Source organism: Dermacentor silvarum, chromosome 2 (genome assembly GCF_013339745.2).
Source record: "Dermacentor silvarum isolate Dsil-2018 chromosome 2, BIME_Dsil_1.4, whole genome shotgun sequence".
Taxonomy (NCBI): Eukaryota; Metazoa; Arthropoda; class Arachnida; order Ixodida; family Ixodidae; genus Dermacentor; species Dermacentor silvarum.
In genome coordinates this window covers 95,758,506-95,830,594 of record NC_051155.1, presented here as the reverse complement: position 1 = coordinate 95,830,594, position 72,089 = coordinate 95,758,506, and the positions used below count along the sequence as shown (strand labels likewise).

At 48.7% G+C, this 72,089-nt stretch overlaps 2 protein-coding genes across 2 annotated transcripts; one reads left to right on the top strand and one right to left on the bottom strand.

Moving 5' to 3' along the window:
- The first annotated feature begins 51,229 nt into the window (after nt 1–51,229).
- Nucleotides 51,230–52,474, top strand: LOC119440234 (uncharacterized). The gene is made up of 2 exons (XM_037705162.2): nt 51,230–51,688; nt 52,122–52,474. The coding sequence occupies exons 1-2, from the start codon at nt 51,268–51,270 to the stop codon at nt 52,403–52,405; spliced, it is 705 nt and encodes a 234-aa protein (XP_037561090.2). The 5' UTR covers nt 51,230–51,267; the 3' UTR covers nt 52,406–52,474.
- Nucleotides 52,475–56,157: 3,683 nt separating this feature from the next.
- On the bottom strand, nt 56,158–56,959 carry LOC119441627 (putative nuclease HARBI1). The gene has a single exon (XM_037706232.2). It carries the CDS (start codon nt 56,779–56,781, stop codon nt 56,158–56,160), a length of 624 nt encoding a protein of 207 aa, XP_037562160.2. The 5' UTR covers nt 56,782–56,959.
- Between the last annotated feature and the right edge of the window lie 15,130 nt (nt 56,960–72,089).

Genomic DNA, 72,089 nt, shown 5'->3' with positions numbered 1-72,089 from the left:
GCGATGCGGGAAGGTGGTAAAGGCTTCCGACGCTGCTCGACGAGGGTCCCGTTCTGATCTCGTCGAAAACCTCCGAGCCGCCCCCAGAGGCACCGGCAACAGCCTTGGCCGCGAAGACGACGAAGTGTCTTCTTGATAGAACGCTTGTCTCTGTGCTCTCTGAGTTTTTGGTGAAATCTTCGCCTTTCGAGGTGCCTCGCCTCCCCGTCTTGCGGCCATGGACGCGGAGCATTCCAGAGGCCCGCCTGGCCAGCAGTCATCCCGGCCGTCAGCCGCAAGGAAGCGAGTTGGCTCCCCGAGCGACACCGAAGACACCGAGCTGTACTCTATGTCGGAAGACGACTCATCCGACGACAGCTTCATACCCGTCCGGAGCAAGAGGGCGAAGAGAAAGATCGTCAACACATCGCCGTCAACTCCTGCGAGTACAACGACTGTGAAGTCAAGGCCTGCGCGCTGGCTGCACGTCATCATTTTTATGCCGGAAGAACCCTCAAGCAACCTACGGCTGCTGAACAGGCAAGCCCTATCCATTTTTCTGGAATGTGCGGTGCCAGATCAAATTAAGGACATCAGAATAAACTCGCGGAAGAATATACTCGCCACAGACGTGTACAACGTGAGTGCGCTTGGAAAACTTCAAGCAATCACGGAGCTAGGCGGCATCAAAATGCGCCCCTTTATCCTGATTGACGATACATCCACAGCAGGTGTAATTTATGACATCGACATTGCCATTCCGAACGATGACTTACCTAGCCTCATCAAGCCGGCAAACGAGGGAACTACCATTACGCAAGTGCGCCGCCTTGGGAATACGCGCTGCGTAAAAGTATAATTTTCAAGGGGGATTGCACACCATCCCACGTTAAAGTCGGACATTTCCGACATCCGGTTCGACCATTCATCCAGAAGCCGCTTCAATGCCATCAGTGTCTCAGGCTAGGACAAGTCAAGGGCGTGTGTCCCAACTCGCTACTATGTCCCCGTTGCGCTGAACCTCATGCAGAAGAGACCTGCGGTGCCACGGTTCTGAAGTGCGCCAACTGTAATGGCCCTCACGCTGCCTCGTCGAAAGACTGTCCCCGCATCAAGAAGGAGCATGCAGTTCTCAAGCAAATGTCCAGAGACAATTCGACCCACAGGGAGGCAGCCGAAGTAGTCCGGCGTCGGCGTCGACGTCGGCACTGTCGTACGTCTTCAAAGAAGGCGCATGCTCGAAGTGATAGTGCCCATTCCACTGCGGCACCACTTAGTAGCGCCGCGAACGGGCCCACCACTTCCACGAAGGCAGCGGATAAGACTCTTTCTTTAGAGGAATGGCCTACGCTAGCGAGCCGACCCTTCTGACGACCTTCTGAGGTTCCCTTGGCAAGGAACCTCAGAAGGTCGTCGTCCCGCCGGAGCCTTCTCCAGCCGTGGATGATGCACCTAAAACAGATCGTCAGGTCATTTCGGTTCTGCGTTCCCTCATGGAAGCCATCCGAGCACTTTTGGTGGACATGGGGACATCTACTCGAAGCGCTCTTAAAGTGCTGGACGCCTTAAGCCCAGTGCTTGAATCCCTCAACTAGAAAGATGGCTAACCATACCCCATCCTTCCGAAAAGAAGTCAAGGCAGCGTCAGTCATCCAGTGGAACGCCAGAGGGCTAAAATCACGCCTTTCAGATTTTCGTCAGTTTGTGTACACCAATGTGTTTCCACTCATCGTCATTTGTGAGCCGATATTGTCGAAACCAATCAGACTGTCAGGGTACGAAGTTATCATGTCTTCAACAAATGGTGCATGCAGCAAAATCATCGTTTTTGTACGTCGTGAACTTACCTATGTTTTGCAACCAATTGCACCCCACGACGACAATCAGTATGTATGCATCACAGTTAAAAAGAACAAACTCTTGTTTACTCTCATAGGCGTGTATATATCGCCTTCAAGCAATTTTGATACGAAAAGATTCGCGGATATCTTGAGTGTGTGTCCTGCCCCATGGGTTATCATAGGAGATTTCAATGCACACCATCCGGCATGGGGAAGTACAAGAACAAATGCAAAAGGACGAATATTAGCAAGCATCGCCTACAACTATGACCTTACTCTCCTGAACGATGGTAGCCCCACCTTTCTTCGAGGTGTGACATACGGCAGCTGCCTCGATCTTGCTTTCGTCTCCAACTCTCTCGCCAGATGTGTGAAGTGGTTTCCGGATATTGAGACGCATGGGAGTGATCACATTCCCACTTATCTTAACATCAAAGGCTTGTCGTCTTGATCTGGTCCACGGAAGACCATTCGGAAGATTCAATGGGCCACCTTCAAGTCTGATATGAAAGATGCTTGCCGCGAGGGCCTCCCATCTGGGTTAGAGCAAACAATTAAAAGTACGATGCAAAACGCCACTCGCATGGTGACGATCTCTTCCACGCGAAACGACTTCGACATAGAATTAGAGCGACTACGAGCACTTCGTCGCCGGGCGGAACGTCGATATCGGCGTACAAAATCTATCCATGACCTTAGGGCGGCCAGGGGGATGCAAAAGAAGATTCAGCGTCGCATGGATAGCATCGGAACGTTGGGCAACGTTTTGCCAGAAACTAGACCCCCGGAAGCCACTGTCTCACATATGGAAAACGGTGCAATGTCTGCGTTGCCTTCCGGAGCAGCGTTTTCCATTCAAGGCGCTCGCGCTCTTCCAAGGGCGGCAAGTCATCGATGTCGCAGAAGACTTTTGTGCGAGGATCGCTGACCAAGTGACTCGTCCAGATCCTCCAGCCCAAGGTGACGTCCCCCATTCCCGTGATTGCCGCATGGACCTTCCTTTTACAATGGAGGAGCTCGAGGCGGCACTAGCTCTCTGCAGACGCTCTTCATCTCCGGGTCCAGATGGTATATCATACCGAGCCTTGTGCTATCTTGGAGAATCCGCACGGAAAGAATTGTTGAGTCTTTACAACTCCTCATGGCAGGAGGGAAACGTTCCTGACGAATGGAAAGTAAGCCGCCTGGTGCCACTCTTGAAGCGGGGCAAATCCCAACTCGAGCTCACCTCTTACCGCCCAATAGCGCTGGCCAGCTGTGTAGGAAAGATAATGGAACGGATGATCCTTGGCCGCCTGGAATGGTACCTTGAGCACTACAAGATTTATCCGAATTCCATGGCTGGTTTCCGACGTGACTGCTCTTCCATCGACAATGTAGTTGATCTCGTTTCATATGTTCAGCACGAAAGGTCCCGTAAGCGTTTATCTGCAGCTTTATTCTTAGATGTAAAAGGCGCATACGATAACGTACTACATGATGCCATTCTCGATGCTCTTGCAACGGTTGGCCTAGGTGGTCGAGTGTTTTTGTGGATTGCAAGTTACCTATCTGCAAGATCATTCTTTGTGTTAACTGAAGATGGCCCGACTACGCGACGCTATACCAGGAGAGGCGTTCCTCAAGGCGGTGCTCTCAGCCCGACGCTATTCAACCTCGCTCTTCTTGGACTTGCTGAATACTTACCAACTACCATCAAGATTTCAATATACGAAGACGACATCTGTGTCTGGACTTCGGCAGTCACACGTCCACAGATACGTGCGCGGCTTCAAAGAGCAGCAACTTTGACAGCGATCTACTTGTGTAAACAAGGTCTTAGCATATCACCAGAAAATGCGCACTAATGGCATTTACTCGTAAACCAATGACGCCTTATGTCATCTCAATCAATAGGCGGACCATTTCCTATGTCAGAACCCACAGGTTTCTTGGCGTAATCATTGACCGAGACCTCTGTTGGAGCCCGCACGTGGCTGACATGAAACAGCGCCTGACAGCAATTTCCCAGTTGTTTAAATACTTGACAGGAAAGACGTGGGGGATGTCAGTAGACGCAATTATGAAACTCTACAGAGCTCTCTTTCTCGGTTTTTTAAGACACAGTCTACCTGTACTGAACAACACTTGCAAGACAAATATTCGTGTTCTGCAGGCAGAACAAGCTCAAGCACTCAGAGTTTGCCTTGGTTTGCCCAGATGCACGTCAACAGAGGCAACTATTGCGATTGCTGGGGACCATCCGATGCAAACTCACATTACGGTGGAAGCCCTGAGAACGCACATCAGACATTTTGCACGTGCCCCCTATCACCACCTTGCAAAACTACCTTCAGACAGGAGCCAAGCATCGTTCTCTAAAACTATCATCAAGTACAACGACAAACTTCCCTCGGACTTCACCGCTACATCTAAACCATCGATGCCCCCTTGGTGTCTTATTAGCCCCACAGTACATCTCAGTGTACCAGGAATCAAGAAAAAATCTCAGCTATCGTCACCTGTGCTGAAACAACTGTCTCTGCTACTTCTACACGAGAGATATGCGGACAGTTTACATATTTATACTGATGGTTCCACAAACCTCCAACGTTCTTCCGGTGCTGTGGTTGTCCCAGCAAGAGCTGCTACCATCAGCTTCAGGACTGACCACCCAACGACATCGACATCTGCGGAACTAGCTGCTCTTCGCGCTACACTTTGTTTCGTCAATCGGGAACCACCTCAACAATGGTCAATATTCAGTGACTCTAAGGCAGCCCTACAATCTGTGCTATCAGCTCTGCGTCGCGGGCCATACGAACAGCTCGTATTCGATATTAGGCACCTACTCCATACATCACATGAGAAAGGACACCACGTGGCATTTCAGTGGCTTCCAAGTCACTGCGGTGTCATAGGGAACGAAGACGCGGATAATGCCGCTCGGGCAGCTCTTGACGACACACAGGAAGAGGCCATACCACTCTCACGGTCCGACGCTGCCAGCAGACTTCGAGTGCCTGCCCAGGAGATCACGCTCTCTCTATGGTGCACACCCAGCGGCCAGACCAACCGGAGCAATCGTCACTACCACCTGCCCTCTTTGATGCATCTCTGTATGCCATCTGGACTCCGCCGAAGAGAGGCCACTATGCTTTATCGCCTATGGCTAGGGGTGGCATTCACTAAATATTATTCATTTCTGATTGGAATGGCCGACAACGCTCTTTGCGATGCCTGTCTTTGCGAGGAGACGCTGGAACACATTCTATGCGACTGTCCTGAATATAATGTTCAGAGACAGTCCCTGGCGTCCGTTCTAGCGCACCTTGACAACAGACCAATGTCAGCTGAAGTGATTTTCACATGTCGTCGACAGAAGACATCGCAGCTGAAGGCGACGAAGGGACTGCTTCGGTTTTTAAAGGCAACGGGCTTGGACAAGCGGCTGTGACAGTGATGTCAGGTACCACGCAAGAGTGACGGACTGTGACTGACGATGTGTGTGCTGTGCTGTGTGCTCTCTCTCTCTCTCCTCCCCATCTTTCATTCCCCCTCATCCCGCTCCCATGTGTAGGGTAGCAAACCGGTTGTGCTGAACTGGTTAACCTCCTTGCCTGTCCTTCTCCACTCTTTCCTTCCTTGGCCGCGAAAACAGAAAGGGTGGTCTGTGCTCCCGCCGCAGATGGCTGTCAAGATACAGCCGCGCGGGCGGCCGCTCGCGGTGCAACCTCCCCCCGGAACCTTCTATCGCGGCGGGACGGTGCGGCCACAGTAAAGCGCGGCCCCTCCACCTCCCTACCCTCCCTCCGGAGCGTTGTGCCTGACTGGTAGACTGCGCGCTTCCTCCGCGCTTCCCGCCTGGAAGGTCGTTTCACATGGCGCGATTTTCACACAGCGACACAGCGAATTCCGTCGCTCAGTGACCGTCGCGACGTCGCGGGCTCTCCGCGACGGGATTCCAACATGTTGGAATTTCCGCCGCTGAGTCGCAGCGAACGGCGCGATGTGGGTGGAGCAACGTGACGTAACAGCAAGTGCCGTCGAAATAGGCACCTTCCTGTTTTACCACGCTGGAAAAGCAACGTGACCTACCGCAAGCGCCGTCGAAATAGGCGCTTTCCTGTTTTACCGCGTGCTGGAAGCTCAGCGGAGCAATGTCGCGCGCAAGTTTCAACGATGTTTTAATCAATCAAGTCGCGATGGCGCCGCCTTTTGTGGAACGCCGCGCTTAATGACTATAAGAAAGCCACCAACAGGTCAGCGTTGTGGGAAGAAGTGCTGGCAGCAATGAAGACCATCGAACCTTAATGGTATGTGTTCGGCGTTTTCATTTCTTCCTATGTAAATAAATGGACTCCTACCCATACACAGGAACTTAGAAATCGGTTTTCTCAGCAACCACTGCACTGAATTTGATGAGATTTATTGCATTTTAAAAATAGAGTTCAAATATAGTGACTGTGATAAGCGGAGTGTTTATTTAGGGGGTCAATTTCTTACAAATTTTTCTGAAGATAGCAAAACTTTTGTAAAACACAACTATACGTTTACAACATGGCATTGCAAAATGATATCACAGTTCTGTGAGCTGCATCTAAAGGGGGGCGGGAATTTATACATGATGTACCTCTGAATATAACACTAATTTGTAGGATTTTGGAAAAACCCTGAAGAGATTGTAACAATTACTTCACGCAAGCTGTAAATTAATATATCAAATTTGTCCGCTATACATATGGTCAGCGCCAGCTGGTTCTTTTACATGATCGTCGCTTCCCGACGATTATGATTTCTGTACTATGGCACATAACCACAACGAGGGATCGGCCAAGAAGAAATGAAGAAATACAGGCTAATATAAGTCTGCTCAGCATGCCAAGTTTAGACAAACTATTTCAATTTTTTGCAAGGTGTCGCAGAATGCAAGGTGTTGATATTTCAAGGTTACTTTTTAAAACTCCCCAGCTATTTTTTGGACCACCCACTGAAGGACGCGACCCGGTTCCGATGCGATCATGAATCAGCTGATGGCATTTTTTAGAGATTGCGCTACTTATTAGGCGACACACATACTGAGATGAAATTTGTGCACGTAATTTATGCTTTTACTTAACTTGTGTTTTTATATTTCGTTATATTGCTTAGAATTTTTTTTCAGTGACCATGGATGAAATACAAAGCCGTTGGAAAAACCTAAAAGACGCATTTCGACGCAAATTGAAAGACCTTAAAGATGAGCACAGGAGTGGCTCAGGTGTCACCAAAAAAAAAGCAAATCTAGCAACTCGCCACACATGGAAAGGCTGAGGTTCATGACAGATTTCTTTGAACCACGCCGGTAGAAGCAACTGCACGTATAAATGTACGATTGCTCATTAATACGCTAGATGTATATTACGCAGGAGCCACCGCAATATTTCACCCAAGGAAATCAATTCTCAAAATGAAAGCGCCGTAGCAGAAGAAATGGTTGTCATCCCTGATGAAAACTATGAAACAGAGGAGATTTTTGAAGATATGATTGCGTCGCCTGGGTCCTCCTCTAAAACAACTCCATGCACAAGCAAGGAGTCATCTGTGACCTTGCATGTGGCGACAGAGCGACGGGCACGAAGCGACGAAAAACAAAGAAGGAAATGGAGGCAATCGATCTTAGAATCAAAGCCATAAGCCCTCACAGTATGTCATTAAATGGACTAAATCATTTTGTTATCACTTGTGCCAGCTATGAAACAAACACCTAATCCCACGCAGAAGCACCTGCGGCTAGAGCTGCAAAACATTGTCGCATCCTATAGCACCAGCAATTATCCTACTCTGTTAATTGGAAATTTGGAATAGTACTAGCGTAGTAAATTTAACTGCACAAAAGGCAGGAGTGCAAGAAAATATTTCCCGGCTGATCACGTTTGTTTACTCCAGTGTGGAGATAAGCACAACATATAAACTGCTAATTAACTGTGAAGTCTTTGTTATTGTTTTGGTCACTGTGTCAAATTGTTTTTGACACTTGTTTCTAGATTGGCACCCGAGGAAAGATGAAAAAAGATGAGAATTAATATTTTTTATTAATTTTTGCAATTGATGTGGCTTTGTATTGGAACACGTATATTTGCTTTATTGTTATATGCTTGTTATTTGCGAGTAGTTCACTTTGTTCGCCATTCACGATGGGATTTTGCCTGTTTTGTTTGGTAAGTAGCGCTACCCCTTCAGGTGAAACGTCGTAAATTAATCCCGAAGGCATAATTGATTACTTAGACATAGGTGGCCATGGCTCAGCCAATCATATTGTCACGTAGTAGTGACGCTGAAGAAAGCAGTCGTAAAACTGTGTACAACGAAACTGGTTGTTTATTGGGCGAACCTGTGCCCACAAAAGCAAGGTACACTCAAAGCACAACGATAGCGGCGAACACAGTCGGCGATCGTCGAAAATCTGATCAGCGGCGAAACGCGTCGGCTTTTATACCTGAGTCATCGAAGGTTCTAGATTAATCCCTGATGCCCGCGTGTCTTCCATAAAGTTCTAGACAATTCGCGTCAGTCATGCAATCAGATAACATAAGCGTCGGTGAAAACAGGCAATGGAAAGAAGCATCGATAACGTTCTAGAAACTTCCGATACAGGCGCGTCCTGCGCCGAGCGATAACGTTTAACATTTGTTAGCCGGTGGAAAGCGGCCACCGGTGAAAGATAAACATCTATACGTGTCAATACCCTCCCCTTAAAAGCGTCGTCCCGATGCTACAAACAAATGTGAAAGCGAAAACAAAACCACGCGTAATAAAGAAAAAAAATAAAGTAACAAAGTACCTAAGTTCGTCAGCGGGCGTAGAAAGGCTTAAGACGCACCACATGGACGACTTCGGGTCGTGCGCGGCGCCGCTGTGATTGCGAAATGCCGTCTGGCACGACCTCATAGTCCAGTGCGCCAATACGTCGGATGATCTTATATGGTCCGAAATAGCGACGTAAGAGTTTTTCGCTAAGTCCTCGTCGGCGTATCGGAGTCCAGACCCAAACACGGTCTCCGGGCTGGTACTCGACGTAGCGTCGTCGAAGATTGTAGTGTCGGCTGTCGGTCCTCTGCTGGTTCTTGATGCGCAGGCGGGCGAGCTGTCGACCTTCTTCGGCCCGCTGCAAATAGGTGGCAACGTCTAGGTTTTCCTCATCGGTGACGTCCGGTAGCATGGCGTCAAGCGTCGTTGCCGGGTTCCTTCCGTAGACCAGGTTGAACGGCGCCATGTGCGTCGTTTCTTGCACGGCCGTGTTGTATGCGAAGGTCACGTACGGAAGGATGGCATCCCACGTCTTGTGTTCGACGTCGACGTACATTGCCAGCATGTCGGCGATGGTCTTATTTAGGCGCTCGGTGAGGCCATTCGTCTGCGGGTGGTAGGCGGTGGTCCGGCGATGGCTTGTCTGGCTGTATCGCAGGATGGCTTGAGTTAGTTCTGCCGTAAAGGCCGTGCCTCTGTCGGTGATGAGGACTTCTGGAGCACCGTGACGCAGGAGAATGTTCTCAACAAAGAATCGCGCTACCTAGGCGGCACTGCCTTTGGGCAAGGCTTTTGTTTCGGCGTAGCGGGTGAGGTAGTCCGTAGCTACGACGATCCATTTATTCCCGGACGTCGACGTCGGAAAAGGCCCAAGTAAGTCCATCCCGATCTGCTGGAATGGTCGGCGAGGTGGTTCGATCGGCTGTAGAAGTCCGGCTGGCCTTGTCGGCGGTGTTTTGCGTCGCTGACAGTCTCGGCATGTCCTTACGTAATGGGCGACGTCGGCAGAGAGGCGAGGCCAGTAGTATTTTACTTGTATCCTCGCGAGCGTGCGGGAAAAACCGAGATGTCCAGCCGTTGGGTCGTCATGAAGAGCTTGCAGAACCTCTGGACGCAACGCTGAGGGTACCACGAGGAGGTAGTTGGCTCGGAGAGGCGAAAAGTTCTTCTTTAGGAGAATGTCGTTTTGCAAGAAAAACGACGCCAATCCTCGCCTGAACACCTTCGGCACAGTGACGCTCTTGCCTTCTAGGTAGTCTACAAGGCTCCTTAGTTCCGGGTCGGCTCGCTGTTGTTCAGCGAATTCGTCGGCACTGATGGGTCCCAAGAAAGTGTCGTCATCCTGGTCGTCCTGTGGCGGCGGTTCGACGGGGGCGCGAGACAAGCAGTCGGCGTCAGAGTGCTTTCGGCCGGACTTGTAGACGACGGTGATGTCGAATGCTTGAAGTCTCAGACTCCATCGTGCGAGGCGACCTGAAGGATCCTTCAAGTTAGCTAGCCAACACAAGGCGTGGTGGTCGCTTACAACTTTGAAGGGCCTGCCATAGAGGTAGGGGCGAAACTTTGATGTAGCCCAGATGATGGCGAGGCACTCCTTTTCTGTTGTGGAATAATTTGATTCCGCCTTCGATAGCGACCGGCTAGCGTAACTTACAACCCTTTCTAGTCCGTCAGTCCGCTGCACAAGCACGGCGCCGAGTCCTACGCTGCTTGCGTCGGTGTGGACTTCGGTATCGGCGTTTTCGTCGAAATGCGCAAGAATGGGCGACGATTGCAGGCGTCGCTTCAGTTCTTCAAAATGCTTCGATTTGCGGCGTCTCCCACTTGAACTCGACGTCGGCCTTCGTGAGGTATGTCAGTGGCTCGGCGATCCGTGAAAAATCCTTGACGAAGCGCCTGTAATAGGCGCACAGGCCAAGAAATCTACGCACTGCCTTCTTGTCGGCGGGCGGAGGAAAGTCAGTGATGGCCGCCGTTTTCTGTGGGTCAGGGCACACTCCAGACTTGTTGATGACATGGCCCAAAAACAAGAGCTCCTCGTATGCGAAGCGGCACTTTTCTGGCTTCAACGTGAGTCCGGAGGTCTTGATAGCTTGAAGAACTGTTTCAAGGCGCCGGAGGTGTTCCTCGAAGCTTGAGGCAAACACAACGACGTCGTCCAAATAGACGAGGCAAGTCTGCCACTTCAAGCCTGCCAGTACTGTATCCATGACCCGTTGGAAAGTCGCAGGTGCCGAACAAAGACCAAACGGCATGACCTTGAACTCGAACAGTCCGTCTGGTGTTATAAAGGCAGTCTTCTCCCGGTCTCTCTCGTCGACTTCGATTTGCCAATAGCCGGTTTTGAGGTCCATCGACGAAAAATACTTTGCGTTGTAGAGTCGATCCAAGGCGTCGTCAATCCGTGGGAGAGGGTATACGTCCTTCTTCGTGATTTTGTTGAGGCGACGATAATCGACGCAGAAACGTAGGGTTCCATCCTTCTTCTTCACTAACACCACGGGGGACGCCCACGGACTCTTGGACGGCTGGACGATGTCGTCGCGTAGCATTTCGTCGGACTTGTTGCCTTATGGCCTCGCGTTCGCGCGCCGAAACTCGGTACGGGCTCTGACGGAGTGGGCGGACATATTCGTCGGTTATGATGCGGTGCTTGGCGACCGGGGTTTGTCGAACTTTTGACGACGACGAGAAGCAGTCCTTGTATTGCAGGAGCAGAGCTTTTAGCTGTTCTTTCTTATGCCAAGGAAGGTTCTGATTGACGTCGAAAGTTGGTTCAAGTACTACAGTCTTCGTTGCAGGTGCACTAGAATCCGTGAAGGCAAAAGCACTGCCGGCTTGTACTATTTCCTCGATGTAGGCGACCGTTGTGCCTTTGTTAATGTGCTTGTATTCGTCGCTGAAGTTCGTGAGCATCACTCTTGCTTTGCCTTCACGTAGCTTAGCTATGCCTCTAGCGACGCAAATTTCACGATCGAGCAGTAAGTGATGATCGCCCTCGATGACGCCCTCCATATCTGCAGGCACTTCGGCACCGACGGAAATCATTACACTGGAGCGAGGCGGAACGGTGACTTGTTCTTCTAGCACATTCAAGGCATGGTAACTGATGTCTGTATCCGGTGGTATCGCGTTGTGCGTTGAAAGCGTTATTGACTTGGACCTTAAATCGATGACTGCACCATGTTGGTTTAGAAAGTCCATGCCTAGGATGACGTCCCTGGAGCAGTGCTGCATGATTACGAAGCTCGCCGGGTAAGTGCGATTGTTAACCGTGACTCGCGCTGTGCAGATTCCAGCCGGCGTTATTAGGTGGCCTCCCGCTGTCCGGATATCAGGTCCTTGCCAGGCCGTCCTCACTTTCTTCAACTTGGCGGCGAACGGGCAACTGAAGACGGAATAGTCAGCTCCAGTGTCGACGAGAGCGGTGACGCTATGACCATCGATTACCACGTCTAAGTCGGTAGACCGTCGTCTGGCGTTGCGGTTAAGTCGTAGCGTCGGATCACGGCTACGTCGGCTTGCTTCGCTGCTGCTACGTCGCGTCGGTAGGTCTTCTTTCGGCGGCGAAGTGTTGTCGTCAAGGCTCTTGCTAGGTGGTGTGCTGGTACCTCGTTGTGATGATTGCTGAGTTGTCGTCGTCGGTGGCGGCGGAGGATCTTCGGTATTGCGTCGTACAGCAACCGCACCTCCATCGGTTGCTGCCTTTAGTTTCCCGGATAGGGGCTCACGGACCGGCCCCGCGCTGGGCCAGTGTATGGTCGGCGCTGCGGCGACAGGTAACGTCCTGGTGACGGCGAGCGTGAGGGTCGTCGTGGTTGCCATTGGGCTCCGGCGAGGTAGTCAGCGATGTCGCGTGGTCGCTCGCCAAGCTGTGGACATGGCGCGTTGACGGCGAACCCTCGTAGGCCCATCTCGCGGTATGGGCATCGGCGGTAGACATGGCCGACTTCCCCGCAGTGATAGCAGAGCGGGCGGTGGTCGGGGCCGCGCCAAATGTCCGTCTTCCGCTGGTAGCTGCGCTGGGCGACGGGTGGGCGTGCTGGCGGCGGCGGCGGTGGACGACGGAACTGCGGCGTTACGGGGCCCTGGCGCGAGCGCGGAGGGGGGCCTTGACGACGGGCGACGGCGGCGTAGGTCATCGCTTGCGGCTGTAGTTGAGGCGATGCCGGAACTTCTGGCACTTCCAGTGATCGCTGAACCTCTTCTTTAACTATGTCGGCGATTGAAGCCACCTGAGGCTGCGACCTTGGGAATAATTTCTGTAGTTCTTCCCGTACAACAGCTCTGATCGTCTCGTGCAGGTCGTCGGCGCCTAGAGCTTGAGCTTCGGCGTAGTTTGTCAGCGCACGGCGGTTGTATTGTCTGGCTCGCATTTCAAGCGTCTTCTCGATCGTTGTCGCCTCCGAAACAAATTCTGCCACAGTCTTGGGCGGGTTGCGCATCAATCCAGTGAATAGATGCTCTTTGACGCCCCGCATCAAGAACCTAACTTTCTTTTCTTCAGACATGTCGGGGTCGGCGTGGCGGAAGAGGCGAGTCATCTCCTCCGTGAAGATCGCGATGCTCTCGTTCGGCAATTGAACTCTGGTTTCCAGGAGAACTTCAGCCCTTTCTTTTCGTACGACACTCGTGAAGGTCCTGACGAAGTTCTCGCGAAATAGGTCCCAAGTCACCAGGGTGGTCTCCCTGTTCTCAAACCATGTCCGAGCAGCGTCATCCAACGAAAAATAGACATGGCGCAGCTTGTCATCGTCGCTCCATTTGTTGAATGTCGCGGTCCTCTCGTACGTCTCCAGCCATGTTTCAGGGTCTTCAGCTGATGATCCACGGAAGGTCGGTGGCTCCCGAGGTTGCTGCAGCAGGATGGGGGACGCTGGGGCTGCCATTGAGGTCGTTGACTTGGCCTTGATCGCTGTGGTCTTCTCGGGAAGAAGTCCGTATTCTGGCAAAAGACCTTGCTGCCTACGGCTAGCTCGCTGGTCCTTGGCGACGTTGGTCTCGTCCTCCGGTTTCGGGCTTGGGTCGCGGCTTTGCGGGGGCGTCCGCTGCATGGACACAAAAGCACCTCCACCAGATGTCACGTAGTAGTGACGCTGAAGAAAGCAGTCGTAAAACTGTGTACAACGAAACTGGTCGTTTATTGGGCGAACCTGTGCCCACAAAAGCAAGGTACACTCAAAGCACAACGATAGCGGCGAACACAGTCGGCGATCGTCGAAAATCTGATCAGCGGCGAAACGCGTCGGCTTTTATACCTGAGTCATCGAAGGTTCTAGATTAATCCCTGATGCCCGCGTGTCTTCCATAAAGTTCTAGACAATTCGCGTCAGTCATGCAATCAGATAACATAAGCGTCGGTGAAAACAGGCAATGGAAAGAAGCATCGATAACGTTCTAGAAACTTCCGATACAGGCGCGTCCTGCGCCGAGCGATAACGTTTAACATTTGTTAGCCGGTGGAAAGCGGCCACCGGTGAAAGATAAACATCTATACGTGTCAATATTGTGGGCATTTCTTAGTGACTTCTTCGTTGGCTGCACATGTTCATGATCTCATCGGCTTCGTCGTCTTCATCGCTTGTGGGGACTCATCTAGAGACTGATCTGTGCCTCGAGTGTGATCGGTCCGCCGCGTCTTCGGGGCGTATTAAAGGTCGTGTAAACGCTACGTCGCAAGTGGTGGAGGTTGATCCTCGGTCCCCCGTCCTCTGCTCGCCCGCTCTACCTCCTGGAGCTTCGCTCAGGTCGCCGTTTGTGCCAGCTGTCCGCCAACATGCCGCAGGACGAGCCATCTGGCACTTCTACGTCTACAATCTCGGCTCCGCCTGCCGCAGCCTCTCCATCTTGGATCGTCAGTGGGCCCCAGCGCGACCCCCATCTGTTCGCTGGCTTCCGTGGTGAAGATGTGGAGGATTGGCTTGACAACTACGACCGGGTGAGTTTTGCTAACCACTGGAACAAGGTGACGAAGCTACGCCACGTCTCCTTCTACCTCACGGGCGTAGCGAAGACTTGGTTTTTCAACCACGAGATCGACCTCACCGACTGGAATATTTTCAAACAGCAGCTCCGACAGGTTTTTGGTACTCCGGCTGTTCGTTCCGCCATCGCGAAGAAGACACTCGACACTCGCAAACAACAACTCGGCGAGTCATATACCTCGTATATAGAGGATGTCCTCGCTCTGTGTCGACGCGTCAACGCTTCCATGGCCGAATCAGACAGAGTACGCCACATACTAAAAGGCATTGGGCCTCTTGCCTTCAATGCGTTGGCAATCAAGGACCCGGCTACCGTCGCTGATATTGTAGCTACGTGCCAGTGCCTCGACGAACTCGAATCTGTCCGATTGCCGCCCCCGGACACCCCTGACAACAACCCTATCACCGATTCCTCGTTGCGCGCAATGGTCCGCGCAATCATACGAGAAGAGCCTCTTCGCTTCTCGGCAGGTCCCATTCCTGCCCACACCCCCAGTCCCACATTGCGTGACGTTGTCAAGGAGGAGTTGGCGTCTATGGCGGGTACTGCGTATACGGACCCTCTAGTCCCTAGGCCCCCACCAACGTACGCGCAGGTAGCCGCAGCTGCCCCAGCCTTCGTGCCATCGATGCCTCCGAAACCAACGCAGACGCACTTGGCTTCGATGTCTACCAGCACACCAAACCAAGCTTACTTTCCGCCATGGCGTCCAACGCGACCTATGTGTTACTACTGTGGATATCGTGGCCACATCGCACGTTTCTGTCACAAGCGGCAGCAAGACGAACGGCGCGGATTTGACACCTACGAACGGGACGACTTTTGTGCTGGGGCCTCTTTTCAACGCCGTCCTTATGCGCCGCGTTCCGACCGCTCGCCGTCACCACCTGCAACCTCCGCGACGCGTTCTAGCTACCGTCCTGCCAGACGCCGCTCGCCGTCACCCCTTCGTCGCTCTACCTCGCCACTTCGACCAGCCTCTCCATTCGCCGACCGTCGCCCGGAAAACTAAAGTATGCAGCTTTTGGAGGAAAAGCTGCATTGCTCGACAGGACAGAAATTCCTCCAGCGCGTCCGCATAACATGCTATCTGTTTTCGTAGAAGGAGTACACGTGGAAGCTTTAATAGACACTGGCGCTAGTTTGTCAATTATTCACCGTGATTTGTGTCCGCGCCTCAGGAAAGTTACCACTCCTTATGATGGACCTACGCTACTCGCTGCTCCAGGGAACGCGATTCGACCTGCCGCCATGTGCACTGTTCGTGTCTCCATTGATGGAATTCTGCATTATGTACAATTCGCAGTGCTCAGTTCGTGTACCCAGCAGCTGATATTAGGATGGGATTTTCTTTCTACGGCGTCCGCTTCTATCTGCTGTCGGAAACGTGTTCTCCACATGACCGACACCGCCTATTCGCTACATACAGATGACGCACCACTTCGTTTGCTTGCTGCAGAAGACACCGAGCTACTTCCTTGCCATCAGCGAATTGTTGCAATCGCGTCGGATGTCATTGACCATGGTGACGTGTTCGTAGAACCATCTGCGCACTGTCTCAGCAGAGGGATAGTCTTTGCATCAGGGCTGGTCCGGCTTGAGAATGGCTCCGCATTCGTCTGCGCTACCAACCCAGCATCCGAAAAACTTCTGATCCCTAAGGGCACTACGTTGGCTTTCGTCACTAAATTCGAGCATCTCTCTATTGTTTCTGTTGAAGTGGCTTCTGTTGGACGTTCCGCGTCTCTCTCTGCCCTTGAAGCTGCCATCAGTTCCGACCTGACCTCTTCACAGTCACAGCAGTTGCTTGCTTTGCTGAAAAAGGATGAAACTTCGTTTGACGCACATGCCACTTCATTGGGACAGACTTCCGTCATCACGCATCGGATAGAAACAGATGGCGGGTCCATTGTTCGCCGTTGACCATATCGTGTCTCTCTCGCCGAGCGGAAAGTCATTGAAGAATACGTCGACGACATGCTGCAACGGGGAATAATACGCCCCTCCGCTAGTCCTTGGTCATCCCCCGTCGTTCTAGTTCGGAAAGAAGACGGCTCTCTCCGGTTTTGCGTTGATTACCGGGCACTCAACAAGATCACGCGCAATGATGTGTACCCTATGCCACGCATAGACGATGCCTTGGATTCACTGCAGAATGCCGAGTACTTCTCGAGTCTTGATTTGCGTTCAGGCTACTGGCAGATACCTATGCATGAGGACGATAAAGAAAAAACTGCGTTTTCAACACCAGATGGGCTCTACGAGTTCAACGTAATGCCATTCGGCCTCTGCAATGCAACCGCAACATTCGAGCGCATGATTGACAATGTTCTGCGTGGCCTAAAGTGGAAGACTTGCTTGTGTTATCTCGACGATATTGTAGTTTTCTCTTCCACCTTCTCTCAACACCTGCAACGACTGGACGAAGTTCTCACGTGCCTTGCCAATGCTGGCCTACAGCTAAACACGAACAAGTGCCGTTTTGCCAGCAAGACAATTAAGGTCTTGGGTCACATTGTGAGCAAGGACGGCATTCGTCCTGATCCCGATGTTTCAGCGGTTCTTCACTTCCCTCGCCCCGAACGGACCAAAGATTTGCGCAGTGTCCTTGGCCTCGCTTCTTATTTTCGCCGCTTCATACGTGACTTCGCCTCAATAGCTGCCCCGTTGCACAAATTACTCGGGTCGGGTGTTCCCTTTGAGTGGTCTCCCGAATGCGAATCAGCGTTTACCCATCTGAAAAACTCCCTCACATCTGAACCAGTACTTCGCCATTTCGATGAAACCGCACCCACACTCCTACATACGGACGCTAGTGGTCATGGCATCGGTGGTATTCTCCTACAGCGAGATGAGTCTTTACGTGAGCGGGTCGTCGCCTACGCAAGCCGCGTACTGACGCACACCGAGAAGAATTATACCATCACTGAGAAGGAGTGCCTCGCTGTCGTTTGGCCGGTACAGAAGTTTCGACCTTATCTTCACGGCCGCCATCTTACCATTGTTACGGACCACCATGCCTTATGTTGGCTTTCCACGCTCACGAACTTTTCTGGACGCCTTGGTCGCTGGATTATCCGTCTTCAAGAATACGACTTCACTATTATCTACAAGTGTGGTAAAAAGCATCAGGACGCAGATGCGCTTTCTCGCTGCCCCCTCCCTACGACGCCATGCCATGGTCCTGCTCCTACCTTCCGCGACAAGCTTTCGGACCGTCCTTCTCCGCATGTGTTGTCTTTAACCGCTATTGACCAGACTCCTTCTGATGATCATGGATCGCTCATATCTCAGCAACTCGCTGACTCCTACTGTCGACGCATCATAGACCGCCTTCAGGGCACTTCGCGCCCGCCCAACGCCCGCCTTCGTCGACAGCTGACGCAATTCAAGCTCGACAACTGCGCCCTGTACCGCCATATATATCACCCTGACGGTCAACGCTGGGTGCCTGTTCTACCTCGCTCTCTTCGCGCGCATGTCCTTCAGGCCAACGACATGACTGCTGGTCACCTTGGTTTCCAGAAAACGTACGACCGCATCAAAGGTCGCTTCTACTGGCCTGGCTTATCCACACGTGTAGCGCGGTACGTCGCTTCCTGCGCCATTTGCCAGCTTCGAAAGCTACCCACATCTGGTCAAAGCGGAGAACTCCAACCAATCCCGTGTTCGTCGGCACCATTCGAAGTCGTTCGCATTGACCTGTATGGTCCCCTTCCCATGACTCTCACCGGAAATCGATGGATAGTGACAGCTGTCGACCACTTGACACGTTACGCCGAAACAGGTTGCGTGACTTCGGCGTCGGCTTCTGAAGTGGCTGCGTTTATACTTCAAGCATTAATCCTGCGTCACGGTGCTCCTCGTGTCATCCTTAGCGACCGTGGAAAGGCTTTCCTTTCACAAATTGTAGAAGAGTTGCTCCGAGCCTCCGGCACCACCCACAAGACAACCTCCAGTTACCACCCTGAAACCAACGGCTTGACTGAGCGCTTTCATCGCACGCTCTCCGACATGATAGCTATGTACATTCAACCAGACCACACAAACTGGGACGCAATTTTTCCATTCGTGACTTTTGCGTACAATACCGCCGTACAACGCACAGCTGGTTTCTCGCCATTCTACCTCGTATATGGCCGTTCGCCCTCTTCTTTTCTTGACGTCTCTTTCTTCTCCGCCCCGGTCACTCTAGCTGCATCCTCTTGTGAACAATATATATCACGCCTCCTCCACTGTCACCATATCGCCCGCATCAACACTGAAGCAATGCAACATGACCGCAAGAACCTCTATGACGCATCCCACCGCGCAGTGTTTTTCCGCCCGGGCGATGAAGTGCTACTCCGGACTCCAGTTCGCACTCCTGGCTTATGCGAAAAGTTTCAGTGTCGGTTCATATGCCCATACAGAGTCTTAGAGCAGACTTCTCCCGTTAATTATTGCTTTCAACCTATTGTGGTTCCAACTGACCGCCGCTGTCGCGCTCCCGAGATTGTCCACGTCTGTCGCATGAAGCCTTTCACAAGGCGTTCGCCGTCCCTTTAAGTTGCGGCCAGGCTGGCCGCTCGCACGTGGGGGAAATTAGTGTGGGCATTTTTTAGTGACTTCTTCGTTGGCTGCACATGCTCATCATCTCATCGGCTTCGTCTTCATCGCTTGTGGGGACTCATCTAGAGACTGATCTGTGCCTCGAGTGTGATCGGTCCGCCGCGTCTTCGGGGCGTATTAAAGGTCGTGTAGACGCTACGTCGCAATATGTTAGAAATTGTTGAAAAACAACGTGCGTCCTCCGTTTTTCTCTCAAGTTCTATATATGGTCCCTGTATAGCCTCTTTCTCTCTCTGTGAGAGTGTGTGTGTTTGTGTGTGTGTAAACATAAACACGCTGGGTATTATGGTGCAGCGCTGTTGATCACGAGGTGGCTGGTTATATCTCGGCAGTGGCATTTTGATGCAGAAGGATTAGAGCAACGCCCGTGTACCGTGCATGGGGTGCACGTTGAAGAACTCCAGATAGTCAAATATATTTCGAAGGCCACCACTACGGCGGGCCTGATAATCAGATAGTGGTTTTGACACGTAAAAGCGAAGAGCACAACGTAGTTCACACTCGACTAGGCTTTGGTAGTTGCAAACTTTATTGGATTGGCGCTAAAAGTTAACGTCAGCTTCGTAGCAGGGAAGACAGCGCAGCGAAATGCCAGCAATAAAGGTGTAGCTATCGCATACTTAAACAGAGTCTAGCCTCTTTGGCTACCGCAGGACTCTGTGCCCTTCGGCGACACAAGCTGCACGAACGCAGCTAGAATGTACACTTGTGCATGTGCCTAAACGTGCATTTGCCCGAACACGTTCCGCCACGATGAAACACGCCACCCAAATTTAGAAAGAAGGTTTGAGCTCCAGTTCAACTTCAGGTTTAAAATATAACGGTTCATATGAATTGAACCAGTTTGTGTTCGTTTGTATAAGGAAAGAATTTTTAAAACTCCGGCAGATTCCATGCCTTGTGGGAATCGATGGTACGCGAAGCAGTGTGCGGGGAGCCTACCAAGTTAACGAAATGGCCATGAGAGCACCTAGACGTAGGCGGCTCTTTCCTGACCTATATGAGGTCCACGTCATGACATTCATGACATGAGTCCTCGGGAGTCCATTTAGCTGCAAATAAGAGACCTTAGGGCGAAAGCCTTAGTCATACTCGTGACTAAGACTTCTACCACCATCCTTTAGTGTTTCCTTCACTTAGTACCCACGTCCAAACCCATTTCAGTGTTTTTGAGTGTTAATGTTTTTTTCACTTAGTCATTGTCATTTTTGCTAAGTCATGGTTTTGACTTATTTCTACCACCATCCTTTAGTATTTCTTTCTCTTTGTACCGACGTCCGAACCCATTTGAGTGGTTTCTGAGTGTTAATGTTTTTTCGCTGAGTCATTGACGTTTTTTGAATCATGCTCAGGACTATGACTTCTTTGACCATTCATTAGTGTTTCCTTCAATTAGTACCGACATCGGAACCCATTTCAGTGGTTTTTGAGTGTTAATCTTTTTTCGCTGAGTCATTGTCTTTTTGCTCAGTCACGGTCATGACTATGACTTCGACCAATAACCTTAGCCTTTTCCTTCACATAGTGCCCACGTCCGAAGCCATTCCAGTGGTTTTTGAGTGTTAATCTTTTTTTCGCTGAGTCATTGTCATTTTGCCGAATCATGCTTTTGACTTCTACCACCTTTAGCTGGGTCATCGTCGTGACTTACATGACACGCATGTCATGACATTTATGTCATGACCCTTTAGTTATGTTCGTCATACACTCCTGTCATACTATACCAATATTGGTACCTATCAGGTTAACGAAACGACCATGAGAGCACCAAGACGTAGGCGGCTGTTTCATGACCTACATGACACGCATGTCATGACATTCATGACATATAATTTATGTTGGTCATATACTCTTGTCATAGTATGCCAATTTTGGTACATACCAAGTTAACGAAACGACCATGAGAGCACAAAGTCGTAGGCGGCTAGGTAGATAGATAGATAGATAGATAGATAGATAGATAGATAGATAGATAGATAGATAGATAGATAGAAACTGTCAAAGTAGCAAATGCTAGCCAAGAAGTGCTTCGCATTTATTACAGAAAAAGAGCGTAAATCTGTTTTGTGCTATATCTCGATACTCCTCCTGACCTACCCGGAAAGAATAAAAATAGGCACGCGTGATCTTCTTTATGCCGCAATTAGCCATCGAAACTTAAACAGTTTGGAAACACACGTTGAAACGATTTCTATTCCATCATTTCTATTATAGCTACTCCAGTTTTCATACCACTACGAGCGAAAGTGAGCGCCAACTAAGAAGGGCTTCTTAAGTTCAGCAATTACATAGGTTTCCCACCAGAGGCATTGACCAATTTCAAACACTAGCGAATTTAATCAGAACATGCCTGACTAGGAATCCAACACGTTGAAAACCACAGTTAGGATGCTGTCATTTGTAAAATAACTTCAAGCTGCCGAGAATTAAGAAATGAGGCAGTATGGCTTAGCCAGAATTGCAGGAAACGCAAAAAAGAAGCTGCAGCTTAGATGGCTAACCAAATAGGAACATTTTTTTTTCATTTTGATTGAGTTCCGGAGTGAAAAAAATAACGTAATGTTCCAGTTCAGTTCCACTTTGCACTAAAATTGCTTTCTCTGTTTTTTTTTTTATGCGGTTGTCGGTTCAGTTTTGGTTCGACACCCTGCTGATGATAGACGGCGCTGAAAAAGAGGTATATTTAGGTAATATAAAAGCAATATCAGCAGTGATTATTTTGCACTCGGCAGGTTATTATTATTGATTAGGAAATACGTTTTATTCTAATAACATAGATGGCTCTGATCTTAAATAAAAAAAGGCGTTCTTTATCACTATTTGTGCCCTCGTCAGCTACTCTTGCCTTAGTCGCAACTCTCATGTTGCCCTCATAACATTACATTCTGAACTTCTGAAAGCTTCTGCGACTTGTATCTCACCTTCTTTAACTGCTTTTTTTTCTATGTATGCGCATACTACTCCTCATGTAATACACCGCATGGTGTCAGTATCGATTGCTATAATTTTTTTGCCTGCGATAGACATGAGTGAGCTCCTAAAATTGGATATAAGAAATTTTGCCGAAGCGCTGGTAGGAACATTACTTTTCACGGTGAATCGCTGCCATTATTTATTTTTCCCGCAATTGATTGCACTAGCTGCTTCATCAATTGCAATTTCAGTCGAATTGCCTCTTATACATACATATATTATGCTCTCACATATGCGGAATAACCTCCCTTGCGTACAGCATACAAGACTCCGGATAGACCAACGAATTTTATAGAGGCAGGGATAAATGCGCGGTTTCTGCATCAAATTGGAAGAACTATTCTGTCATGAGAATTAAACTGAGTTTAACGTTTAGTTCCTCGCTTGTTATTTGCGGAACATATGAGTCTGCTTGAAATTTTTTTGCAAATGCCTTTTCTCTCAACATTTTGCCTACATTAGCGTATCATTGAATAACTCCACAGGCCTTGATGATCACGCTCACTCTGCTCAAGTCTAAACTTCATTTTATGTTTTTATAGCATTCGGCGACTACCTAAAGAATGGAGATTGCCCTGGAACTAACAGAGTTCCGGTAAGTAGAATTGTTCATTAAAGTTATATAGACAACCTGGTATCAACAAGCGCTCTGATATGGGGTCTATAGACCGTATATATTTTAATAGATTTCGCGGCTTCCCAATGAGAGCATTTCACTTTTTATGTGTGTATCTGACGAAAACAGATGATTTTCGTATTCATACGACTCGAATGAGAAGGCGAATTCTACAGAATGGTCATGTTATAGCGAATTCTTGCATCCATAACGCGTGCGTGCTCTCAGATCCTCATGGCATTTTATCCTAAACACCAGCACTGAACTGCAAGGCAGCGAAGGAAAAATTGGGAAACCTTCCTATTATGTGGATGTCACGCTTATCTTGCAGGCGAAAATAGGTGCGTTTAATTCCAACCCGATTTGGTTTGAGCCAAGTGTGCTCCATGGCGACGCTGGGAAAACTCGCAATGGTGCGGTTGTGAAATTAATAGTTAATTTCTTGGCATATGTGTCCTATTACATGCTCAGGCCGTTATGCAAGAGGCCAGGTTTTCTGCCAAAAACGGCTCGTAAAGATGGCCTAAACCTGTATTTTAGGTATAAATATAAATCACGCGGGAGAAAGGGGGGAAACTGCATTTGGGATATATAGATGCAACATAGAGCTTTACATTTTTGTACGCGATTGACACGTTCGCTATTGTATATGGGATATTTCAATGCATTTCTGTAAATATAATAATAACTACGATGTAGAGGCGTCTAGAAGCGACTATTGTTATTTGCTTGTATATTTATCCGATAGTTACTTTCTCAGAGCATTGCTTTCAGTTTTACAAGGGAAACGAAAAAAAGATTTCTTGATGACCCAGGCTATTGCGTATGCCACACCAAGTGTCCTTCTTATAAAAACAGACACTTGCGTTACGCTGTGTGGACTAATCGTTCATTAAATGGTTACAGTGCGACAGTGGTGTACTGTTCTGTTGCCAGGCTATTACCGAGCGTGCTGTTTCGTCGCCGTATTGACAACTTAAACTATGAGAGGCCGTAGAACCCGCTCTTTTATGCCATCGCCAGAATTGCGAATTTCGAGTTCTCAGAATACTGCTGAAAAACATTGTTGCGTGCCGCGTGGTGTCGGAACTAATAAGTAATCGAAATCTTCACAAGTAGACAGCTTCGGGGCTGTGATATAGCAGCGATGCCTTCTGCTCAATTCTATGCCACTGTTACCAACCACACCCAGCAATGCAGAATCAATTACGAAACAAAATTCCCGAAGTGCACCTGTGACCTCGTTTACGAGATACCGTTGGCTTGTGGAAGAGTGCACAGCCACCCGCATCTTTAACTATATCGTGCAAGCGTCCACCACGCGTCATTTTAGTGCCTTTAAGCGCCGATAATCAGCGAGACCCGCCAAAGTACTCTCAAGCGCACTAAGCACTCTCCTGTAAAAGAGTCCTCTAATGCGACGTTGCCTTCAGGACGACCTATGAGCACATTATAGTGTTCTCGCGCCATATAGCAAAAATGCGGGGGGCTGTAGATCGGAAAAACCGGGCAATGTTTTAATCGTAGCGCAAGGCAGCATAAAAACAATGTAAAAAACAGGTACGGGAGCCATTGAGCTGCGCACTGTAACAAATTCACACTTACTCCATTGTTCAGTCACCCTATAGGGCCGCTAGTTGTACTCCATTCGTAAAGCCGACGTTCGGTTTTGTCTCACGTGATTGTGCAGGCCAGGCCGATATCGCGGCCTAAGCCAATATATAGGCCAATCACGTGAGGCGAAACTGAACGTCGGCTTTTCGAACACGTAGAAGATAGTGGCCTAGGATTTGGAAGCACGCAAAAAGCAAAAAAGAAAGTGAAATTCCAGAAGCTTACGGCATTGCTAAAGCAGCAGATAAATGTGTCAGGGCAGCGTCACTCAGTGTAACAAAACTTAAGATAATTTTCTACATAAACACCTGTAATCCTGGGCCGTACGCACGCTATTCAACATTCTAGGTCTTGTCGTTTTTTTTGAGATGTGATCAAGGTAGTTGTTCCTCCAATAAATTTTTCAGTTGGCAGTTCAGCGCTTGTCCCGTTCGGCTTTCGATTGCTGGCCTCGTCTTCTTCGCGCTGCTTCAAGCTACACTCCAGATGGACCAACTCAACAAAATCAAGTGGTTGCTATTAGCAACAACCGGTCATGGTCAGTTGGTCCTTCTAATAATGTGGGCGCCGCGTCACTCTGACCATTGACGATGGGCAAAAACGAAGAGCATGGAAAATGCATCACTCCAAAATCTCATCCTAGAATAGCGTGTAAACGCAAATGTATAAACCCTACGTACTCATATGTGCAATGCAGGCAGCATGTCAGCACATTACAGACCACAAGTGAAGAAATCACTAAAGGGTGATGGTAGAAGTCATACTCATGAGGATGACTAAGGCATCAGGCCCTCTTAGGCGTAGGTAGAGGTGCACCTGAGGACTCATTACATCAAGGTAATGGCATGCATGTCATGTAAGTCATGAAAGAGCCGCCTACGTTTTGGTGCTCTCATGGTCTTTTCGTTGACTTGGTAGGCTCCCCGCACACTGCTTCGCATAACATCGATTCCCACAGGGCGTGGGATCTGCCAGCTTTTTTCTTCTTGTCGTATCGAAGTGGTCGGCTGCAAATCTGCAGCCTGACGTCCCCTGTATCTGCCCTTTGAACGTCGCTATTGGAAATGACAAATAAAACTTCAGCGTACTGGAACTTACAGCTTCAGTTATATTGTGAAGAAACATCAGGAAGAACTCGAAAGCAGTATTTTTTGTAACTTGTTTGGAAAGTAACTAGCGTATGTAATGCGGCCCTGTATAAAGGGTTGGTGGCCAGAGACCGCATTTTCTGAAGTTTAGACTGGTTGGCCGGGTCTCGTTTTGTTCTCGCAGAACAGCTTTTCAAACCCGGTGAAGCCGAGTTTCTTCGCCGCTGGTCTACGCGGTACCTAAGCGTCTCTCGAGGCAAAGATTTGCTACAGCGAGAAGAATGCCCAAATGTTGTTTGCCTATGTAGAGACGGTGTACTTTTGTGTCCCTCAGGTGTCATTCATGAATTCGAGTCTGGCTTTTATGCTTTTGCATTTACACTGTCATAGTGCATTTTGATGTGTGGCGAAACCCGTGTCAAGCAGACACCATTTGCTATTTTGTTTGCTCATCTGTTTTGTTTATATCAAGTATGATGCATTGCATGTGCGATACGTTATATTGTACTCTACGTTCATACCACAGTTGTACGAGTGCCTACGAGTGAATAAATTTCCTTGTCAACTTACCAACATGTTCTCGTTTTGGGTGCCCGGATAACGGCTCTGGCTTTTGGCTCAAGGTCACTTGAAGGCAGCCGACAACGAGAGCTAACACCATTTCATGCTTAAAAAACGTGCGGCAATTTATGCCCGTGTTTCTCTCAGAAGTCAGTGAATGAGAAGGAGGTGGGTGTGTCTAGCGCTTGAAAAACCTCACGGGGCGTCATGAAGTACCCTGACTGTACAAATTGCGACACGCCAGTATACAACAATGCATGGTGCCTCATTTGTGTGATTTTTTTAAGTTAATACTTTAGCCATACAAGAAGTTTCACAGAAATTCCAATATCCTGGTAACCTTTTGTTTTCTCCAAATCCACCGCGCTTGTTTAAGAAAACCGGAGGCACGCGAATGTTTCGTTTTTTTTCCAACACGAGTGAGCCCGAATTAACGTGTTCAGGAGGATTCGAATCGGTTCGAACCGTTATAATTCTCGTCCCGGAGCTGAACCCAAACCGAATGAAAAAGCGGAAACCCTAACGAACTCGACATATATTCGGTTCGGCACCTTGTGCACGTTATTCCAAAAGTATCTATTGTAACGAACGGAGCCGAGCCATGTGGCAGTACTTAATTATTTGCGAAAAAGGTGCTTCATGTTATATCTAATAAAATATCCAAAGTAGGTTTACTGTGGACATTCTTGCGGTCCGTTACTCCGCCAAGGAGGGCGGCCGTAGTTGTGAACTTTGTTTTAGTTATTGTGTAGTCGTGAGGCCACTGCTCATTCTCAGCGAGGATTATGGCGAGCAGGCAGCCTACCCTCCTTCATCCAATGCTCCCTCCCGTTTCCTTGACCAGCACCTGCAAGCGGAACTCTTTCCTGTCTTCCCAAGATCCACTCCAGTCTTTTTTATGACGTCTACGCCTCCGCGACGAAGACTTGTAGTATCGACTTCTAGGGAAGATTATGTGCGTATCAGGATGCAGTGAACACAAAGATTTACGGAACGACATGATACGGTTGCGCAGGAATTCCGAAAAGAAAGATTAACACAGACAGATTGAGCAGAAAGAAAGACCGCCTACTCTTTCTTTGTGCTCCGTCTGTCGCGTTGTGTGGCAGTATTTCTACCGTCGTTCTTTCACTACAGCGTGCAAGTTTCTACTCTGTCTGTCGCTGTTAATCTTGTTTTTTTTTCGGGATTTGTTGCGTTACAATATCATGTCATTTATCAAGCACCATCTTGCCCCGGAGAAACTTATTGCACCATCACTTACAGTATCTGTAAGTTCGATACTGAAAATTAGGCATAAAGTATCCTTGAGATACCAGATACACAAGATACAAACCTGAATAATCTGAAACTTAACTGAAGGTTATCGCAAGATTCCCGAAGACAGCCCCAGTCACTGACGGCTAGCAAATGACTGAAGGATTAGATTAGATTATGGGGTTTTACGTGCCAAAACCACGATCTGAAATGACGGAAGGCTACCTTAATCTGCGTGATGATAACGTTATGTTAACTTTATTTTAATAACCAAGTCCGATTAAAATTATAGCAATGCACAAGACTGTGACACCTAGGATCTCTGCACTTTCCAACTATACCCACCCCAACAGGCCTCTATGTTATTGAGAAAATGCGATGCTGTGCATATTAAATGCAGAACTTGTCTGAACACAACTAAAACGAATCATCATTAGTTGTTAAAGGGGAATACCATAAATCAGCTATTTCTGAGCACATGGCCAATCCGATTACTAACTAATGGTCGTAAATAAATAACTTTTTTAAATATTCGAAGGGGACATGCTGTAACTGCCGAATTGAAGTCAACTGGACCCTGCTTCTTTGCTTGTAACTTTGTGCGTCAATGGAATTTGAGGGTATGGCGAAGAGGACCAGAAAGATTACGACACGATAACCATGCCACCCTTTTCAACTAACGGAATGGTCAAATCAAACATTCCGTTGATCTCGCTAGTGTCCTGTGCCAAGAATGTTAGGTTATTATATATATTGATATGGGGTTTATTGGCGTTAGGTCCAGCTCAAAGAGCACCCGAGCAGTTCCAGCCAAACGCCAGCGCGAGGCAAAAACCAGCGACACCGATCCGTTCGTCTTTCTCTTCCTCACTTCAGCAGCCATGCGACCACAGCGACGCTTGTGCTAACTTCGTCATTACAATGGCCCCACGAGAGAAGACTAGCCATCCTGGCGACTCACGGTGACGACACGATAGAGGGATCGTAATACGGTTTAAGCCGGCTGACGTGCACAGTCTCGCGACCACGACGCCGCAGATCGTCAGACAGCGTGAGAGGTTCGACCACATAGTTTACAGGAGATGTACAGGCGACGATCCGGTAGGGTCCGTGGTATTGAGCCAGCAGCTTAGACGAAAGACCGGGAACGTGAGGCGGAATCCACAACCAGACGAGGGAGCCGACACGGAAAGTGGTAGGGCTCAGGTCGGTGTCATGTCGATTCCGCTGGTGGGCTTGACCTTCCGTCGTGAAGGTACGGGCAAGTTGGCGGCATTCTTCAGCGTACCTGGCTACTTCTGATATGGGTCGATATTCAGAGGCGTCAGGTTGGTATGGCAATACTGTATCGAGCGTGCACGAGGGTTCTCGTCTATACAATAAAAAGAATGGTGAAAAGCCTGTGGTTGCTTGAGTCGCGGTATTGTAAGCGTAGGTGACAAAAGGGAGAATCATGTCCCAATTGGAGTGGTCCGACGCGACGTATGCACTGAGCATGTCGCCAAGAGTGCGATTGAAGCGCTCAGTTAATCCATTGGTTTGGGGATGGTACGCGGTTGATGTACGGTGGACGACGTGGCACTCGGCAAGCAGAGCTACGACCACTTGGGAAAGAAAGACACGTCCTCTGTCACTGAGAAGTTCTCGAGGAGCGCCATGTCGAAGCACGAAATTGCGCAGGATGAAGAAAGCAACCTCACGTGCTGTAGCGGCAGGAAGGGCGGCAGTCTTAGCATACCGGGTGAGATGGTCAACACCAACGATTATCCACCGGCTTCCAGACGTAGAGCATGGGAAGGTCGATGCCGACCCTATCGAAAGGCCGCGCAGGGCAAGGTAAAGGCTGAAGAGCGCCGGTCGAGCGTTGCGGAGGAATCTTGCGTTGTTGGCATGCTTCGCAAGCACGGATATACTTTAGGACAAAGCTGGACATACCGCGCCAGTAGAAGCGTTGGCGCAACCTTGCGTAGGTTTTCAGCACGCCTGCGTGAGCACTCTGTGGGTCGGCATGAAAAGCAGCGCAGATGTCAGAGCGCATGTGACGAGGTATTACGAGAAGCCACTTGCGACCACCCGGTATATAGTTGCGGCGGTAGAGCAGGTTGTCTCGCACGGTAAAATGAGAGGCTTGACGGCGGAGCGCGCGGGAGGGCTGATTGGCGGTGGAATCCGACAGAAGGTCGAGAAGGGCAACAATCCACGGATCCTTCCGTTACTCCGAATGCATGGACTCGACGATGAGCGCTGAGATAGCGGAGTACTGTGCCGAGAGAGACGCTGTATCGGGGGGTAGAGGAGAGCGAGAAAGGGCGTCCGCGGCAGAATGCTTGCGGCCAGACCTGTAGACCACTTGGATATCATACTCTTGAAGCCGCAGGCCCCACCGACCGAGGCGGCCCGAGGGATCTTTCAAAGTCGACAACCAGCAAAGAGCGTGGTGGTCCGTGACGACATAAAACGGGTGGCCATAAAGGTAGGGTCGGAACTTGGCAAGAGCCCAGACTATAGCCAGGCACTCTTTCTCAGTGGTTGAATAGTTGGCCTCGGCCTTTGTGAGGGTTCGGCTCGCGTAGGCGACAACATACTCGTGATAGCCAGGCTTCCGTTGCGCGAGAACCGCACCAAGGCCCACGCCGCTTGCGTCAGTGTGCACCTCCGTAGGCGCCAGGGGATCGTAGTGCCGGAGAATCGGAGGAGCTGTGAGCAGCTGGCGTAGCGTCTGGAATGCGTCATCACAATCACGAGACCAGTGAGACATGTCGGTGCCAACGGTGAGAAGTCGCGTCAAAGGTGCGATAACGGTCGCGAAATTGCGCACAAAGCGACGAAAATAAGAACAAAGGCCGATGAAGCTCCGGAGGGTCTTCAGTGACGTCGGCTTAGGGAAGTCGGCGACAGCTCCAAGTTTCGCAGGATCAGGGAGGACGCCGTCTTTGGACACAACGTGGCCCAAGATAGTCAAGGTGCGAGCTGCAAAGCGACACTTTTTGATATTCAGCTGAAGACCAGCGTTCTTAAGACATGTCAAAACATGGTGGAGACGTGAGAGGTGCGTCGAGAAGTCTGAAGAAAACACGACGATGTCATCCAGGTAGCATAGGCAAATGTTCCATTTGAGACCACGAAGTATGTTTCCATCATGCGCTCGAAAGTTGCGGGCGCATTACAGAGCCCGAATGGCATGACGGTAAATTCATATAGCCCATCAGGGGTGACAAACGCTGTCTTCGGTCGATCGCATTCGGCCATGGGAACCTGCCAGTAGCCAGATCGTAGGTCCAATGACGAGAAGTACTCAGCGCCTTGTAAACAATCGAGTGCATCGTCAATGCGGGGTAAAGGGTAGACGTCCTTCCGTGTGACTTTGTTTAGGCTGCGGTAATCGACACAGAAACGAATAGAACCATCTTTTTTTCGCACTAGCACAACTGGAGAAGACCACGGACTCTGGGATGGTTGAACGACGCCACGCTCGAGCATGTCATTCACTTGGTCGCTGATTATACGACGCTCCGCCGCTGAAACGCGATAGGGGCGTTGTCTGAGGGGAGAGTGGGACCCGGTGTCGATGTGGTGGGAAACACTGTTCGTACGACCCAAGGCGTGTTCCGTACAGTCGAACGAAGAACGGAAAGTATCTAGGAGAGACAGGAGTTGCTCGCGGTGCTCGAGGGAAAGGTTGGCGTCAACGCATGAATCAAAGACTTCGGTAGCCAATCGGGAGCTTTTCGGAAATGGTGTCATGGCGTCGAGCGAAAGGCCAGAAGAGGAGCCAGGCACGTCCAAACACTCCGACATGTCAATAGGTTCGACACAGCCGAGGCAATCGTCGCGAAGCAGAGTCAGCGGGTATTGGAACGGGTTTTCCACTAGCATAATTGTTGTACCAGCGGCTACGTCAAGAACGGCGAATGGAAGTGGTAGAGATTTGCGGTGAAGAAAAACAGATGAAGGCGTGAACAGTACCGAGGCGTCGGGCGCCGATGGACACAACAAAGCGACTGGTGTTGAAGTGCTTGGTGGCAGATCAGTATCGGCGGCGACAATAATCTTTAAGGGGGCGGGAGAGGCGGCGGGCAGAGTGGTGTTAACGACAGACAGAGCAACTTCGGCGCGACAGAAAGTCCCATCCCAGGATGACATCATGGGAGCAGGAAGGCAGAACAAGGAACTCAATTGTGTAAACTACGTCCTGAATAACGATCCTAGCGGTGCATGCGGCTGAAGGTTCGATGGGCTCCGTGGTGGCAGTACGAAGTACAAGGCCAGAAAGTGATGTGGTGACCTTCCTAATCTTACGGCAAAGAGTCTCACGTATGACGGAAACCGCAGCGCCCGTGTCGATGAGTGCGAATGTAGCGGCTCCTTCAACCTGTATTTCTATAATGTTTTGCGGCGATAACGGAGGTCTTGGGCATTTCGACAAGCGTGCAGCTCTTGCCACCGAAGCTGCAGCATTTAGTTTCCCTCGTTGGAAGGCGGGCGATGACGCATCGGCGATATCGAACGGCGACGCGGTGATGGTGAACGACGGGGGCTGAAGTTCTGACGACCGGTCCAGAAGTTCGGCGATGGGTTCGAATCAGCATGCTGGTGGGATGCAGGTACCTGTGGCTCAACGACGACGTCCTGACGCGGCAGGCGACGGCGACAAAAGCGCGCCACATGTCCCGCGATACCGCACGAGAAGCATATCGGCCGATTGTCCCGCGTGCGCCAGGGATCTTGTGGCCGGAAGTACTGAGGGGGCATTTGAGCGACAGGAAGAAGCGCTGGGCGCGGTGGCGGCGCCCAGTAGGGGAGCGTCGTTGGTCTAGGACGCGACACGACTTCAGCGTACGTCAAAGGTGCAGCAATCTGAGCTGGTGCAGCAATCTGTTGGACTGGTGGAAGGGCCTCTGCAACCTGCTCGCGGATGGCCTGCTGCACGGCCGAGGACAAAGGTTGGACAGGCTCCTGGGTGAGAGGGAGCAGCGAGAGCTGGCGGGCCACCTCTTCACGAATGAAGGCTTTGATCTGAGGCAGGAGAGACCCGTCATCAGCCTGCCCGTGAGCAGTCACCAAACTGGAAAGGGAGGCCACTTGAGGAACAGTTTGGCGGGCGAGCGCTCGTTGCCGGCGTAATTCATCGAAGCTTTGGCAATATGTGACTACGGCTGCAACGGTGGTAGGATTCTTGGCCATGAGCATCTGAAAAGCATCGTCTTCAATGCCTTTGGGGATTTCTTAAATCTTATCTTCCTCAGTCATCGTTCGGCTCACGCGGTTGCAGAGATCTATGACGTCCTCGATGTAACTAGTGAAAGTCTCGCCCGGCTCTTGCGCTCGGTGGCGAAGGCGCTGTTCAGCGCGAATCTTTCGCACAGCAGGACGGCCAAATACTTCCGCCAATGCAGTCTTAAAGTCATTCCATGTCGCAATGGTTGCTTCATGGTTGCGGAACCAGAGGTGAGCGACACCCGCAAGATAAAAAATAACCTTGGTTAGCTTTGTCCGATCGTCCCATTTGTTGTTGTTGCTCACCCGTTCGTACGACGAAAGCCAGTCGTCGACGTCGGTATCAGCGGTGCCACTGAACACAGCCGGGTCTCGTTCACGAACGGCACCACAGGTGACTTGCACAATTGACGAAGTGGGTCGCTCACCGGCGTCGTCTGGCATGGTCGTGGGGGTAGCGGAGGGCAGAGTGCGGCTGCGGAGTTCCAGGGCGAGTTGGTAGGATAGTTAGTATACCCAGCACTTCCACCAAATGATATGCGGTTTATTGGCGTTAGGTCCAGCTCAAAGAGCACCCGAGCAGTTCCAGCCAAACGCCAGCGCGAGGCAAAAACCAGCGACACCGATCCGTTCGTCTTCCTCTTCCTCACTGCAGCAGCCATGCGACCACAGCGACGCTTGTGCTAACTTCGTCATTACAATATATATATATATATATATATATATATATATATATATATATATATATTCTGCACTAAGTAAACGCTTTAGGGATCACGGCAAAAAATGTATGAGTGAGCGAAGGAGTGGCAAAGCAAACTAAACTTTCAGCTCTTAGCTGTCGTCGCGGTAAATAGTTATTGCGAGATCACGCGCGCAGCGCCTGCATTTTAAGACGGGTATTCACACTACGCCGACACGAGAACAATTTTGGTCTGCCGACTGATGACGCGAGCAGTTTACAGGACGGAAACGCTGTGGCCAACGGTTTAAAAGAACGAAAACGCTGTCGCCAACAGTCGGCAGACAAAAAACGGTGCCGTGTCGGCCTAGTGCGAATCAGCCTTAAGTAACACCACAGACAGACAGCGGCAGAATATTTATACTTACTCTGGTTTAGTTTTCAGTAGTAATTCGTTTTGTTTCCTATTTACAGTGTGAAATTTAAGGCCTTGCCCCCGTAGGTTTGTTTGTACAGGCTCCCTAATTATGCAGAATTTTTCTCTCCAACAATTATTATATACTACTAGCGTAATAAGTCGTTCTGTAGTCATTTTTAGTTGTACAAGATTTCCGTTTATACATTTAAAAGAAGGCTTAAGCTTGCACTCGGCCGCGCAAGGCTTGAAACAGCGAAACTAGGTTTGGCTAAGTTTTGCTAGGAAATGCTAAGCACTGCTAGACACAGTATTCCGAATCGGCTCGACGCCGACGCGCAGATTCTCGCTTGGCCGCGCGGCGTGCTTCAAGATCAGCAGCTTCTTCTTCGGGTGTCCGGATCTTCTTTGGTCGTCCGTGTCAAGGCTACGTGTACTCGCCACAGAGTCATTGAGAGTTGTGCCGCCGTCGCGGCGGCTCCGAGCTTCAGCTCCCCGGTGACGTCACAGCCAAGCGGCGCCTCCACACTTGCCGGGGCGTCGCTGGTCGAAACTAAAGTCCCTAGATATTTTTTTGCTTACTTTAGTCGAAACCTGCCGAGCTGCTGCCGACGCTGCCCCCGTTTCCCCGGCGCATACGTGGGAAACGGCGAACGCGGGCGGCGTCGGCAGCAGCTCTGCGCGTTGCCTCGTTGGTGCTACTACAATTTCTTTCTCTCTATATCTCGCTCTCATTTTCTCTTCCCCTCTCCCGAGCATTGCGCGTGCCACGCGCATGCTCTCCTTTCCTCTCCTTAACATCCCATATCAAGGCAACATGTGCACGACATGGAGATGAGGCAGGCACACGCCGCTCCGCAAGGTGGTTGCTAGGCAACGCAGTGAAGTCATAGCTCGGCGAGGTTTTGTGGCAGCAGGCGTCACTTTTTACCGTTAGCTAGAACAGCTTAGCTGTTAAAACTGTCCATTTTTGTATCGGTTAGCTTTTCTCAGAAAGTTTATAACGTTTCAGAAGTTGCCTGATGGACTCAACACGTTCAGAAAAATTACAAACGTATACGTTCGTGCAATGCAGCTGCCTGATTTCTATAAATCTAGGTGATTTTGTACGTCTCATTAGAGGCATTGAGATGTTCGTAATTGTGATAAAATGCAAATGCCTATATATATTTAAATACAGCATCTCAGATTTCATTGTCAGAACATGGCATATTTTTGATAAGCCGGCGCAAGCTGCATATAAGTTGTACCTACTGCTTGCTCAATATTGTCTGTGCCATCAGAGAGGATGGAGAGTGGTTGAATAATGAAATAAAGCAATAACACAGCCAGAATAATTTTTATACCATAGACGGAAAACTTGGCATGGTTAGGGTTCAATTAGCGAACCATCGTGATCCAATAAATTTGTAAGTGTTCATGGGTATTTGTGCCTCATTCCTTGATGTTCCATGAATTACGGCAAGCGAAACTGCACATTTGATGCGAAAGCGTTTCTTGGCTAGGTCGGCGAAAGCGCGTCCAGCTGGCGTCCGCAAAAGCCGTGCGCGGAAAGCACGTGACCTCTCCCACCGGAATTGACGCCGGTGCCAACGCTTGCCGCAGCAACACTCTACGCGCTTTGCATTCCACCGCAGCAACCGTCTGCAGCCGCGGCGTTGGAGAGAGGCTTCCCCGCACCAGCCGGGAAAACCCAGAATCGAAGGGGGATAAGGAAAGGGTATTGGAATAGTCGGCGCAGTCAACATGTGTTCACCGACATAGCATCTACAAAAGGAACGCGCCCTCGCCCGCAGTCTTAGTTTGCCTTCAGCTTCTGTGGAGGTACTGTCGCAGCAGCATGGATAGTGATTCTGCAACAAGTAGCGGCAGATAGTCTGATATCGAGGCTGTAGTAGGCTTAGTGTCTACATAGGCAGACTCGTCGACGAAGCGCTCCCTCGACGAGGAGGGCTCAGCGGACGAGCGTGAATTGAAACGTGTACGCGCTACACCTAATTCACCAACTACAAAGAAGAAGAAAAAAAGTTGGAGGATCCCTAACCACATTCGTATGAGATAAGAACGCGAAAGCGTTTCTTTTGGCCAGATTTTTGTTACGGAAGGGTGCTGCAAAGTAGTGTTGCCTCATTCTTTGTAACGCAACTCGACAACACCACTTTGCACCACCCTTCCGCAACAATAACCTAGCCAAAAGAAACGCTTTCGCGTTTCTTTTGGTTTTGGTTGTATATTAATATATTTGTGTTTGCTAAAAGCACTTGTTTTGGAATGTTTTTCTGATGCTCAAGGCAAAAAAGTGGTGTATATGCAGAATTTTGTGGGGGTGACATGAAAATGTTACCTCCGTACAAATTGAATATTTTCATTTTTCATTGTCCGTGATACCCACAGTCATAGTAACCTAAGATCAACGAAATCACGAGAACAAAGGCTCTTAGATTCCCTTACGATTTCTACAGTTAGCGCACTTCCAAGAGCACTGTTTTTGAAACAGTAAGAGCTCTATTTATTAGGCAGGCGGCATCGTAATGACAGAGTCGAATGCATGTAATTCATTTATCCTCACGCGCTAGGGCTTTAAAAGTGAGGCAACCTAGTCATTCCCACGGCGTCACAAGCAATCCCGGCATTCCAAGTATCATTTATATTAAAATAAATGCGTTCACAAACTCATTCTTTCCACAGACGGTCACAATAGAATCGATGACCGCAACAGCAGTTGTATTAGCAGCAGTATTAACGTAAATTCATACGTATCAGCGGTTGGTGTAGAGTCCTACCAGCGTTTTCATGCTTTTAAAGCGAAAACTCTACTACGCCATGTCTTGCAAGGTCATTCATCGCGTCGCAATGACCTTGAGCCACCGGAGCGCAAGAGTGGCAGGTGTGACGTCATGCCATGTGATCCGCTGCGGAGAGGCGTCAGAGCTGCGCTCTCTCGGAGCATCGCCGCTGCGGTGCTCCGCAGTGTGCGGAGCACCGGGGCCCTGGAGCATCGCCGCGTGATTAGGCGAGAGTTTAATGGCTGCTTCGACGGCGCTTGGTCGCTCAGTCCCGCCATGGATGGAGCCCCGGCTGGGCCGTCTATGCTTGTGCTTCAGCGCAAGTGACAGGCTGAATCCAATCATCCAGTAGATAGCTAGCCGGCCGGCTGCGAAATCTCAAGCAAAGGCAAAGTTGGCTGCCTAAACACCGGAGCAAAGGGAGGCCAAATTAGCACGTTATAGAGAAGCTTACCAAGCGCGGAAGCGTGCAATAATGAAACACTGTGTGTATAATCTGCAAAACCAAGCCAAACAGACCTTTCGCTCGTGATAACTAGGTTTACAGGAGTTATACCTCAGCCATTTTTTTTCGTAGAGCAACTACTTCATTTCAGGCATCGCGGCTACGCCTCACCGTCGATAACCGCTTATGTTGCAGTTTCTTGATTATGAAACAAGTACTTTATTTACAACTTTTAATGTGTTTGCTATAGGAGCGGTAAAGTGGGAAAACATTATATATATATTATTGTTACGAGACTGCGCGCAATGGGACACAGATGACGTTGACCATTTGGGTGAAGAAGACGATGATTGAAGAGATTGCCTTTCCGCCATCTTGGCAGTGCTACAGTTCGCTGTATATATTTTGTAAATATATTTTCGGTTATATCATTTTCCGTGACATTTTGGGGGAAGTGCTGGGGTACTATTCAAGACGGAACTCCGCAGCGGACGTGTCCTGGCAAGTTCCACCATGTCAACAGGCTGGGATGTTGCGTAAACCGCAACACCGGCACCCCAGCCAGTGATCTTGATCCAACCCCGTAACCCAGGATCTTTTTGCGGCACCGACAACGTTGACGTTGATGACTGGATTATGAATTACGAGCACGTCGCAACCAACAATCAGTGGGACCCGACAGTGACACTCGTTAATGTCGGTTTCAACCTCAGTGGGACAGCGCGCGTCTGATTTGACACTCACGAAACGGAGCTGACCAGCTGGGATCTATGTAAGCAGAAGCTTCGTGACCTACTTGGCAAACCAATTGGCCGCCAGAGCACCGCTTCGAAAGATCTCTCCTGTCGCGCCCAGTCTCCCACGGAGTCGTACGTGTCGTACATCCTTGACATTATCGCCCTTTGCGGCCGAGTTGATGCCACCATGACCGAGGCTGACACAGTAAGTCACGTCCTGAAAGGCATTGCTGATGATGCTTTCAACTTGCTGGTCTTTAAGGACTGCTCGACCGTTGAAGACATTATCAAGGAATGCCGGCGTTTTGAAGCACTGAAGAGTCGCCGCATCGCCCAACAATTCATTCGGCTTCCAAACACGACAACTACATAGTGCTGCGCGGACATTCAGCCGCCCAATCAGCAACCGACCACCGATAGCCTTGTCCGCATCGTGCGTCGTGAAATTGAGGCGGCGTCGCCACCTTCCTATTTCGCACGCCCTTCCGACGATTCCCGACCGACAGTCTCTTTAATCAAAGCCGTCGTGAGGGAAGAGCTGGCTAACGCAGAACTCTAACCTGTTGCATCCTTGTCTCACCCTCAGGTCAGTTCTGTTCTTCCGCCTTACAGAAATACTGCAACGTTGCGCCGATATCGTGATGCGGCCCAGTGGAGAACGCAGGACGCTAAGCCCATGTGTTTTCATTGCCACGGCGTTGGACATATTTCCCGTCACTGCCGGTATCGCCAACCTTCCTCCCCTCGCTCATTTTTTGACATTCGCTGCGACGACAATCGGCCCCTGCAGTTTTCCCCTCGTAACAAGTCACTGCTCCAAGAGTCTCCTGTACCAACCCGCAGCTCCAGCCGTTCCCCTTCTCCGGACGATCGTCGTTCCCGGTCCCCTCTGCCCCGCCGCTATTCCTCGCCGCAACCCCTTTGGCCGCTCTTCCCAGGAAAACTGAGCAATGCAGCTCCCGGAGGTAACGGTGCATTTGACCCACGACCTGCAAAGCCGCTTTTTTAACCTTGCCCACGCACGAGAACCAACTTGCGGTAGATGTGGAATGGCCTACCCGCTACGGCCCTTATCGACACCGGTGCACATATTTGTATCATGAGCGTTGATCTCCGTGAACGCTTACACAAAGTGCTAACACCTCCAGAGTCCCGCACTGTGCGTGTCGCTGACGGTGGAACTCCGTCCGTGCTTGGAATGTGCACCGCACGCGTGAGCGTCGCTGGCCGCCACACTTCCGTCTTGTTTCATGTTCTCCGCCACTGCCCTCATGACGTTATCCTTGGAATCGATTTCTTGGCTGACCACTCCGCTGTAATTGATTGCTCGGCCGGTGTCGTTGAACTTGACTTCCCCACTTCACTAGACCCTCCTGACGTAGTCCAGAGCCAGCTCTCTTGTGCCGAGTTTGTTCGTTTGCCGCCCCAAGCACTCACCTGCATTGTCGCTTTACCTTGCCCCAGTGTACCGGATGGTGACTATGTGGTTACTCCGTCTACCAGTGTCCTTTTGTTGCACAACATTTCTTTTCCCCGCAATGTTGTGACTGTTGCGACCAACCAGACTTGCCTGCCCCTCTTGAACTTCAGACTCTGTCCTCAAGTTCTTCCCCAAGGGATAATTTTGGCCACCCTGTCACCATCAGGTAAGTGCCAGATTTCATCACTGTCACCTGATCCTACGTCAGCAATGTTTTCCGCCAATGCGCCCACTTCTCCGTCGGTACAGAGCGCTATCACAAAGATGATTGCCCCGGACCTTCTGCCCTCCCAAGTAGATGACCTCCGTCATTTGCTCGTCACATACTCCGACATCTTCGACTTTGACGGCCGTTCCTTAGGTCAAATCTCTCTCGTCAAACATCGCATACATACTGGCGATGCGCCTCCGATTCACCGGCGACCTTATCGCGTGTCACCATCCGAGCGCCAAGTTATTCAACAAGACGTTAACAAGAAGCTTTCAAAAGGCATTATTGAGCCGTCCGCAAGTCCATGGGCTTCCCCTGCTGTCTTAGTTAAAAAGAAAGACAACCTTTGGCGTTTTTGCGTTGATTATAGGCATCTAAATAAGATCACCAAGAAGGATGTATATCCTCTTCCACGAGTTGATGACGCTCTGGATTGCCTTCACGGCGCGACTTATTTTTCATCCATCGACCTGCGCTCTCGGTTACTGGCAGATCGCCGTGGACGACAGGGACCGTGAAAAGACAGCATTTGATACAACTGACGGCCTCTATCAGTTCAAAGTTATGCCATTTGGCTTGCGCAATGCCCCGGCCACATTCGAGCGAATGATGGACACGCTGTTGCACAGCTTTAAATGGTCTATCTGCCTGTGCTACCTGGATGACGCGATCGTGTTCTCCCCGACATTTGCCACACACCTCACACGTCTTTAATCCATCCTGTCGGTGTTTCATGCGGCTGGGCTACAACTTAATTCTTCAATATGCCGCTTCGGTCGCCGCCAAATTACCATCCTCGGGCATCTCGTCGATTCAACTGGCGTCCATCCCGACCCCGCCAAGGTTTGTGCTGTCATCGAGTTCCCTGTACCAACTTGTGCCAAGGATGTTCGGAGCTTTGTGGGCTTGTGCTCGTATTTCCGCCGATTTGTCAGAAATTTTGCACACATATCCCGTCCACTAACAGATCTTCTCAGGAAAGAAGCTCCGTTTTTGTTGGGTTTCGCTGAAGCCACAGTCGTTTCGCACTTTATCACGCTACTCACTACCCCGCCGATTCTCGCCCACTTTGATCCCAATGCTCCAACTGAAGTACGCACAGACGCGAGTGGCTATGGCATTGGTGCTGTTTTAGCCCAATGCCAACGTGGTTGTGATCGAGTTATTGCGTACGCCAGCCGGCTTTTTTCCCCTGCCGAGCGCAATTATTCCATTACCGAGCGCGAATGCCTCACTCTTGTTTGGGCAGTTAGCAAATTTCGCCCCTACTTATACGGGCGGCCTTTTACTGTTACCACTGACCACCACGCTCTGTGCTGGCTATCGAGCCTCAAGGACCCCACGGGGCGTCTAGGTCGCTGGGCTCTACGTCTCCAGGAATTCACGTACACTGTGGTGTACAAGTCTGGCCGACTACACCAGGATGCCGACTGCTTGTCTCGGCACCCCGTTGATGCCCCCGAAGCTAGCACGGAGGATACACCGCCTGGCCTTTTCTCGCTCTCCGCTTTCAGCCACATTGGTGACGAGCAACGGCGGGACACGTCTCTAAATGATCTCATCAACGGCCTGCAGTCTGGCTCGCCGGACCGGTCACTTCGCTTCTTTGTCATTGTAAATGGCATATTATATCGCCGTAACATGCACCCCGAGAGACAGGAACTACTACTCGTCTATCCCGCACACCTTCGGGTGACCGTACTCGAGCAACTACATGATGTCCCAACAGCCGGCCACCTTGGTGTTTCCATGACGTATGATCGTGTACGGCGGCGCTTTTTCTGGCCCGGTCTCTAACGTTCTGTTCATCGCTATGTGGCTGACTGCGAGTCGTGCCTACGCCGGAAAAGGCCAGCTCTTCCTCCAACTGAGCTCCTGCAGCGTATTGACATACCAGCCTAGCCATTTTTTCGTGTTGGCCTCGACCTTCTCGGCCCGTTCCCTCTCTCCAACGCTGGCAATAAATTGATTGCCGTTGCTACAGATTATGCGACCCGTTGCGCTGTCACACTACCTCTCACGACCAGTTGCGCCACAGACGTCGTCGACTTCTTTATGGAAGAGGTTATTTTACATGACTGCGCTCCTCGCCAGCTTTTCACCGAGCGGGGTCGCTACTTCTTGCCCCAAGTCATCGAAGACTTACTTCGTTCTTGTGCCACCAAACACAAGCTCACGACTGCGTAGCACCCTCAAACGAACGGTCTTACTGAATGCCTGAATCGCACGACCACTGATATGCTCTCTATGTATGTTTCATCTGGTCATCACCACCGGGACACTGCGCTACCTTTGGTCACCTTTGCATATAACTCCTCACGCCAGGACACCACCGGCTACTCTGCCTTCTACCTTCTGTATGGATGAGAACCAACGCTCCCTTCTGACGCACTTATTTCGACCCCTGCAGAACTGTCCACTGAATACGCTCGCGACGGCATTGCTACTGCAGAAAAGGCACGTCACATTGCCCGTTTCGCCTCTCTGCGTCACAGACACGGCAGAAGTTGTTGTATGACACCCACCACCCCACTTCAGTGGGGTGGTGTTCTCCTCTGTTCTCCTCTGGTCGCCGTCTCGGCGACCAGAGGAGAACAAAGCCACCCAGAACAAAGCCACCAAGAGAACAAAGCCAGAGGAGAACAAAAACTACTTTGGAGATTCTCTGGCCCTTACCGTGTCCTGCAACAATTGACAGACGTTATTTTGAAAATAGTCCTGCTCGATCCTACCGCGTCTTCTACTTCCTCAGACGTCTTGCTCGTGGCACGCCTCAAGCCATACATTTCGCCATACCTATTCTTAGGCGCGGGAACGGCACTTTCCCGGCCGAACGTCAATGTCACGAGACTGCGAGCAAGGTGACAAAGACAACGTTGGCCATTGGGGTGAAAAAAACTACGATTGAAAAGATTTTGTTTCCGCCATCTTGGCAGTGGTGCAGCTAGCTGTAAATAGTTTGTAAATATATTTGCATTTATACCGTTTCCCGTGGCAATATAACAAAATGCAGCAAACGCAGCACGACACGTTTTATATAATTCGTAGGTATGCGTTCAACAAACATAAGAACAAAAGCATTTAAAGTTTCAGAACATCAGGTTGCCGCAAATATAAACATTTGCAAGCTGTAGTAAGACAGTCTTTTACATAAGTTCGCATCATAATAAATTACGGAGTGTACTATCACATGTTTAAATTGACAATTTATAAGAGTAGAGACAACATTAACAATAACATCAGTAATTTTTATTTATGCCACAAATGTATTTCTGGAGCGCTGAAGAAAAATGGTTCACCTGTCTTGTTTCTACCGGTAGTTTATTCCAAACATTGGGCCCAGTAAGCAGCATCAAACGCGGACCCTAAACATTCCTAGTGTGAGGAAGGTTAATATCAACGAACATTAGGTATCTGGTCGCACGAGAGGATGAATAAAGTATAGATAGATTAAACATCAGGTTATTCTTAGCAGCGCTAAAAACACATGTGACAATTTTGAATTCATGTATCATTTTGTAAGTCAATACATTCATTCTACGAAACAAAGCCCGACTAGATCCATTAAAGCTTGATTGAGTAATTATTCTCAACGCTCGTTTCTGTAGTTGGCGGATCCGTTAAAGATAAGTATTTATAGCCAAGCTATCTATCGCTAGGATCCGGGATTTTATGGCGTCCAGGTGGAAAACCTCTCCTCTAAAAGTGAGAGTGAAAGTGCCAACAACAAAAGCAAACGATCGCCGCTCACGTCGGAGCTCGGTTTAACAGCCACCTGCGTCGAAATCAATGTGCCTGTGAATGTATGACGCAGTGTGTGACGTAGGGTGAGCCTGATAAGGCGACCAAGGGGAAAATGTTGGCGTCCCTCGGCACAACCTCGCGAACGCGCTCGTGCCACTGCTCACGCGTTCGTCCTCGTTGTATTCTTCCACAGCTGGCTCCGTTGCCGCTCATCATTTGAGCGCAGAATTGGATTTCTGTCGTCTTTATGAGGAGCCGCGTTTACGGGGGTATGAGTCATTACTTAAGAAGTATGTCCGTCTTACGTGACGGACAGATTTAATAACAGAGGTGATACGTGAATAAGTGTGAGTGCCTATCGTCAGGATGACCACAATCAGGACAAATAGGATGTTCGGATCAGGATGTTCCTACCTTTGTTCAAAATTCTGTGTCACCTCTGTGTCGTGAACGCACTTCTAGTAAGGTGGAAGGGACAAAAGCTCAACCGTAGGCTCCGCAAAAAGATCGCTGAGCTGAATCGCGAGATTGAGGAACACTGTCAGACGCTGTCTAGGCAACAGTGGGACGAGGTTTGTAGCTCGATCGATGGCCAGATGCGCACAGGAGGCAAGTGGAACATGCTTAAGTACCTGCTCAATGAATCAAACTTGAAACCAAACCAGAGGGGGCAATCGACAAAATTCTCCATGTGACCAAACAGGAACACCCGGAACAAAAAATACTTGAAATACTCGCGGAAACATATCTGCCGGTTGATCTCTCGTGTGACGCCGACTATCCTCCTTACGAGAGTTCGTACGCGGAATCTCTAGACGAACCTTTCAGCACGGCTGAAGTGAGGGAGACCCTCATGGGACTGAATGGGCGATCGGCCCCAGGCCCGGATGGGATCTCTAATAGGCTCCTTCGTAATCTGGACGATGCTTCCATACAAACGCTCACGGACGAGATTAACAAGGTGTGGGAACAGGGAGCCGTCCCGGAATCGTGGAAACTGGCGTCAGTCATTCTTATCCCGAAACCGGGACGCCCCTCGGTCTCTTTATTCTCAGGCCCGTATCGCTTACATCCTGTATAGGCAAGGTGGCCGAACACGTCATTAACAAGCGCATTTTTAACACATTGAATAACATGGTCGTTTTCCGTACAACATGATTGGCTTCCGGCCAGCACTCTCGACCCAGGACACCATGATGTTGATCAAACATCAGATTATCGACGTGCAGACGAGAGATGTCAGGGCATTCCTGGGCCTTGACCTGGAGAAAGCTTTTGACAATCTCTCGCACACGCATATTCTCAAATCTATCTCTAGTTTTGGCTTGGGGTATAGATTCCATACATTCATCAGCTCCTTCCTCAAAAGCAGAAGGGCCACGATTAAGATAGGAGATCTCAAATCAGAACCACTCATTCTTGGCTCCAAAGGTACGCCACAAGGTTCGGTGGTCTCACCACTTTTATTCAACATTGCTCTCTGTGGGCTCTCCAAGAGGCTCTGTCAAGTCGAGGGCATAAGTCATACTCTTTACGCCTACGGTATCACCGTCTCGTGTACGGGCGGCAGCGAGGGCAGAGTAGAGGAGGCACTCCAACAGGCTGTGGATTACACCGAGGCTTTCCTTAGTGGAACCGGACTCCGACTCTCTCCGAGCAAGTCGGAACTTTTGCTGTTTAGACCCAAGAGAAGGGGTGTCAAACCTAAGGGCTGGGTCCCCCTCTCGGACGTGAATGTAAAGCTTGGCACCAGCTCTGGTCATCTCATCCCTAGGGTAGAGGTCACATCAGAGTTCTTGGCATACTTATAGAGTCTAATGGCACTAATGGGCTTACAGCTTACAGCTAAAACGGAAAACATGGTTCGGCTTATTACTAGAGTCTCCAAATCTCGAGGTGGCCTAAGGGAGGACAATTTACTAAGGTTGTTCCACGCTTATTTAATGAGCAACATTACCTACGTTGCTGCCATGCACTGCTGGCAGGGTAATGAAAAGACTAAGCTTAATGTCCTGATCCGCAAGAGCATCAAGAGAGTGCTAGGACTCCCTTCGAGCACTAGCACGGAACGCCTCATGCAACTGGGTATTCACAACACGTTGGAAGAGATAATCGAGGCACAGCATACGGCTCAGATGGCCAGGCTATCCTCCTCGGCCTCGGGCAGGAGCATCCCTGACGGTCCTAGGATGTAATCCAGGTCTCGAAGAGGAACACAAACATAATCTCACTAAGGAGCAAAGGGCTTGCATTACAGTCTCTCCTTTTCCCCGCAACGTGCACCCGCAGCAGAATGCGGGGAGACGGAGGGCCAGGGGAGAAGCCCTGCTCAAAGACGTTCGTGCAAACCCACATTCTGCATGCTTCGTAGACGCGGCGCAGTACGGTCGATCGGCCAACTTCTCGGACGTCACGGTTGATCACACAGGTTCTGTTCTCGACTCTGCTTCTATCAGGAATGCCACTCCCGCTAAGGCTGAGCAGGTAGCTATCGCCCTCGCTCTCCTTGACGATTCTTAGCAACTGATCTACACAGACTCACGAGCGGCGATCAGGGCCTTTGCGTCTGGATCGGTATCAGCTGAAGCAACTCGCATTTTAGGTCATAGGGATATTTCTCCTCACACGATCATCTGGTTTCCGGCTCACCTCGGATCACATGTGGCCTCCATGGCCAACTTGAACGAGATCGCCCACGCCCGACGGCGCGAACTGACTTACCGCGCTAGGCAACCTGGGGGATCTTCAGACTCCCATCTAGCAGTCTTTAGGGACGTTCTCCTCACTTTTAATGAAATCATCCAGCATTATCAGTTGGGCAGAAGGGTCTTCCCCCTTCCTCACGCGAAGCTCTCTAGAGCACAGGCATCTACCCTCCGCATGCTTCATACCAGGTCATATCCTAGCCTTTATACCCACAGCCAGTTCATCGAAGCCCTTGATCCAGCATTCCCAGACTGTGGCGCCGCTTGTACGTTAGACCACATGCTCTGGCAGTGCCCCTAATTACAGGGTCCTCAATGCACAACCGAAGACGAAAGAAGCTCCATGCTCAGGAGCTCAGACCTTCCACATCAACTCAGGGCCGTCCAGAGGGCCCGCGACGTGGCGGTGAGGCTCGGCCTACCCGTCCCGACGTGGGAGCGGCCCGCTGCTCTACCGCCTTGAGCGGTAGCGCTCCTCAGGACCTAAATAATGTTCCCTGTCTGTCTGTCTGTGTCGTGCGCTAAGCAGCTTCCCTGATCATCCGCCTTCACCGAGTGGAATGGGTCATGAATTTCTTAAAGTCGCGCTCCAAGATTGGTTACAATACGTTATATAGCTGGGAATGAATGAAAAATATAATGTACGCGGCCTTTTAATATCCAAATGATGCCATGCTTGTGAGAGTGCGTAGCATCTCGATGTCGGCTTTGTACAGAATGCGCTCATTTGCTCTTTCCACTGCGGCTTTTTATCAAACAACACGGCGAGCTATTTAAATGAGCTAACTTCATCCGATGGGATATCGGTAAGGAATAACTCAAAACATTTAGGAGGCAGACACTTGCTACGTGCGTGAAATACAACATACTTGGTCTTTTTATCGTTAATTGTAAGTTTATTGATTAAAAACGGCAAAGCTGGCACTAGGCAGCGCAAAGCTCGAGACAGCAAAGCTGGCCGATCGATTGCGTCATAATCTTAGAGATACCTGGCGTAACAAAGCTCAACTCAGGCATAGCCAAGGCCGAACCTAGCTGCTACCAAGTTCAACCTAGATACAAACAAGTTCAACCTCGACATAGCGAAGTTCAACCTAGCTACTACCAGGAGACGCAATCGATCGACCAGCTTCGTTGTGTCTCGAGCTTTGCGCGGCCTAGAGCAAGCTTTGCGTCCCCATTACGACGACAGAAGAGAAGTAAATTACACGCTGGAATGATTAGCGGCCACGCAGCCAGCTGTGGAAGAAAACGATGACGATGAACGTGGGAGCAGTGGCACGAGCGCGTGCCGAGCACGAGTACGAGCGCTAACCGAGCGGTGCCAACGAGCCATCTGCGGAAGAAGACGACGACGCTCGAGCCAATGCTGATGATGATAATTTCGTGAAACGCGCACTTTTTACGGCAGGCGCAAACAGCGTAGCTGTTAAAAACCATTGATACACGGTCTTCAGCTATTCGTTTGCTTCAATTTCTAAATAATAAAGCTTGTAAGCTGTAACCACATCGACATACAACAGGACTTCAATGAATTTTAATGGGAGGGGCAGGAAATAAATATAAAGATAAAATAACATTGGCACAGATACGACCCTTGCGTCACCCCAGTGCTCACATTCTTAGGTAATGATCTAATATTTTTCATACTGACTACTTGTACGCGGTTGTGAAGGTAACCAGTAAGAAGATTAAACGCGGCTCCACTGAAACCATAATGCATTAGTTTATAAAGAAGTATAGTGTGGTCAGCCATGTTGAAGGCATTTTTTAGGTCCAATAAGATTACTCCAACAAGCACGTTTTTTTGCAAAGCAGCGTTAATTATTTGAGTTAGCGTTAACATTGCTAAGTAGAAGAATTTGGACGAAACCCATGTTGGTATGGACACATAATCTCATACTTATCGATACGTTTATAGAATCGGCTGGCAAGGATCTTTCCAAAATGGTGTTAATGATACTGAGCACAGAAACTGATCTGTAGTTTCAAGGGACAGTGCGATATCCGTCTTTAAAAATAGGGACAACCTTAGAAGTCCTTAGCGGTGACGGATACCTAGAGCAGTTCAAGGAATTATTAAGCAGGCGACATAAAACCGGCTCCAAATATCTAGGCTCTGTTTAATCATGCGAACAGCACTATCATCTAGTGCGGAGGCTTTAGACTTTCACATATTAGTGACTGTCGTCATGACGTCCTCAAGCACCATGGTACACATGGCAAAAGTGTTGGGAAGAGGCCTTTGAGCAAAACATATTGTCGCGATCACTAAACTTCACAACTAAGGACGACCGATACGCGAAAAATATGGATTTGATCGTTCTACAGTGTCTTCTCAATAGCGTCCGGAAGGAAGATTTCTTTACGTTTCCCTCTAACAAATTTGTAATCTCCCACATATTTCTTGTGTGATCATCTGTCTGCAAAATTACCTGTGCATAATAATCTCTTTTACGGTATTCAGTGATAGTGACATATTTATTCCGCTTTGTTAGGAACGTGTTCGCAGTGAGCATTCCACAGTACGGGAGCGCGTGGCCCTACACAAGGGGACAACGCGTGTAACACCCTGTAGTTCTAACAGATGTTGCTCGAGCTCATGGATTTGTTATTGTTCATGTGTGTCTGCGCATGCCACACCATGTGTGTTTACTTAATAATTAGTTAATTTCCGGGGTTTTACGTGCCAAAGCCACGATACGGTTATGAGGCACAACGGGCTCCGCAATTTTTACCCCGTAGGGTTCTTTAACGAGCACACAATGCACAGCACACAGGTGCTCTTGCATATCGCCCCCATGGAAATGTGACCGCCGCGGCAAAGATTCAACGTGCGACTTGGAGCTCAAACGTGCGGCGTGTACCGCCCTTTAAAACCACTGGAAGCGCAAAAATAAAATTAAACAAGTGAACTTGAGTGTCCGCAATACTAGAACTGAAACTTGATCCGTAAGGCCGAATGTGCAGTCGGGAGCAAACGTCTAGAGATCACAGCACCAGAAATATGTTTAATTCGTTCTGCCGCACACTTGCAATGTGGAATGTTGCAATGTGGAACATAGGCCAAGCAGGCGCGCGTAAGCTGTACCACTTTATTTGAACCTGTATGTCTAGCCGCGAAAAAAAATCGTGACATCTGTGTTGTCTTATGTATAAATTTCCTTCTAATGATCAAGATCTCGTGTCAGTAATTGACCTAGATAACCCCCTGCACAGACTCTAGAGGCTGACTGGCGATCATGAATTCTTATTCCCTTGCTAGGCTATTAAGCATTAGCTTTGTGTTCTGCATCTTAATTTTCAACCTTACTCTCACACTTTCTCGGTAAAAGTCCTCAGTAATTTCTTGCAATAATCGCCCTGCGTTGCTGAACAGGACAATGTCATCTGTAAACCGAAGGCTGTTGAGATATTCGCCGTTGACCCCAACTCCTAAGTCTTACGAGTGTAGTGGCTTGAATACTTCTTGTAAGCATGCAGTGAATAGCATTGGGTATCCTTGATTGGTAATTTTCTATTTTTCATGTAGAGAAGCACCTTAGCTGTCGAATTTTTATACATATTTCCCAGGATGTCCACGTATGCTTCCTGTACTCCTTGATTACGCAATGCCTCCATGACTGCAGGTATTTATACTGAATCAAATGCCCTTTTCATAATCTATGAAAGTCATGTAGAGAGGTTCATTGTGCTACGCAGATTTCTCGATTACCTTATTGACGACATGGATGTGATTCATTGTAGAAAATTCCATCTTGAAGTCAGCCGGTCCTTTTGGTTCATTGAAGCCAACTGTTGCCCCGATTCTATCGGAAATTGTATTGGAATTTCTGTAGGAAATTCTAATGTGCGCCTTATCTTGATGATTATTCAACGAATCTTTAGAGTTTGAAAATGCAGTTGAGGGCAGTTTCGGAGGTCCTCAAAATGCAACAAACGCTGTTTTGTCTCTTGTACAGTGTCGTGGTATGGCAGAGTTTTGTGATGGCTGGTACTTGATGCATGCACTAAGAAGCAAGTTGAAGTCGTGCAAGAAAGAAGGAACTGTAATTAAGACTCTTTACAGGAAAATTTGTGGTGAAGAAGAGACAAAGAATGATTCGCTTCAAAGCGCTCCTTTAGCGTGCACTTAAAAGAAGGCCTGGTAGTTAAAATTAGTACGGATCTCTTCACTACGGTATTCAATGACGTACACTGTAACAGAGTGCACTGCGCAGTACCGGCCCGATAAACCCGCCAATTTAAAATGTACTAGCCAATAGTGCTATCAAACATGTTATTAACGGTGGCAGCCATCAGATAAAAAACTATTTTTACATAAAAAAATCTGTGAATTAGGCCTTATACTTTTCACTTTTTGAGCAGCGACGCAAATCCTGTTCTCCCAAGGCAACACTGAAAGGAGGCCGCCAGCTCGCCCCCCCGTCCACTCTTGTTTACCGGTATTAACCTTTCGTCGCCACGACGATCCGAACAGCAGATCCCTGTTGCCGTTGCGCCGACCGTGCTTTAAATTATTTCGTCTCAGTTTTGCCACTATTTGGTTAGTTTTTATTTTGCTTAGTTTTGTTAAGGTTAGGGTAAAACAGGTAGCTGGCGCTCCTGCGCTGTAGTAGCGCTCGCAGGTTCGCTTATTAACGACGCCGACAGAGTCGGCACGCGTGTCTGCCTCATGTCTGCCTCAAACTTTCGAAGGTTCAACCCCCGCATCTTTCGGCAGGCAATTTCTTCTACTCGGGGCTGCCAACGCGACGTCAAACGGGATTGCTGCGGAGACATAAATTTTCCTTTGCAGCAGCCGTGGTCCGCGATGAATCTGCGGTAAGAGCGCACAAATTATATGTGCGTGAACTGTAAAATGGTGCATCAACGAAGCATGAACGAAAGAAAAAGACCTAAATTTAACTTTTTGCGTAGGCGGTATCAGTGAAGAGGCGCATCGCATCCATCGCTTCACGAAGCCAATTTTTAAGCTAAGAAAAATGCTGTATCATATACCAAGCCCTCTACACCTAACCTACACATGGTTTTAGAAAACCTTCACTTGAAAGCCAGCGCTCGTGTCGTCCCTACTTTTCCTTGTCTGCGTATCTTCACTTTTCTTTTTTTTTTATTTTTCGCTGTAAAATACTAACCCCCGTATTCTCAAACGCGCCTTCACTTGGCGCTTCACCTTCACTTCACCGAGTCGAGGCGACGCGCCTTCCTTCACTCAAGGCGCCGCTGCGTTTCATGAACACTACTTCAGCACTACTCCGTCAAGGGGCTACTTGAGAAACCGGCCTTCACTTGAACGGCGAGCGACTTCCGGAAAGCGCCCCTGATAACGAGAGTATATGGCTGAATATTGCAATAAATTCAGCAAATAAACGTTCAAACGTTTAGGAAATGTTTAATTTTTGAAGTGAATTAAGTTTTCTTTAATGTATTTATCAATACAAGTTATGAGTGACACTTGCAACATAGTTTTTGATCAATGAAACGCTGATGTAGCTGAAACTGGCCAAGCGTAGCCAAGTCCCGCCAGAGCAGAATCCGTCAGAAATCACATGTTTCGTTTGTCCGTGCGTGCTCTTGTTACTGTACTCTTGTATTTACTGCTGCCGGAATTTGCTTTTCTATCGTGTTCTGTGCGCGTTTGTTTGCTCTTTCGTGTGAGTATGAGCAACGGCGACGGTGTCAATCGTGGTGGCGGCAAAACCGGCGCGCCCAGGTTTGTTTACACGCGTGAAGAACGGGAACTGCTCCGTAATCTGGTGGTGAGGTACAGAGCGGTTATTGAAAACCGCAAGACTGATAACACTTCGAAGCGCGCCAAGGACAGTGCCTGGGAGAAGCTGACTGAGGAATACAACAGCCAGCCAGGCATTCGTCGTGTCACAGTGGTGCAGCTGCGGAAGCTGTGGGACAACGAAAAATCGAAGTGGAAAAAGAAAGATTCGGAAGAAAAGCGGGATTTCTACGCAACAGGTGAGAATTGCACATTGCGTTTGCTCGGTAAAATGAAGCAGCGCAGAGGTCTCCAGAGTACGACTGAACTAAATATGTAAAAATAATTGTATGCAGCCTCGGCATCATCGAAACATTAACAAAGTCCTCCCTTCCCTCCCGGCACACCCGCGTATCCCCGCTTTGCTGCCCAACTTTATTAATAATGGTTAAGCAAAGCGCAAGAAAGTACTTTTGCTGGTGTCAGTATAACAACAAATATTCTGCGCACATTATGCACATGCAAATAATTATCGGCATATTCAGAAAGTGTAGCTGGTGGGTTATCGACGTATTATTTAATATGTTGAGGACATTACAGTGCGAATAGGTTGCTAGCCGTGTTTACACGTGTTCGCTGGTTTTTAGCCTGTAATTTTGAATGTACACATGCATTTACGCTTTTCTGCCTCAGGGGGTGGGCCACCTACCTGCCGGCCAATGAGCCCATCATTGGCGCTTGTCGGGGCGGCTGCCTCGCACATTGGGACACGGCTCCCAAACCCCTACGACAGCGACGGATCCCATATGAGCCAGCCAGTGATGTCGCTGCCACCCGCGCGTACCATTGAAGTTATGGTGACAGGCAATCAAGGCAGCATGGACGAGTGGCTTGAAGGCAGAATTGGCAAGAGCTGTTGGCATGTTGTAGCGTGTTGTGCTATGACTGCATGCGTGTATACTGTTTGTGAGATGTGATGTTTCTATGTTATTTATGTTTGTAAGTAACGCAGCTGGCGCAGCTGTTCACACGGCTCGTGTGTCTATTTCACAAAAATTTACGTTTGTCATTACGATCTGTCAGCAGTATTCCATGTTGTGCCAGTATGTTGCTGTTACCTCCCCAAATTATTGTCAGTGGCGTGCATTTTTATTAAGTTTATCGTGTCCTTGCGTGTCATGAATGTAAATAACTGACATCATGGCTAGTTTGCTAGCCTTGAACACCATTAGAGCTGTAATTTAATCTGATTGTTTTGTATGTGCAGATCCCCTCTTCCCTAGCCCCACTTCCAGTGCAGGAAAAGGCTGGCCTGTCAACAACCCAGTACATTTCACCTGCCATGGCTGAAATGCCTCAATCCACCAGTCAACACTTTGCTGCTGTTGGAGCACCGTTTCATGAAGGACAGTCTCTTTTTTTTCTTATTTGTTTGGGTCTCACACAATTAGCATGCACTTGGCCGAGCTGTCTCAATCTCTTATTTTTACCGAGATGCCTGGGTGTTTGCATGCTGTCAACAATGCGCCCCCTACCACCTGTTATCCAATTTTAATGCGGATACCATGAACGCATTCATTATGATTCCTGTATGTACATGTAGAAAAAAAAAGTTTCCAAGCACACAAACAAAAGTGTTCCTACAGTAAAGTTACAATGTATGAAGACCTTTATGATCGCGTCACCTACCTGTGGGGCACTAGCTCTTCTTCTTTTATATCTGCAGACACTACCTCTGTGGTACCACGGCCAGCTGCGGAAGTCTCCGCTCTATCAGAAGCAACGGGCATGCCTTCATCTACAGCTCGGGCGCCTTCAGTCGGAAAGCTCAGCTGCATGCTGTTCCAGTACCACTGGCTCCTGGCAACATGTCTTCTTTGCAGCTGGTTTTTGTGACTAACATGCAGCAGGCATCGTCAGATAAGTTGTTTCTTCTGTTAGAAAACTTTATACTACAGCTGCGATGCCTCCAGCCAGCAGTAAAACTAAATAGCTTGCGTATCCAGCAGCACTGGAATCTGTGTGGAATTGAGCCTTCTTTTGGCAGTATGTTTGTGTAACTAACATATGTCGCAAACATCATAGAGAGCAGTTGTATCTACTGTCATATTAAATAACATGCTACACAGGTACCACTATCCAGTCGTGAAGCTTTACAGCCTGTTGTTACGACAGCACTGAGTCGAGACAGGAACACACTTTTCCTTTTGTTTCTGTGACTAACACACTTGAAAGGCATCATACAGATGAGCTGCTTACTTTTTGTTTTTACTTGCTGGCCTGGACTGCAGTTTAGAGCCAATAGCGGCTTCCATTTCCGTGTGTGACTGATTTGTTGTGGCTGTCTTATTAATGTGCATGCATGTATGTGTAGTTGTACTCATAAGATGGTCCAGCAGTGGAATCAACACTGCTTATAAATATGAGTTTTCAACTGTAGTGCCTCCTAGGCTTCAATGCAATGTTTGTTTTATGTGTGCAGATAATCCAGTTGAGCCACCACTACCGGCTCAGGAAGGTGCTGTTTTGGCAGGTCCCAGTACCGTGCTGCTATCGGCGAACGACCCCTTTGAAACCAGCTTTTCACCAGAGCTAGCTGGGCCAGCAACGCCAGCTCAAGAAAGGGACACGACACATGCAGTGCCAACTGCTGCTGAATCGGACGCTTCAGAAGCTCAAGCTGGCATTGACAAACGATTGAGACCAGCGCGAGGCCGCATAGCAGCAATAGAGCGTGTGCTCGCACCTGAAGGAGCTGCCCGACTGAAGGCACTTCAAAAAGATGACGAGCACGCAGCAGAACTGCATTCTTTAGAGATGCGCTTGCGTCGGCAACAGCTCCTCCAGCAACGACGTCGCCACAGGATGGATGAAGAACGGAAGCAGGAGCTGCACAAAATTGAAATCCAGTTGCGACAACAGCAGCTGGAGCAGCAAAAGTGGCGCAATGACGTGGAGCGCCAGATGTTGCTTCTTGAATTAGAGGCCAAGAAGCAGCAACTTGCACAAACCAAGCCGGTGGAGTAATAAATATTTTATTGTATTTTTCACACACGTCTATGCTCTAATGTGCAAGAAGTATGACCCAGCTACAGCTGCGGTAAATGGTCGCAGCTACTGGTGCAGATAAGCAATGATATACACAAAACATGAACTAGCACACAAATATACATATCACGGAAATACTAAAGGAGCATCTAGAGCAGTTATTGTGCTCGAACTTTGATGGCGTTCCTGCTTCTCTTACTTGCACATAATCGGAGTTTGCAAGCTGTACTAATTTATTTGCGATCCAGGTGGAACAAGATGGACATTTGCTTTTATGATGCCTTAGTGAAATGCTCGAGCGATAAGCCGCATTCGGCATTGCGATCCATGTAGTGTGTCTGTTTGACTCGCCACATCAGGCTGCTGCCGCCTCAAGTGTTGTGGGATCACCACAGCTGGAGGTTCTGGGTCCTGCCTCAGGACTGCCAGGTTATGCAGGGCAGCACAGGCTGTCGTAACGACTGCAGAACGCTCCGCCAAGTGTTGAAGCCCCATGTCTAAACATGGGAAGCGACGCTTCCACACACCGAAAGCCCTCTCCACAGTATTCCGGGTGCGGATCTGAGCTGCTTGATACCTGTGCAAAACAGACAATGTTAGTTTGCACTTATGCTAACTACTTGGAGACGAACGTTATACCTTGAAATCATAAGCAGGCCAGTAGTCAAAGTTCCTGCAGCTAATAATTCTATTGTGATGTGGCCTAGTCAGTGCAGCAAAAACAGATTGCAGCAAATATATGAAGGTAATAATACAAAGCCATATTTAGCAAAATTGCATCAGAACTTCTAAATGTATCAAGCTTGCTCTAGCGAAAGCTTTAAACACAAGAAACTGTACGTAATTACACAAGTATCATTGTGAAAGCCACAGGCTGTTTGGTTTATACAGCGGTACTGACCGGCTCTCGGGGCTATTCGGTCGTCCGGAGTCAGCCATTGGGGTCATGAGGAAAGGCATGCATGCGTAGCCAGCATCGCCAAGTAGGAGCCCAGGCACTCGTTTGGTCTCGTAAAGAACGCGTGCACGACTGTTGTCGAAGATTCGACTGTCGTGCACGGATCCTGGCCAGCTAGAGACAACGTTGAAAAATTGCAGCTTCGGCCCTGCAATGACCTAATGAAAAAAATGTTATGCTGTGTTTCTCAGCTGAAGTAAATCTAAGACACGCGCTTCATACATACATGATATTTTTTTCTGAGCAGAAGTATTCGCGGCTTTTTAAAAATCGCAAGGCCATACACTTTCCTTTCTTCTAGAAAACTAGGTGGGGTGATGAAGTTAGGAAATTTGCAAACACAAGCAGGCGCAAGCTAGCGCAAGACAGGGGTAATTGAAGATCACAGGGAGAGGCCTTCGTCCTGCAGCGGATATAAATATAGGCTGATGATGGTGATCTTCCCTTTAGGCGATTCAAAGAAATTCAAAGATACAAAGAATCACAATACGTAGAATATTCTCCTAAAATAAAACCATCTAGCACTATTTAATTGGTGCGCCTATCTGAATTTACTCTTCCAAATAACCGCGCAGTGTCAAGAAATGCGCTATGTCGCTACCGGAATATGAAAGGGATTGCAAACAAGTAAACTTATTTCTACCATGATTGATTAGGTTAGCCAGTATACTGTTTATCGAAGGTCATGCATATTAAATTATTTAACATAACTCATTTTAAGAATTATTGCTGCCGTAGTAAAGAAAAAAAAGAGGTATAGCAATTTACCTGTACATTAATGGAGAAGTAACCCTTCCGATTGCGGTAAACTTCACCATTCGGCCCACCCGGCGACTTGATGCGGATGTGGGTGCAGTCTATGCACCCGGTCAACTCGGGAAACTTGGCAATACGGTAGAATTCCACCATCGTCGCACGGAACTCGTTATCGGTGCTCGGAAACTTCACGACGATCGGGAACACGTGCGTAGCAATTAGCCGTGACACACGTTCGATGACGCGGCTCACCGTCGGTTGCGACACGTTCACTAGATCACCCGTCACAACTTGGAATGTGCCGGCTCCATAAAATCGTAGAGCGATAAGAAGTTGGAGCATTGGTGGAAGAGGGTGACCACGGTTGCTGGCGTTCTCTTCAAGTGGAAGGTAGTCCAGCAGCTTCTTCACAGTACACTTCGTGAACCGATAGCGTGCGAGAAATTCGCTGTTGTTAAAGTGTTCCATGGGATTCAGACGGTCCCTCAGCCGCTGTCGCGGTACGTCTGCAATGTCATTGTCGTCCATGACGCCACCAAATAGCTCGTCGACGCGGAGAATGTATTCCACAAACGAAGCGTGGTCCGCCATAACACTCGAGTGAAGGAGCGATTCAAGGTAGCTGCGGGGCTACCTTGAGATTCTCGAGTAAAACGCTCGAGCTTTCCTTCACTCAAGGCGCGTTTCGAGTGGAGGGCGATTTGTGAAATGAAAAGCCGCCCTCAAGGAGCATTTCGAGTGGAGGGTCGAGTCGAGGTGCGTTTGTGAATACGGGGGTAAGCCGTTTGATACGCTGCTAATGTTTCGCAATCGCGACTAGCGGGTCACAGCAGAAACCGGTCCCCAATGCAAGCGTACTTGACCGGGAAGATTTTGAACCCACTGGGCATTCTTCACAGCGCGCTGTGTCTGTGCAGTGACAGCGAGTGGCGAGTGAGTGCGATAGCCGATGGTCCCTTGACGTCATAGATTGATGCACGGGATGGCGCCTGTCACGCGTTCTTTTTCTCATGCTTGAAGCGACGACGACATATTACGGGGATAATTCAATGAATATTTCATTGCCGAGGTTGCGATCCTTGGCACGAACGTCAGAAAAAAGAAGTAGTGGGCAAAATGCAGCCAAGCAACCAAGGAGGGATCGCGTTTATCTTCCAGGCGCGTTCTGTCAATATTTAGGTAGTACATTCTTTATTGTTGCGGCCGCACCGGCGCCTGCGTTGTCATTCGCTCCTTCTGTTTCGCGGGGAGGAGAGCGTGGATAAATGTGCAGGAAGTCATTCGTCTTCAAGGGGTCGGTTTGTTTGCTTTCTCAGCATACCATGAGTAGCAGGAAAGTCTTTTCTGAAATGTGTCCCCGAAATCATGAAATGGTCCTTCTTTGAATGCTAGGGTACGCTGCTGCTTTCATTCATTGCGTAATCCGGGACGTCGTTATGGTGCTGGCACACGCAGTTTCTTTTTTTTTTTTCAGGTTGTAGCACGGGCACTGTCAGGAGCTCGTTCAATGGTGCATTTGGTGTGCGGGGGCTAGTGTCTGTACTGAAGAATATATACCATGGTGTTTTACGTGTCACAACCGCGAAATGATTATTGGGCACATTGCAGTGGGCGACTCCTGATTAATTTTGAACACTCATTGTTCTTTAACATACGGTAAGCACGGTATACGAGCGGTCTTGCATTCTGCCCCTGTCGAAACGCGGCCGCCGCGGCAGATTGAACTCACCCCCTCAATCTCACAAGCGCCATGCCATGTCGACTTACCTACAGGCGTGGGTACCGCAATAAACAACCGCTAGAAGCGTGAAAATAAAATTAAACAAGAAACGTGAACTCGTTTGGCAACAATCCTGCAAATGAAACCTGTTCCGTGAGGCCAAATGTCCAGTCGGCAGGAAAAGGCTAGAGATCACGGCACCAAAAACATCTTTAATTTCTTCTACCACGCACTTGCAACGTGGAATGTTTGGAATGCATAACGTTGGCAGAACAGGCCTGCGTAGGCTTTACTACTTCATTTGGGCCTGTATGCCTAGCCAACGAAGAAAAACGGTAGGCGACCCTAATCTTTGACTTCGCTGTCTCCTAGTGGCACTCGCACCTCGGCGTTGTTGTTCTGTCCATTGGTGTGCGGTAATCAGCGATTTCTAATTAATTATAAATATTCCAGACACTTCAGTAACTCAACTTATAATTAAACCTATGCTCTGATATGGTATCTATAATGAAGCCCATGAATTTTGTACTGTACTATTTATTTCAATTTTTTTGTGAATTTTGACTCCGGTCGTCTCAGGAGGTGAAGCTGGAGTACTGAGCAAGAAACAAGAGTGCCACTCGATGCTCGAGCCACAAAAGAAAAGTCGAGGCATCAATGGTGTCCAGACTATTGCTCACGTGTGTACAAGGAAACCCAACACGTTGGCACAGTATACCACCACACGACGCACAAGACAGCCAACTCAGTGGTCGGTTATCTGGGTTATCGAACAGTGCCTCCAGTGTTCTCGTCGCTCAGTTTGCGTTGAAGCGATACAGAACACAAAGGTCACTTGAGTCGCTCCTGCTACCGCGCTTCCTGACGCCAGCGTTTTGACAGCGAGTGTTCGCGGTCATCGAGTGTGATGTGTTCATGTTTGCCTATTAGCGCTGGTACCATGGTTGTTAATTTAGGCCGATAAAGCTACTATCCTCACTTCGTAGAGCTGTCTACTAATTTGCTATGGGAATCGATGCTTCGCCCTTCGGGCGAAACTGCGGCTCCTTTTTTACCAATTATCGACTACCTTCTCTGCGCAATCCATTACCCGAGCAGCTGCAGTTCTTTCCTTCAACATCAGCTAACAAATTTTTTTTGCAAGACTCATTTTATTCCTGCATAGTAAAATGGTCTGCGGCAAGAAGCTGGCTTGAAGCAGCTTGGCGTGCCCCAGGGCCCATATAAAAAAATCTAGCAGAAAATTAAAAACTCGGTACAGTTTTCACGTGCATCATAAATAACAGCACACATACTGCAATGAATTCTTAGCAATCAAACCAAATTGTTAGGCAACATTTCTACAACATAGCTCTAAAAAAAACACACTAACCAGTGAAAATAACTTTATAGCAGAAACAAAAAAAAAATCAGAAAAACTTCAACACTAAGATTCAGTAAAACAATGTTCAACCGAAGTACATAGCAGGACAAGATATATCACGTAAATAAAACACTAGTTCGCGTTTTAGCACACATGTTCAAAAAATAGCTGCAAAATAGTATTTTTGATTCAGTTTCCTTTCTTTTCGAACCATTTGTTTGTGGTAAGTGTGTTAAGAAAGAACAAAGGCAACATTGGGGAGACATCCGTTGTACGAAGTAAATGTAGCTTCCATTTGTTTTATGTCTGATGTTTGTATGAGTATGCTTTAGAGCCACCGATGAAAGTTATGGTGCAAATTTAGTCTGAGGTAGATCGAAGTTAACGATCGCACGAAGTAAGGTAACGGTGTTTACATGATGGATAAGGCATATTTTATGTTTAGGAAACCGTGGTCTGATATAAGCTAGACAATCACAGGCAGAAACTATGTCGATGGCCTTTTTTGTACAGGAGAAACAGTTCGTTTATGTTCGTGCGAGCCATCGTTCCCCACACAAGATGAGAATAGCTTATTTGGCAATGAAAGAAGCTATGATATAACATTTCCTTAAGTTTTGAGGATAGCGCATCACCATCTCGTTAAAGAGCTTTTAAATCTTCTTAGAAGTTAAAAAATACCTTCGAAAATGATAAGTTAATTTGGAAGCTCATCAAGTATTACGCCGAAACATTTATATTTACCTAAGACTCAAACGGCATCGCCATAAATTAATAGTGGAGTCGATGTCATAACATCGCGATTATTGGAAAGAACATGAGCGCCTTTCCCCGCAGGGGCGTCTGCGCAAGCAGGCGTTTGGTGTGTTGCGACACCACGGACCCGAGCACACGAGGGTTGGACCCTCCCACGTTTAACCGTGCGTGGCTTAGCCGTATCCGGGGAAAAGGGGATCCTGGGGGTTGAGCCGATGCCGGGTGTTTGGACCTTTACGGCCCCTCGGCGGAGGCAACACACCTCTTTGGCCTTCGCTTCACGTAGACGGCACCCCCGGACTGACCCACCCGGGGGAAATCGGTAGTTGCCCTTTCCTGTCTCTCTCTCCCTCCAACCTTCACCTTTCTCTCTCCCTTTCAATCTTTCCTGTCCTCTCTTCATTTCCTATCACTTCCGACTTCGCGGGCAGCAAGGGTTAACCTTGTGCATTATATCCTGCCTTGGGTATATGTATTTGGTTATAGCGGTGGCGTACAGTTGGCGTTTGCAGGACCTGTTCCTTACAGATTCTGCAGCGTCCCCTTGTTGGGCTCCATGGTGGGTGGCTGGCGCCACCGCCGAAACACATTCCACATATATGGATAACTCCTTTCCTGCACCTGCTGATCGCCGGCCGAAACGGGGGCGCACCGAAGTATTTCAATTTTTTGGTCACAAGACAGAGATTTTTCCACGATTTCACGTGATCCATAGTGAGAAGCCAGAGAAGAACGCAAGAGCTGCATCACCTTTTCTCGTTGCGAAATGCTTGACTGAAACCATAGGACCAGGCTACAAGGCTACAAAGTTGGCAAGTGGAGATCTCCTGCTGGAACTCCGCGACAAAAAACAACATGACAAGTTACATACCCTAGTGTCTTTTGGCGAAATACCAATTACAGTAACCCCGCACCGCACGATGAACACCACTCGTGGTGTCGTCTCAGATGATGATCTCATGGACCTAACCGAAGCTGAACTTCTAGAAGGCTGGAAAGATGAAAACGTGATCAATGTAAAACGAATTAAGATGAGGCGAGATGGCAAAGAGATCCAAACGAAACACATTATTCTCACATTCGGTACAAGTGTTCTGCCCGAGACCATAGAGACAGGATACATAAAGATCAGAGTGAGGCCCTACATTCCGAACCCTCTCCGTTGCTTTAAGTGTCAAAGATTTGGCCACAGTTCGCAGAACTGCCGTGGCCGTCTCACCTGTGCGAAATGTGCCCACGAACATGCATCCGAATCCTGTGAAAACAAACTGCAATGTGTCAACTGCGATGGCGAGCATGCCGCCTACTCGCGGTCGTGCCCGGCGTGGAAGAAAGAGAAGGAAATAGTCACAGTAAAAGTCAAACAAAACATTTCGTTTAAAGAGGCACGAAGGCAGGTGTCCTACCTGTCAAAAACCAGCTTTGCCGATGTGACGCGCCAGGGGGCAGCGCCGCAGCGGCTTCCGGCTGCTGTCCGGCCCGCGCGTAGTGAGCCGGCGGTGAAGCCATCTGCCCCCTCGGCGGCTGCAGCTAGCCCTGCTCCGCCATCCCAGAAGGGGCCATCGACCTCCGGGCTGGTGGCCTCCAAGGTCTCGCCCCTCGAGACGAGGCCTTCACCGCGAACAAACCGCTCCCAAGAGCGGGTGTCCAGCGTGCCGCATGAGCCGATGGACACATCTTCAGGCCAGACGGCGCAGCCAGCGCCTAAGGAGCGGCGAGAATCTCTCGACCGCTCCAAAAAAGAAAAAGCCCGCATCACAGGGCCCGACAAGGGCTCTGTAGGTTAAGTTAGTGTTTTTACACGAGACACACAGCACAAACATTATCTACAACATGACCACACAGATACTACAGTGGAACGTCAGAGGACTACTTCGTAACCTCGACGACATCACAGAACTCATGCATAAATTTAATCCGAAGGTGCTGTGTGTCCAAGAAACATACCTAAAACCTACACAGTCCAACTTTCTAAAACAATATGCCATTTTCCGTAAAGATCGTGACAACGCTTCTGCCTTGTCCGGAGGTGTAGCCATAGTTGTAAATAAGTCTGTTGCTTGCCAACAGTTTGCCCTTCACACGCCTCTCGAGGCTGTATCTGTGCGAGCAATTTTATTCAACAAGCTTATAACGATTTGCTCCATCTACATACCACCCAACCATCACCTCACTAAAACGGAATTTTACGGCCTCATCGACCAGCTCCCAGAGCCATACATTATCACTGGTGATTTTAATGCTCATCATACCCTTTGGGGAGACTCGCGATGCGACGCGAGAGGTCGACTCATTGAAAACTTCCTTGTTAACTCCGGTGCGTGCCTCTACAATAAGAAGGAACCAACATATTACAATATCCATCATAGTTCATATTCATCAATAGACTTGTCAATTGGCTCTGCCTCACTTTTCCCTGACTTAGAATGGCATGTAATTAAAAACCCATTCGGAAGTGATCATTTCCCAGTAACCCTAAACTTAGTAACCGAACATGACTCGCTTCCCCATGTCCCTCGCTGGAAACTGGCCTCAGCTGACTGGGAATGCTTTAGGGAATCCACGTACTTATCACGAGATTTTATAAAGAATTTTACTATAGATCATGCCGTATCATATTTTACTGCTTTTATCATTGACGCCGCTGAGAAGTTCATTCCTCAAACAAGTGGCACTTCATTCAAACGACGGGTCCCCTGGTGGAATAACGATTGTAGACAGGCACGAAGGAGACAAAATAAAGCTTGGGGCAAACTACGTGAATGTCCTACGGCTGAAAACCTAATAGAATTTAAACATGTTAAATCACAGGGAAGAAGGACGCGAAGACAGGCTAAGAGAGCAAGTTGGGAGAGGTTTCTCTCAGGTATCAATTCGTATACTCAAGAGGCAAAAGTATGGGACCGGCTAATGAGGCTAAAGGGAAAAGAAACTCATCCGTTGCCGCTAGTGAATGACGAAGCGAACAGCTTGGAAGACCAAGCTGACGCTCTTGGAGAACACTTCGAGCGCGTGTCTAGTTCAAATAATTATTCCGAGGCATTCCTAAAATACAAACAAATCGCAGAACGCAAGGCTATTGACCACAAATGCAGACAGAACGAACCCTATAACATGCCTTTTAACATCGCCGAATTGAGAGCCTCCCTGACTGCATGTCGGAGCTCTGCACCAGGACCCGACAGGATCATGTACGACATGATTAAACACATTCACAGTGACACTCAAATAACGCTTCTCGCACTTTTCAATGTTATATGGGCTACCGGATACCTACCTACTACATGGAAAGAATCCCTTGTCGTTCCGATTTTGAAACAAGGTAAAGACCCCACATTAGTAACAAGTTACCGCCCAATAGCCCTCACAAGCTGTATCTGCAAACTCTTTGAAAAAATGATAAACCGTCGCCTTTTACACTTCCTTGAGTCAAACAAAATTCTTGATCCATATCAGTGCGGCTTCAGAGAAGGACGGTCTACAACCGACCATCTCGTGCGCATCGAAGCAAACATTCGTGATGCCTTCATACACAAACAATACTTCTTGTCCGTGTTTCTCGATATGGAAAAGGCGTACGATACGACCTGGCGTTACGGAATCCTGCGCGATCTGTCGGCAATGGGCATCCGTGGTAATATGTTAACCATTATTGAAAGCTACCTACACAACCGCACATTCCGGGTTAAAATAGGTAATGCACTGTCGCGTCCATTTATACAAGAAACTGGTGTGCCCCAGGGAGGCGTGCTCAGTTGCACACTCTTTATCGTGAAGATGAACACACTTCGTGCCTCATTACCACCGGCTATTTTTTATTGTGTCTATGTGGACGATATACAAATGGGCTTCAAGTCCTGTAACCTGGCCGTGTGCGAAAGACAGGTACAGCAGGGGTTGAACAAAGTGTCTAAGTGGGCAGACGAAAACGGGTTCAAAGTTAACCCCCACAAAAGTTCTTGTGTTCTTTTCACAAGAAAGAGAGGCCTGATCCCAGATCCTTGTGTAGAACTGTGTGGACAGCAAATACCTGTGAACAAAGACCACAAGTTTTTAGGCATCATACTTGACTCTAAGCTAACTTTCATTCCGCACATCAAATATCTCAAAACGAAATGCCTAAAAACAATGAACCTAATGAAGATTATATCTCACACAACATGGGGCAGCGACAGGAAGTGTCTATTGAACCTTTATAAGAGTCTGATTCGTTCACGACTAGATTATGGGGCTGTAGTATATCACTCTGCCGCCCCAAGCGCACTAAAGATGCTAGATCCCGTTCACCATCTAGGTATCCGCCTGGCCACCGGTGCTTTCAGAACAAGCCCTATTGAAAGCTTATATGTAGAATCGAATGAATGGTCACTCCATCTGCAGAGATCATACACCAGTTTCACATATTTCCTCAAAGTACACTCTAATCACGAACATCCGTGTTTTAAGACCATTAACGATTTGACGTGTGCTACACTTTTTCGTAATCGACCCTCTGTGAGACAGCCTTTTTCACTGCGTGTGAGGGAGCTTAGCGTTGTAATGGATGTCCCACTCCTCGAACATCGCATAATGCCTCCAGCTAAACTGCCACCTCCTTGGGAGTGGCAGCCGATACAGTGCGATATATCTTTTGTAAAAGTTACAAAGTACGCAGCAGACCTCGAAATTCAAATGCATTTCCGTGAACTCCAATCCAAGTATTCGTGTACAGAATTCTACACCGACGCATCAAAGTCGCACGCTGGCGTATCTTACGCGGCAATTGGCCCCTCTTTCTCTGAATCGGACGTATTGAACCCTTATACAAGTATCTTTACCGCAGAAGCCTATGCAATGCTGTCTGCGGTTAAACACATTAAGAAATTAAAACAACAGACTGCAATAATATTCACGGACTCCTTAAGTGTCGTAAAGGCACTAATGTCTATAAGAATACACAAAAATCCTGTTTTTATCGAGCTTTACACATACCTGTGCAATATTTATTCATCTGGTAGACATGTGACAATATGCTGGGTTCCTGGCCATAGAGGCATTGAGGGTAATGAACTGGCAGACAAAGTGGCCACATCAATTACATCTCAGCCTATTAATCTTACCGCTGCTATTCCTGCCACAGATCTCAAGCCTTTTTTGCGAACGAAACTGCGAAACCACTGGCAACGCTTGTGGGACGCCGAAACAAATAATAAGCTCCACTTTATTAAACCACAGTTAGGTTTCTGGCCCTGTGCTACAAAAACACGACGAACTGATGTCCTATTCTGTCGTCTCAGAATAGGACACACATATGGCACTCACAATTTTCTGTTGACTGGTAACGAGCCTCCAACATGTGGTCGATGTGGTGAGAGGCTGACCGTCCTTCATGTCCTCCTGGAGTGTCGGGAAGCCGAAACCGAGAGAAGAAAACATTTTCCTCTTGCATACAGCTATTGTGTCCCGCTCCATCCCTCCATGTTTCTCGGCAAAGAACCACTTTTTACAACTAAAGCAGTCCTCGCATTCTTGAACGATGTTGTCCTACATGTCATAAGCCCAATAAATTCGTAGCGCATCCTCTCTCCAGAGGATGCCGCTGTGACAGTAGTTCAGTATAGCACCTGCCTCCAGGCCCTTGTGGTTCAAGGGCTCTGTTTAGGCAGCAGTGCTTTTGTCAACTACTACATGTGAAATCACTTGAATATCTTATCACCCTTTTTCAATGCATTCTTCATTTGCATAGTAAACGTCATTATTGTCATAACCTTATTACATGTAGATTTTACGCTCTTTACAGCGACTATTTTTAGGCCCCTTTACAGCCACCCTCATCCACGCCTCATAATTCACTGTTCATGTACCAATGACACGCCATCATCATCGCCTTGGCGCTCTTTGGCCAGATCTGGCCCTTGCGCCAATAAACCCCACTAATCATCAATCATCATGAGCGCCTTTGTTTTATTATAAAGCTATTTACTTGTGACCGCTTACGCGGGACATTTAAAATGACGTTTTTGGATGACGTTTTTGGATGACAGTTTTTCGAATACTAATCGAATACAAATAGTAAGTATCAAAAATAAGTCAGACGCAAACGCTGCTGCAGAACTTCTGTGTCGTAGACACATATAACAGGTCCCATTGCCACGAAAACATCTGCGGTTGTAGCGTAAAAGACAACACTGCTATATGGCTAGGCTGCCAATATACATGACATACTACAATCGAGATTAACAGGTTGTCATGTAGGCATTTGCCGCATAACTGACAACAAAGCTTGCATTACCCATTTTGTTTCTGCATTGCTTATAAAACTTTTTGTGGTCGTTTCGCGCATGAATATATGGGCTACTTTGTTTAGAAGACGTGAACAGTGACAAGACTTTAACAGTCGGAAGTAGCGAAATATTAGATTTTTCTTTGAAGTATTCAAAAATACTGAATGGTTCGTGTTCGAACACTTAATTAGTGTTTATTATTCGATTCGTATTCGAAACTTCGAATATTTGCCCATCCCTAGTTTTGAGTCATTAAATATCAATAGCTTTCTGTCGAAGAAATATTTTGATTTCATATGACCAGTATTTTCTGTTCACTGTATTACACACACCTGCCTATCAATCACATCATACCGTGACTGGCCGTACTTCTGAAGTAGAATAAATGATAAATTATTTATTGGACGAATTTGTAGACATCACAGTTAAGACGTTACCACTTGATTTTTTTTTCAGAATGAAACTGCTGAAAACTGCAACTACTATTGCCCCGAAGAAACGGGTTGGAAGAATACATACTTCCCGATGGGAACCAAGTGCCATGTAAGAAACTACACGAGACTAAAACATGCTCCATTCTATGTACAGTGACTGTCATTTTGTAAGCACGACTGGTGGAGGTATTGCCACAGAAGGAGATATTTTAGGTCTAGCAACCATTGTCATCCTCCTCGGCCGCCTATTATACATGGCGCGCTCCCGCGCGTCTGCTCGTGCTGAGAGCTGCGTGGTCAAAAGAAGAATAAAAAAAGATCTCTTCGGCTGCAGCCATTGGTCCGAACGGTTATCAAACATTTCGCTCGCTGACTTCCACATTATTGTAGTGGACCTAACCTCGGTCCCTATAACGTGGTGAACCGGACGTGATTGTACATCGAGCTCGACGTCTTAGACGAGACCACGAGCGAAAGACCGACGACAAATGCAGAGGGCCTCGCCACGGTGTAGATGTACCCGGCAGCCTTCTGGCCACAAAATTCTGCAGCCTGGTTTACTCACGTGGAGGCCATCTACGACCTTCGGTGCGTTACCTCGCTGCGCGCGAGGTACCTCCACGCTTTCTCGGCACTCTCTAGAGAGGTGGTTGAGGAACTGCAAGACGTTGTGGACGCACCTCCACGACACCATCCCCTATGACCGCTTCAAAACGACGGTGCTGCAACGCAAGTCTGTATCTGCGCACATGCGCCTCCCGCAGCTTCTCAATTAAGAGGATCTCGGCGACCGTCGACCGTCGGAATTTCTACGTCGCATGCGGTGGCTCCTCAGTGAGTGTATAGGCTTTTGGCTGGATGCAAAAAACGCTCTGCTGCGTGAACTGTTCCTTCAGCGCCTGCCGCAGAATATGGCGGTCGTCTTCGCTCCCAGACCAGAAGACATGTCCCTCGACAATGCTGCAGGGCTAGCCAACCGCATCACTGACTATTGGGGGCAGCTCCACCAGTGAAAAAGCTAGCGCCACCGTCGACGTGAGGTGGTACGAGGGATAACGTGGACACAGCGGCCGCGTCGGCTGCTTGGGAAACGCCGAAGCGCGCTAAAAACGAACGTTAAAGGTCACACCTGTGCTCCGGCTGTGATTGAGTGGGGAATATCTCCCACTTTGGGTGTCTACTTGACGGCACTTGAAAGCACTATATAGGTAGTGGCCGCCTTTGAAGGCGTCTAACATGAACTCGTCGGTGCCGTAGTACGAGACGCACGCAATGGAGCCCGGTGTCAGCCTTCGCACGTACCCGCAGGAGAAGAAGCTGCGTGAAGCCTGAATTGCGAAACTTAGAACCGGCAAGCAGCCATGGGCTACAACTCGGGGTGCAGCAAGCAATTTTGCGAGGACGGTTTCTACTACGCCATCGGGGCTACGATGTTCTGTGAACCGCATAAAGCGCGCTCTGAGAAGCTCGTCCGCGTGCGCTGCCCGGCAAGTCTCTTAAGGTACTGATGGGTTGATTTGGGTCAGGGTGAATAAACCGTGGAAGAAATTAAGAACCTAGTTTGCATTGAGATTTGAAGTGAGTGCTTTCTAGTCAGAGTATGTAATAAAATTGATGAATACGGTCTCTATTGAATACTTTAGTGAAATACGGAGTGGGAATGCTCAGCAAATTCATATCAATGGCTGCAAGAAGGAAGCAGAACCCATCTTACGATCACTACCGACGATAATGCACTTACGTATGGCAACACAACGACGGTGCCAACGTAACGTGTCGCCACCGTCGAACGAGCAATGTATGAGGCTTGAAGTGCAGGGGACTACTCCTTCGTGCTTCCATAAAAAATACTCTGCGCCATCTAGCACTACCAGCACGAAGCCTACGCGTGTCCTTCGAAATACATTGCGCGCCGATACGTGCTAACGCTTAGGACCGCATCATGCGGCAATCGGGCAGATCTCTGGCTTTTCTTTCGGGACACGCTGAGTCATCTCGTGACGGTGCTGAGAAGTCCGAGCTTGGCCTTTCAGACGAAAAGCGTGACATGCCGGTGACGGCTTGGCATTGTTCCCACGCTTGCAGAACACCAAGCTGCACATATTCAGAGACACATGTTGCCGAGTTCGGTGAACATGCGCCACACACCCAGTGTATGCAAGGCACGCTAAAACGTTGACGCGCGAAAGACGTTCATGGAAAAGCTGCACATACCCAGTGTATTTGTGGCGCAGCGCGCTAATGCATCTGGTTGCTGTCTTAAGCACGCCTTGTGAGGAGGGTTCGATTCCGCTCAGCATCGCAAAAATTGAAGGCATCATTTTCGTCATTGTAGAGTAGCACATTCGCAGTGGTAACATGCCAAATTACACAATTTGGTGTCAACGATGTTCATTGTAGAGCGGCACACACATACTGGCACGGAATCGGTGGCCGATATCGGCGTCAAGAAGTTTCATTGAACAGCGGTACCTACCCAGTCCTGCATCCATAGCGACCTATGCCGGCGTGAAACAGGTTCGTTGTTCACAATACCACATACTCAGCGAACCAAGTTGGTCTAACGGTTGGTTTCTAACCCTGTTCCCCCAGCACAGTAGCCCGGTGCGCCACCCATACGACCATGAACTACCGAATTATCCAGGTAGGCGGAAAAGCAGTTAGATATAAGCAAACATACATAGAAACGTTAGATAGATACCCCCAGAATGTTCGTGAAGTACTGTAAGAATGCTAACGCATTAAAACAGGTAAGTGGTCAGTGAGGACCGTGTTCGATCACTATGCCTGCCGACATGCGAGGATCTAGAATTCTTGAAGTATAATCAATCAATGAATGTGCTGCCTTAATTAATAATACATCTTGAAGGTGCCGTGATGAAGGATTCGAGAGTCTACCCATAGGACAAATCGGTGTAGGCTATGTAAAAACTAATAATGACAGCAAACAGGTGATGTTGACATCTGCAACTGTTCCATACTTTTTATGATAATTTAATGGAATCTTTAGCAACAGCACGGAGAAATTCAGACACATGAGATGATGTTGACTTATAAACAAAATCGAGAACAGAATTTCTACTCACGTGTGCTTTATAGGGCTCACCAGTCTCAAACGATACCACGTCACAACAGTAGACTTGAAAGCTGAAATCGATTCTAGGGGCGCAGCTGATGTGCTAGAAAATGAAAATAGCAGCGCCACCGCGCCTAGTGATTGAGCAGCGGCAATGTGGAGGAATGTAAGAACGGGACTCATACCATTCACTTTGATGGGCAGACAGGATGAAGTCTCTCAATGTTAAATTTAGATACAGAACACATGACGACATCGCCCATGAGCTTCCAGATGGCACGACAGCATTCAGCTTTCGTAGGAGGAATGCTACGAATGCTGAAGGAGGTGCTAATTGAGGACGATGGTTCTAATTTAATATTACGGCGAAAAAAAAACAAGGAACCGATTAGCTTTATTTCTTATGTTGCCTAAGTGTGGGGACCAAAAGAGATCGGAGGACTGAATAATTCCTAAGTACTTGCAAGTGTTAACGGAGCTAGTCACAGTGCCCGAGATTACGTATTCCTGAGTAGGGAAGGACCTGGTGCACTGAAAAGTAATAGAGTATTTTCCTACTATTGAAACAGACTACCTATTTGCTACAGGGACGTAGCCAGAAATTTTTTTCGGGGGGGGGGGGGGGGTTCCCCGGTCCGACCGGGGGGGGGGGGGGGGGGCAAGCGTCTGCTTTCCTCTACGTGACGTGATCGATAACAAAATATCGGTAGTTTAAGAAGACTCTATACATGTATATCAGAGTCAAAGGGACCCCCTCTCCCCCCTCGCGTGTGCGTGTGCTTGTGAAGAAACTAAGTAAAAAGTAAAGTAAGCTCAGTAAATACAGTAAGTACGATAGGTACAGTGGGCGTTTGGAGCAACGGTCTCTCATCGCGCCACTGAATGGACCAGTCTTCGAAAACGCAATATTGAGACGACCCACCCGATCGGAGAAGACATCATTAATTGTTAATCTCCGTTAAGCGTAGATGGCGTCGTCCTCGTCGGGGCGAAGTGCGTTGCACAGGTCAAGGACGGCTATACATGTGAAAATGCAGGCGTGACCAGGCTGTACCTACTCCCATAGCAATAGCTTGTTCGCTGCGTCTTTGCGCTAGAAAACTTAAATACGCGAAAAAACGCGTAAGGCTTTTTTTTTCGAAGCTTTCGTCGCCCTGCTCCCTCATACGAGAGGGTTGCATTTCCTGCGGCAAATGCATGGGCCGCTGTGTCTTCGGCTGTGTGCGAGCGTGTAGCCATCATTTGCCTTTACGTCAACAGATTCAGAATTGTACAGTATATTTCACCGCACAGCATAGGTATGGTATGTGTACGCATTTGAAGTAGTGCGTGCGACTCATTTCTGCTTCACTTAGCCGGTGCAAACAGGAAGCGGCCTTTTACCTCACAGAATCTCGACTGATTGGTGTACTAGTGATGCAGGAATGAACTCCGGTCTTGTTCAGTGCATAGTGCACATAATCAATTTCTCAGGACGCGTGAACTCCGACGAGAACTGTCAGCGTCTGGAACAAGAGTTCACTTACGCTGTACTGCGCACAGCAGTAATCCATGCTTGTTGGCTTTCTGTTTCGTGTATTCTGTTGCGAGTTGGAATTTCACTGCTGGCATCAATCAACCCCTTCGTGTGTAAATTGCTGGTTTGGGATTCTACAACATAACAGCAACTACCAGCCTTCCGTAATTTCTGGTTTGCGATTCAACAACACAACAGTAACTACCAGCCTTCCGTAGGGGCGCAATCGCAAACGAGAGACGTTTCGCGCTGCAGACTATGGCTACGTTCACACTCTGGAAGCGGCAAGCGGGTGGAAAGGCCAAAGCGGCCGCAAAATCTTTTCCGCGCATGTCCAAGTTGTTCACATTCGTTTTGCTACCACCGCGGCCGCCGGTGCCGCTTTCGTCCACATCCATCTAGTCTGCGTATGTTTGTCGGCGCGGTGGCGCTCATATCGCATTATTTCGAGCGGTATGTTCATTCACTCACTCACCCGTCATCAAAAGTGGTCATCTTGCGCAATTTCGCGTGTCATCTGCGACCTTCGGTAAATTCCTCGTTGGCGTTCCGTAATTCTCCTCACACGGGCGCGGTAGCGCTGTGTCACAGGTTGGTGGTGCCTAGGCGTGATTATATTTCTTTAATAGCTTTTATTTAGAAGTTGTAATAACATTTCATCATTTCGTATTATTTTCGGCTCCTCCAGGACACCAAAGCGCCAACGAGAACACCAAAGCTAAAACCCGGTCTGGCCTTTGTGTTGGGGCTCGCCGAAGCCTGCGCGTCCTA

Excerpts from the sequence above, each read along its gene's own strand:
- LOC119440234 (XM_037705162.2), top strand. The coding sequence starts at position 51,268 with ATGTTTCGTTTGTCCGTGCGTGCTCTTGTTACTGTACTCTTGTATTTA. Across the intron at positions 51,689-52,121 it reads GCGGGATTTCTACGCAACAG|GGGGTGGGCCACCTACCTGC; the intron begins GTGAGAATTGCA and ends TTTCTGCCTCAG.
- LOC119441627 (XM_037706232.2), bottom strand. The coding sequence starts at position 56,781 with ATGGCGGACCACGCTTCGTTTGTGGAATACATTCTCCGCGTCGACGAG.